The sequence below is a fragment of the Brachypodium distachyon genome, chromosome 1 (assembly GCF_000005505.3).
Source record: "Brachypodium distachyon strain Bd21 chromosome 1, Brachypodium_distachyon_v3.0, whole genome shotgun sequence".
NCBI classification, from domain to species: Eukaryota; Viridiplantae; Streptophyta; class Magnoliopsida; order Poales; family Poaceae; genus Brachypodium; species Brachypodium distachyon.
Window position 1 is genome coordinate 53,824,157 of NC_016131.3, and position 71,165 is coordinate 53,895,321.

The 71,165-nt window shown below is 42.8% G+C and overlaps 5 protein-coding genes across 6 annotated transcripts; 2 read left to right on the forward strand and 3 right to left on the reverse strand.

Moving 5' to 3' along the window:
• The first annotated feature begins 93 nt into the window (after nt 1–93).
• LOC100828419 lies at nt 94–5,423 on the forward strand. 2 transcript variants are annotated; one of them, XM_003557416.4, is made up of 6 exons: nt 94–589; nt 2,343–2,502; nt 3,277–3,453; nt 3,525–3,608; nt 4,470–4,551; nt 4,686–5,423. In XM_003557416.4, exons 1-6 carry the CDS (start codon nt 210–212, stop codon nt 5,123–5,125), a joined length of 1,323 nt encoding a protein of 440 aa, XP_003557464.1. In that variant the 5' UTR covers nt 94–209; the 3' UTR covers nt 5,126–5,423. The 2 variants fall into 2 exon arrangements, with proteins under 2 accessions (XP_003557464.1, XP_010228266.1); XM_010229964.3 differs by having other exon boundaries at nt 97–589; nt 2,340–2,502.
• Nucleotides 5,424–15,880: 10,457 nt separating this feature from the next.
• Nucleotides 15,881–25,521, forward strand: LOC100828456 (U-box domain-containing protein 57). Its single transcript, XM_010231723.3, is given in 12 exon segments — nt 15,881–16,071; nt 16,191–16,313; nt 18,454–18,570; nt 19,245–19,295; nt 19,432–19,520; nt 19,604–19,712; nt 20,557–20,625; nt 20,697–20,804; nt 22,880–22,967; nt 23,280–23,518; nt 23,584–24,327; nt 25,117–25,521. Coding segments are annotated over 12 exon segments (1,962 nt in total). The 5' UTR covers nt 15,881–16,044; the 3' UTR covers nt 25,315–25,521.
• A 4,399-nt stretch (nt 25,522–29,920) lies between these two features.
• On the reverse strand, nt 29,921–32,633 carry LOC100828759 (probable serine/threonine-protein kinase WNK3). The gene is made up of 4 exons (XM_003561292.4): nt 32,116–32,633; nt 31,934–31,971; nt 31,230–31,830; nt 29,921–31,132 (listed from the first exon to the last, which is right to left on the reverse strand). The coding sequence occupies exons 1-4, from the start codon at nt 32,257–32,259 to the stop codon at nt 30,263–30,265; spliced, it is 1,653 nt and encodes a 550-aa protein (XP_003561340.1). The 5' UTR covers nt 32,260–32,633; the 3' UTR covers nt 29,921–30,262.
• A 203-nt stretch (nt 32,634–32,836) lies between these two features.
• On the reverse strand, nt 32,837–45,488 carry LOC100829027 (ATP-dependent DNA helicase 2 subunit KU70). The gene is made up of 19 exons (XM_003557418.4): nt 45,271–45,488; nt 45,083–45,163; nt 44,675–44,791; nt 43,990–44,104; nt 43,399–43,504; nt 42,957–43,074; nt 42,761–42,844; nt 42,641–42,699; nt 40,043–40,176; nt 39,914–39,957; nt 38,564–38,640; nt 38,205–38,352; nt 37,367–37,428; nt 35,982–36,042; nt 35,300–35,392; nt 35,115–35,232; nt 34,083–34,185; nt 33,667–33,850; nt 32,837–33,236 (listed from the first exon to the last, which is right to left on the reverse strand). Exons 1-19 carry the CDS (start codon nt 45,331–45,333, stop codon nt 33,123–33,125), a joined length of 1,881 nt encoding a protein of 626 aa, XP_003557466.1. The 5' UTR covers nt 45,334–45,488; the 3' UTR covers nt 32,837–33,122.
• A 638-nt stretch (nt 45,489–46,126) lies between these two features.
• On the reverse strand, nt 46,127–47,302 carry LOC100829326 (histone H1). The gene is made up of 2 exons (XM_003557419.3): nt 47,057–47,302; nt 46,127–46,935 (listed from the first exon to the last, which is right to left on the reverse strand). Exons 1-2 carry the CDS (start codon nt 47,216–47,218, stop codon nt 46,351–46,353), a joined length of 747 nt encoding a protein of 248 aa, XP_003557467.1. The 5' UTR covers nt 47,219–47,302; the 3' UTR covers nt 46,127–46,350.
• Between the last annotated feature and the right edge of the window lie 23,863 nt (nt 47,303–71,165).

The following is a 71,165-nucleotide window of genomic DNA, read 5'->3' on the forward strand; positions in this document are numbered from 1 at the left end:
AGGCCTGCGTGCCGTGCCCCACAGGTCAGCCGCACCGACACCTTCCTGCCCACCCGCCTCCAAAAACGACTCGTCCCCTCCCCCCTTCGGGCTCGTGTCTTTCCTCGTTCCCGTCTTCCATTTCTGCGAAGAAAAATAAGATCGAAGGAAAAAAGGGAAAAGGAAAAGGGGAGAGAGAGGGAGGGAGAGGAAGGTGCTGCGCCCTAGCAATGGCGGGGTGGTACGAGGAGGCGGCGGGGATGCTGCTGCGGCGGCCGGCGGTGGCGGAGATGGCGGTGGACGTGCTGCTGTGCGCGGTGCCGATCTGGGCGGCCGTCATGATCGGCCTCCTCATCGGCTGGGCGTGGCGCCCGCGCTGGACGGGGCTGCTCTTCCTCGGCTTCCGCAGCCGCCTCAGGATCCCCCTCTACATGCCCCCAGGGCTCGGCGCGCGCCGCCTCTGGCTCGCCTGCACCGCGCTCTCCGCCTTCTCCGTCGCGCCGCAGCTGCTCTCCTCCGCCTTCCGCCGCCACGGGAAGAACCAGCACAAGGACGCCTCGCACGAAGAGACGGACGCCCGCGGGGACGCTGGCGCTTGCGCCGACGGCAGGTCAGACCGTGCTACTCCAATTCTTTCTATGCCATGGCTTCGGAATTTATTTGCGGCGCCGGAAATTGCGCGGCATCATTTTAGTTGTCAATTGTCTTGGTTGCAATTTGTTTGGACCGTCTACACTTACACGTTACTACTTAAATGGTAGTGAGATATTATTGCAAGTCAACCAACGGCCAATATCGATGCTGGGTTCAGAGCTTTGATAGTTATTTTGAAATTTAATTGTTAGCTGAATCGATTAAGGAAGTGCTAAACAGTTTAAGATTAGTTCATGCCATGGTTTTGGAGTTTGGAGGCAGGAGCGGAAATGCGCGGCATCATTTAGTTGTCAATTGTCTTGGTTGCAATTTATTTGGACCGTCTACACTTACAGATTACTTGAATGGAAGTGAGATATTATTGCAAGTCAACCAACAGCCAATACTTATGCTGGGTTATGAGCTTTGTTAGTTTTTTAATTGTGAACTTGAATATTAGCTGAATTGATTAAGGAAGTGGTAAACAGCGTAAGATTAGTCCAACCATGTGTTTTTATTTCGAATTGGCAAGGTGATGATGGAAATCCGTAGTTGGGTGTGTGAAACCGGTCTTTTGAGTTCAGATTGCACAATGCAAGATGTGCAACTTTCCTGCCTATTCGTCTGCAGCATTTAGACCGAGCCAAATGCTCATATCCTAGCCACCACCTGGAGGGTGGAGTCCTGTATGTTGTCCGTGAGAGCGAGGTAGACAATGTCCACACTCTTGCCATTAGAGATGGCAGCATTACGTGCACAGCTTGCTCTGATCCACTATGCCGAGCGCGTGATAAGCGATGACAAGATCATCTATGCAAACCCCTTTCTACTAGAGATGAAGTTCATCAATACAAAAAAATAATATGAGTCATCGCCTCCTAAAAAGAGCGAACAATACTTATCCAACAACCATGACACAAAGCACGCATGTGACGTCGAACAAAAGTGTCGAAACGATCTTTTATCCTTTCAAGCTAGATGGAAAACTGGTTTATATACTTTTTTTTGTGACAAAACTGGTTTATATACTTTACGTGTAACATGCCCTCGCTTTACATGAAACATGCGCTCTTTATTGTTAGATGTTGCTAGTGTTCAGGCGTGTTATTATGGTTTTCGTCTACTTAACTTTGCAGGTTTCTCCTGCTTAATCAATAAGTTGAGGTAATCAGCCTTCTTTTTCGAAACAAAGGGATTTTTCTGGACTGGACCTTGGTTAGAAGCCATTGGATAGAGATGCCCCCCTTGAGATACACATGTATTAGGTAGCTGAGATTTTAATTAGGAATAAAAGTAGAGTAGACTTAAGTTAAGGGACACCTTTTAATTTGGAAAAAATGAGTACGAATAAGTAATTGCAGTTAGTAAGGTTATACATGTAGTTGACCCCTTGTGTTCATTGGTCATTGCAGTAACAAATAGCTAAAACTTACTGAGGTAAAATGTATTGACCGTGATAAATGATTCGGAGCTTGTGAATTGTGACAAGAAAAATTAACATTGATTGGGTTTAATTGTAACAACTAAAACTAAACTAATTTTGACTTAACATGTTTTTTCGGACTGATCATGATGAGTTTCTCTAGTTTATATTTTAGTAGAGGCATGCAAACATAGGCAAATAGTGCTTTTGAGTTATAAATGCACCCAAAGCCCCTTCGCGTTGATTTTAATGTACCTTTTTGCTGTGAGCTCTTCTGTTAAGTACTTTATTTTTGTATAAATAGCAGGTCATTTTTTATGGGCAAGCATGACATTGTCACCGAGAAGGACCTAGAACATCTTGTTCAACTTTTAGATAATAAGGAGAGTGGGGATACAACATGGCAACATTTGATGGAGCGTACCACTTCCAACATGACGTACAAGGCATGGCGGCATGAGCCTGAGGTTTGTTTTGCCAGACAAATTTAGAAAGAGAAACATACTAAGAATATAGTGTATTGCATAAAGATTGAGGGGTAAATAAGAGGTAGTATTAGGAGTAATTCAAAGATGCACCCTAGAGCGTGTGCTCCTGGGTGATTTTTTTCCAAATGTCAAAAATTCCACAAAATAGTGTAGGAGTATACATATGCATGTCCGAGTCCTTTGTGTGGTTGTACAATTTCGTGGACAAATAGACTAGTTTTACGCCCTGTGAATTTTTTTCTCAGGGCGCAAAAATGTTATTTTTTCTATGAAAATTTACGAGCACACAGAAGTCATGAACATTTATATGTATAAACTTTTTCAGAATTTTTGACAGTTTTAAGCATTGTTTTTTATGAATTTACTGTTCACCCCAGGAGCAATTGCATGCTCGGTGGAGCCCATTTTACGTACGTAATATTAGCTCTGTTGAGATTTGTAATATAAGCTTCTGAATTGAAAGAAGAATTTTGAACTCAAATAAAAATCCAAAGGACTCGATTATCAGTGCTTAAAGTAGAGTTGTGTCTCTATGCTCCATGGTGATATTATCATGTCATTGCTTGTTAGAGTATACAATTGTCCATTTTATTATTTTCTGTTAGATTTGTGCATGTTTGTGCCCTCCTTTTGAAATTACCTGATCGGAAAAATTTAACTTCCAGAAAAATAGCTACCATGGCTAAACTTTGAACATCTTGTCATTTAGTTGTTCATATGCAATGCTCAAATTTATTCATATTTTCCTGTTAGGTGGGACCTATAATGCATTGCAGCCAAACCATTTTCGAGGATGCTACTCCTGAACTGGTTAGGGATTTCTTCTGGGACGATGATTTTCGTCTGAAGTGGGATCCCATGCTCGTGTACTTCAAAACTTTGGATGAGTTCCCTCAGAATGGAACCACCATTATTCACTGGATAAAAAAGGTTTGACCAGTTGTGCCTCCTATACTTTGATTGTTGAGTTTCAAAATTCCAACATCTTGTTTGTTGTGCAGTTCCCTTTCTTCTGCAGTGACCGTGAATACATTTTTGGGCGGCGTATATGGGAATCTGGAAAGGCTTACTTTTGTGTCACAAAGGTATTTGTAGAAAAACCCTTTCTACATATATACTTCCATTAATGCCATCTTACAAACAAGTATCATAGGTCAAATGCTCTTCTGGCCCTTTCTGCATTTCGTCATATAGACATATACATATTGGTTTCTACTTCCTACTAGTTATTTGTCAGCTATAAATTTGCACCCATTATGTGAAACTTGTACTGCCTTTGCCTACCACCGTTCTTTTGAAGAGTCTCTCCACCATTTTATTGAATAAATAGAAGTATTCTTTCTGTACTTTCAGCTCTTTGACCTTAGAAAGTTCACGTTAGCAGGTCAGCACTTTTCTCATTGACCTAGACTCAATTGATTCCTTTCCCAAGGATGAACATATTGTCTTGTTTTTTATTTCCTTTGAATAGTTTGCCTCTGTAACACAGTACTCATCTGTGCTGTTAATATTGATACTCCGTAGTTGCATTATTCCATTTAAGCCATTTTATGATCTGCTAGGTGCTAGCCTGACCATTTTATATATGTTCTAGCAATGTTTGTGTCGCATACTTGCAAAGGCTCTTCTTTTCATAAGTGGTTGATCAGAGCAACTGGTGTCAACCAAAATCGCATAGCTTGCTCTTAATATTTGCAGCCTTCTCTCTAGTTAAGGGCAAAGAATACTCGCATGTAGCTTCGCACGTAGCTTGCAGTTTAATCAAACTCTAGATCTAAGCTGACAGAACTGGGCGCCTTGCTTGCCATGCTTGCATAATTGTCATAAGCTTTACGGGTTTTTTAATATCAATGGCATACAGTCTATAGAAACTTTTTACTTTTGTACTATGTCAAAGGATATACATTGATTGTGGCTTCAGAGCGCTAAGCAACTTCCATTTGCAGGGAGTTCCTTATCCATCTTTGCCCAAGAAGGAAAAACCAAGGCGTGTGGAGTTGTACTTCTCTAGTTGGCGTATTAGACCTGGTAACCATTGTTCTTATTACTAGCATTTCACCTTTCATTGCACTTGCTCTGAGCATTCCAGGTTTTCAGTCAATCAGGGATGCAAATATTTGGAACTTTGACATTTTGTTCCTGTTCTGTATGCTAAACTGCAGTTCAATCGCCCAAGCAAGATGGCCAGCAACACACCGCATGTGAAGTAACTCTGGTTCACTACGAGGACATGGGCATACCCAAGGATGTTGCTAAGGTCGGCGTTCGTCACGGCATGTGGGGTGCTGTTAAAAAGCTGCAGTCCGGATTTAGAGCATATCAGCAAATGAGAGATACAGAAAACATCCTGTCACGCAGTGCCATCATGGCTCGGGTGACCACCAAGACATCCATTGCCGGTTCCGACAGCCCCTTGGATCAAGGGCTCTCCAGCACAGAAAAAGCCAGCAACAAGGATGGCGACTCCAGTGCAGTCCAGCAGGGTTTTGACTGGAAATGGGTGGTGATCGGTGGTGCGGTGGCTGCAGTCTGCGTGCTAAACACCGGCATTGTTGGGAAAGCCCTGCTACTCGGAGCTGCAAGAAGGCAGGCAAAGAAGTAAAGAGCACTTTCCAGCTTCCGCCGGGGAAGAGCATCAGGGCCACAGACAGGCATGTGAAAAGCCGCAATGACGCCATCCCACTGGCAGGAAGAAGGGAAGAGGGGAAGCGGATACCGCTCTACAGGAGGCAGATAATTAGTGTGCCTGATATTGGACCTTGTTTCATCGCGAATGTGTGTGCTACCATAACCGATTCTGTGGTATCAGGAATCGCTAGATGATCGATGTATCTGAGGATCTATGAGTTTTATCCAAAGTTTTTTGGTGATGAACTGATTTCAAGTGCATATTTTTGTGATTAATTGTGTTAACTGCAAAAAAATTGATTAATTGTAAGCACGGGCGGGCCAACAAGCATAAGGTAGAAATAAAATGGAACATAAAGAGATACAAAAATATTTATTTGTAATTTTTGTGATTATTTTTTATAGCAACGTATTGTCTTTTATGAAAAAAAATGAAAAATTATCTGTAGAAACGTTTTAGAAGTTGTGCACATTTTTTATATACATTAATATTTTTCAGAGCCCAATTTTGTTTACAATAAATATATATTGAAATAAACTCTATAATGCAATTCAAATTTTAATAAGATAAAACATCACATTTTAAATTTATAACTAAAAAACATAGGAAAAATAACTGAGCCTTTATTCCCTCGCCGGACCAATTGCCCCTCTCCGAATTATTGGTGTACGTTGTTGGCTTCGCTCCCCATCAAAAGATGAGATCTCTCTGTGGACAACTTGATTTTGCAGTCAAATATGTAAACCAAAAACTGAAGAAAATGCCATACAAGAGAAGATTGCTTTCTTATACCTCCTGCAACTCATATTAAGTGACTCAAATTTATCTAAACATGGACACATATATACACTAAAATAGGCACTTAACATGAGACCGAGAGAGTATTTATTACTGAAATTGTCCTAAAAACTTAGCCATGAATTCGTTGGGTCCATGTTCAAGAACTGTTTCCCTGTAAAGACTTGGATTTTCATGAGAAGCAAAGGGAAAATTCAAGAACCCATAGGGGAAATGACGTCTAGTTGTCGGCGATTTAGCCAGCGGAAGCTTACTAAGAGGTTGGAGTGTGTGAACTTTGTTTTTAAGGATTAGAGTCCTATAAAAATACTTTTAAAAATAAATTGAGATCTTTGATACTTTCCTTAATGAAAACAGAGATTCCATGGCATTAAGACGGTGAGAGGATTACATTAACCAGGCAATTTTGAGTAGACTGCCTAACAAATGATCTGGTTTGTAACACGCTCTCGGATTAACTGACGTGGATTGTTTTTTTCAAGGAAAAAAAACGATATTGTTTTATGACAATAGGCTTTACAAAACCAGAATTTCTGTCCTAAAAACTTAGCCATGAATTCATTGGGTCCATTGTTCAAGAACCATTTCCCTGTAAAGACTTGGACTTTTCATGAGAAGCAAAGGAAAAATTCAAGAACCCATTGTGGAAATGACGTCGCAATTCCAGTCTGGTTGTCGGCGATTTAGCCATAAGGGCATTCGTAATAGTAGAGTTAGTATTGACTCTGCACGTCATCTAAACTCAATGGTAAAACAACGGATGCAATGATTTGTGTCTTTAAACTAATTCTAGATGATTTGTTAGCATTAAATGCATTTTTTTACAATGGTAAAAATGTCCGCTCTTAACTAACTCTTAGTCAAAAAAATTCCTTAAGAGGCTGACTCTTTGCGAAAAATCAGTTCTCTTCTCTCTTCTATTTCTCTTTCCTCCACACAAGTAAATTTCAAATAAGAGTTGGTTAAAAGGTTGGAGTGTGTGAATTTTGTTTTTAAGGATTAGAGTCCTCTAATCAAACTTTTAAAAATCCATTGAAATCTTTGAGACTTTTCTTAATGAAAACAGATATTCCATTAAGACGGCAAGAGGATTACATTAACCGGGCAATTCATCAACTACATCGCAGTTTGAGTAGACTGCCTAACAAATGATCTGGTTTGTAACATGCTCTCAGAGAAATACATCACAAGTTACTTAGTACTCTCTCCGTTCCTAAATACTTGTTGACGATTGACGACAAGTATTTAGGAACGGGGGAATAGAAGAGATCGACGGTATTAATTTTGCTTGGTTGGAATGGATCCCAGGGCTGCATGGTCTCCTTCAGGTTGATGATAGTCAGTAATAGCAAATATGACCCAGCCAACAACTCCGGGTTGCTGTTCGGCCATCAGAAAATGCCCTACAAGAATTGCTAGACAGACAATTTTTTTACTCCGACTCGGGTTCATATACGACTGGACTCCTGAGACCGGGCCACAAAGGAAAGAAAAATCCTCTCGGCGGAAAAAAAACAGAGAAGATAAAGGAAGAAGAAAGGAGACGGCCAAGACTGAGATCGATCACCGGCGGTCGATTGATTAACACTAAAGCGTGCCAAAGGAAATCCCTGCCGGCGGTCGAACCGTACGCGCGTTGTAGGATCGCTCTAATCAACGTCTGGGAGGAGGTCGTCCCAGAAGAAATCACCGAGCCCGACCGGAGAACGGAGAAAGGCCCAAGCTGCAGCGGATCCTCCGATCGCATGTTTAGTCCCACACGGCCCGATTAATCAGGGAACACAACATTTAAATAGACGCGCACGAAACAACTTCTCGCCGGGCCACGTCGCACTGGTCTGTAACCCAAGCGGGGGCATTAAGGTGGTGGGATACCCCAGGCGTGGAGGTGCATCGTAGTGGCTATGTTCCATCGGTGCAACAGGTGCAGAGGCCGCCCGTTCGCCGGCGCTCACGCGCCGACTCGGTAGGCCCTGTACGCACTCCTGATGCAGACGGGAGTCACGCGCTGCTGGCATGCCGAGCAGCAACGGCACCCGTTGAGCGATGGGTGGAACCGGCTAGGTCCGTGCGCCCCTTTGCTTGGCAAAACCACCACCTTTTGTCGTTCAGTTATTTTTTCCTTATTTTTTTTGAAACTTTTCGATACGGGCTACATGAGGATTCATGTTCACATATCTACTTATCTTTGTCAAGGTTCTATTTTTTGTCAGGTGTGTTTAGTTTGGTGCCAAAATGCATCCTACCAAAATTTTGTGTCATTAATCAAAATTTGGTATTTGTTTAAATGGTTCAAAACTATTTGGCAAGTCAATGCCTCTTTGCCAACTCTAATTCAATTTTTTTTTGTCAAAGTTGATCAACTCATGAGCTAGCAAAAACATAATAATCAATTATTTGACTAGCCAAATATTCGGTAGGACAAAGTTGGGCTCAATCCAAACATTGTAAAAAGGTTATGGGAAGCGTATCTCCTCCCGTAGGAGGCCGCGTTGCTTTATATTGATTAGAGCCGAAACCCTGGCTTAGGGATTTACAAGGATTGTTACACGGTTAGGATTACAACTTGGGGATTCACGTCAAACGTCTTTATCTCAGACGGACGCGTTTACAACCGAAGAGAGATTCTATCCTATCGGAAGATCTTCTTGTTAATATTCCCCCTCAATCTCAACGTGCCCGGCTAAGTTGAGATTGCGTATAAACTTCTTCAGCAACCCGATCGACAGTGGTTTTGTGAATCCATCGGCCAACTGACCTCCCGAAGGAATAAACCTTATTTCAAGTTCTTTCTGAGCTACTTTCTCTCGAACAAAATGAAAGTCAATCTCGATTTGTTTAGTTCTCGCATGGAACACTGGATTAGCTGACAAATATGTCGCTCCTAGATTGTCACACCAAGGACAGGAGACTCGATTCTGAGTCAACCCCAACTCCTTGAGTATTGATTGTACCCATATTATCTCGGCTGTCACATTTGCAACTGCTTTATATTCAGCTTCAGTACTTGACCTGGAGACGGTTGCTTGTTTTCTCGCACTCCATGATATCAAGTTTCCACCTAAAAATACAGCAAACCCTCCAGTCGATCTCCTATCATCGGCACAACCTGCCCAGTCTGCATCTGAAAAACCACTGAGTAATAGAGACTGTGATCTTTTGAACGTTAGTCCAAGACACACAGTGCCTTTAATGTATCTGAGAATCCGCTTAACAGCAGTCCAATGTTCAGTGGTAGGAGCATGAAGATATTGGCAAACTTTATTAACAGATAATGCAATATCTGGACGAGTGAGGGTCAAGTACTGTAATGCCCCAACAATGCTTCTATACCTTGTGGCATCATCACCATTTAGTGTCTCTCCCGAATGTGCTGATAGCTTTTCTGTAGGAGACAATGGTGTAGGGCTCGGTTTGGTCAGGTGCATACATGTTTTGCGCAAGAGATCAGTCGCATACTTTTCTTGGGTGAGAAGGAGTTCTCCTTGTTTCCCCCTAACTTCGATCCCCAAGAAGTAATGCAGCGCACCAAGATCCTTGAGTGCAAAATCTTGCCTAAGACCTTTGAGAACAGCTGCAACTGCATGCTCAGAGGAGCTAGTGATAATGATGTAATCAACGTAGATCAAGGCAAATATTGTGATGCCAGCTTTGTTGAAAATAAACAGAGATGTATCTGATTTAGAGGAATAAAAACCGAGACTAACAAGCTTGGTGCTTAACTGAGAGTACCACGCACGAGGAGCTTGCTTGAGTCCATAAAGGGCTTATCCAGCTTGCATACAGAGGCTGGGCAAGAGTTATTTTCATAACCTGGGGATTGCTTGAGATAGACCTCCTCTTCCAGAACACCATGGAGAAACTTATTCTATACATACAATTGCTGTAGGCACCAACCCCTAGAAACAGCAATAGCAAGCACAATTCATAGAAGCAGCTTTAACAACAGGACTAAACGTGTCCTCATAATCAATGCCATACCGTTGCTTGAAGCCTTTTTGCTACTAATCGAGCTTTATAGCGGTCAATGGAGCCATCTGGTTTTCGTTTGATGCGATAGACCCATTTGCAATCGATAACATTTTTACCTTGTGGAGAGGGAACAAGATGCCATGTCTTGTTGCGCAGAAGAGCACTGTATTCTTCATCCATGGCATGTTTCCATTTTGGATCTGCCAGGGCTGTCGCAAGGTCACGCAGTTCATCAATGGTGCACGCGAGACCATAGCGGATGATGCCGGGGAACAATTTCTTCAGCTGGACAATGCCATGCTGAGCGCGTGTACGGACGTGAGATGGAGCAGGTGGAGCCACAGCGTGCGATGTGGACGCTGTCGAGGTGGTGGGGGGGGCTAGGTTGCGTCCCGTCACTAGCCCCACCATGTGCGTCACTCGGATTGGCAGATGACTCCGTAGGGGCAGCAGAATCGGTTGGCGTCGGGGTGGGCGTCCGATCCGATGATGATGCAGGCACAGAAGGAGAGGACCGGGCAGGAGAATCATCCTCAGGGGAAGTGCCGGTACCTGAACTTGCTGCAGAATCATCCTGCACACTGTTTTCTGCACCGCATTCTTCAGAGAAGATATTAGCAGAATCAGGGTTAGAATTATGATCATTAGTATGTAAAAAAGTTATGGGAAGCGTATCTCCTCCCGTAGGAGGCCGCGTTGCTTTATATTGATTAGAGCCGAAACCCTGGCTTAGGGATTTACAAGGATTGTTACACGGTTAGGGTTACAACTTGGGGATCGCGTCAACCGTCTTTATCTCATACGGACGCGTTTACAACCGAAGAGAGATTCTATACTATCGGAACATCTTCTTGTTAACAAACATGACCGAAAGACCTTGGGACTCCTCGTTTGGCTGAACCAAAGCTCTCCTTGAAGCTTATTCCAAAGACAAGATGGTCATCTCTGCTGGATCGGTGGAGATAAGAAAAGGGGGCTCCGTGATTAACTCCGATCAATACTCTGTTTTTCACGCTCCGATCAGTACTTGTTTGAGGGTGACAGATTGGGAATCTGAGACCAGTCTGGTTTCTTTCCGTGATGGATTAACTCCGATCAATTGAGAATTCGGGACCGACCTGGTTTCGGAGTCCAGGCGCGCGGCGGCGACGACCAAAACGCCCGCGGAGCGCGGAGGCACGCGCGGGGACGAGGACTTCACATCGGAGTGACCAGGATTACCTCGCCCGATGTTTAGTCCCACACCGCCGGCGTAATCTTGGAGTGCCTAATTTAAATACCCGCACACCGGACCGATTACTCGCCGGGCCACGTCGCACTGGCCTGTAACCCAAGCGGGGGCATTAAGGTGGTGGGATACACCAGGCGTGGGGGTGCATCGTGGTGGCTGTGTTCCATCGGTGCAGCAAGTGCAGAGGGCGCCCCTTCGCCGGTGCTCACGCGCCGACTCGGTAGGCCCCTGTACGCACTCCTGATGCAGACGGGAGTCACGCGCCGCTGGCATGCCGAGCAGCAACGGCACACGTTGAGCGATGGGTGGAACCGGCTAGGTCCGTGCGTCCTCAGGATGGCAAATATCCGGCCCATGTATACCCGTCAATTCGTGGAGCAGGTACGGATATCATATTTGATCCATGGATACCCGGTATTTATTAAAATAAATAAATTACTGACATCTGGATCCATTACTCGATAGATGTATTTTCCGTTACTGTAATAAAGTACTCTCTCTGTCTTGAAATAAGTGACGTGAATTTGTATTATTATTTTGAATAGGAATATTTTATTTTTGGATTATTATTATTTTTGTTGGACACAAAGTAATGTATATGTCTAGTAATCCAATTAGCTTTCGCACATTTATGCATATGATTTTTTTCATGTAAACTCCACCACACCTTAAATTTTATCCTGGGTCACCACAAATTTGAGTCACTTATTGAACGGATGGAGTATACTGCATGGATATGGATAATCCATGGATACCCGGTGGACATGGATGTGGATATTGTTTTGCATCCACGGATATCTTCGTGGATGGATAGTTGGTCTGACGATGGATATGGATATGGATTTAGTTGACCCGTCCAGACCCGCCCCATTGCCATCCTGATATTGCGTCCCTTCGCCCGGTAAGACCACCAATTCTTTTTTTGCCATTCCATTTTTTAAGATTTTTTTTTCAAACCTTTCGATACAAATTTCATGCCATATAAAATACGTCTTAAAATAGTAATTTGTGGTCAAAATCATATCTTAGTAAAAACTAATATGATCTCTTTAAAAGAATGGAGGGAGTAGTTTGGACTGTTGTGAGAAGTATTACTAGATATGCTACCCAGCAATAGCTGCAGTGTGCAATTTTGTATGCTGATATGTTTGATAAATTTTACATGTCAACTTGCCATGGATGTATGTCTTATCAGAGGATCCAATCCGGTGAGCTGTTCAGGACATACCCCAGCTCGTAATTTAGGCCCGGGATGCAGCTTTGGACATCACTAGTTGAGTGGCTTTTTCCTGCCTAATTATTAGATACATAAAGGAAGAGAACATAGAATAGTGTTTACTAACTTGCCATCGGTCAGCTCAGAGAAGTTTGCCATGTGTTTCTGCATCATGCACTTTGCTGTGCTGCATCTCAGTTAGGCATGAATATCATCCTCCATACTGAATCATAATGAAGAGGAATGCATTTTTGCGTCTCTATTTACTTATTTTTGTAAAATCGTCAGATCGGGTATGCTAGGTGAGTGAATTATTTTTTGAGTAAATTTCACAAAATCACGGTTTTTGGGACAGTCGTGTCGCCGAATCACAGTTAACGAAAAACCGTCCACGGGACCACACTTTTTCATCAAGTTGTCTCGATCAACATGAAACTGGATATGTAGGCGATTTTACTTGAGTCCTGACAAGTGGGGCCCACCTATCGGACACCGCTCCGGTTCCGAAAACTTGCGGGAGCGAGAAAGAGGCCAGGGGTTTAATTGCGGGCTAACGGGTCGGGCCATGTTGAAAACAACGTGCGACCAACAAGCAGGCCCCACCTTAATAAATCAAGCAAAATCGCGAGACAACTTGATTCAAAAAGTGTGGTTCTTTTCCGTTAATAATAGTTCAGCGACACGACTAACGCAAAAGCTGTAACTTTGTGGAATTTACTCTTATTTTTTGGTTTCTCTCCGCAAAGTACTCTGCTTTTTTTTTCTCAAGACAAAGATTTAACATGGTGCATTCTGGTGCGCCGCATCTCAAATATTCGATTAGACCCCAAGGTCGCGCCGCGTGCCATGAATGATCGAGGTCAAGGATATGGATGATCTTCAAAATTGCACCTGGTGCTCTTGGTCGGCTGGTTGGGACTTGGGATGTGAACAGCGCGTGCAGCCCTGCCGAGGACATGAACTCCAGCAGCGAGCCGCCGGCTCCGATCCCCTGAAGATCGAGAAGCTTCCAGCGCGGCCGGATGATCCGATATGCAGGAAACAATCTGCAGCGAGCTCGAGTCGGATTCAAGTCAAGCAAGTACGAGCTGGACTCGACCACGACGCGGATCATCCGGATCAAAGTTTAGTCCCACACCGCCTGATTAGCCCTGCAGCACGCCATTCAAATACGCGCGCACGAAACAACTTCTCGCCGAGCCAGGCAGCGCTGGCTTGTCACCCGAGCGGGGGCATTAGGGTGGCGGGATATACCTGGCGTTGGGGTGCATTGTAGGGGCCCATGTTCCATCGGTGCAACAAGTGCAGAGGGCGCCCCTTCGCCGGTGCTCACGCGCCAGACTCGGTAGTCCCCTGGACGCACTCCATCGGCAGACGGGAGTCACGCGCTGCTGGCATGCCGAGCAGCAACGGCACCCGGTACCCGATGGGTGGAACCGGCCCGGTCCGTGCGCCCCTTCGCCAGGGAAGACCGCCAATTCTTTTGCCATTCCATTTCTTTTTCTATATTTTTTTAAATATAGAATTGTGTTATCCACCTGCAGTAGAAATTTCGATTATTTTGGTGGAACTTTGAAATTATGGGATTTATTTGAATTCAAAACTTGTTTAATTCAAACAGGGTATTAAATTAATTCTGGTTGACTATTTCGCAGAGGCTGATATTAAATATATGTGAGCTGATAAGAAAAATTCAGGTCAACAGGACAAAGTTAATACCCTGTTTGAATTAAACAACTTTTGAATTCAAATAAATCACAGAATTTCAAACTTGATCCAAGATAATTAAAAAAATTACTGTCGGTGGATAACAACATTCTAAACTTACCCTCAAAATTTCATACATATGGGAGTTTGGTTGGAGCTTCAAATAAATTCTACAAATATCAATACAAGTAAGTCTAAGAAGAAAACGAGAATCAATCGTGCGGGGGCCCGCCTGCCCTAAAGTGCCCATGCATAGGCCTTCCTCCAATTATGGGTGTAGGTTAGCGGTGGTAGGGTGGCTAGACACTTGTGTGGGTTCCACTGGAGAAGTAAGTTTTATTCTGTCCGCATCAAAATTATGGGTATCCCACCATGGTAAGAATGTGACACAAATTATTTATTCAATCGTCGTCGTAAGAATGACATGACACTTGTGTGGGTTCCACCGGGGAAGAAGCGACTCAAATGACATGGCGCTTCCACAGCAGAAGAAGGGAGTCAAACGAGACAACAGAGAGGTCGCACCTAACGGCAAACGGCTGGAACGGTGCCGTGTGGCTTAAAGGAAAAGATGCCGCACTGTTCGTGGTATGCTCGGCATATAGAATTTCATAGTGGCACAGCCTGAATTTCGCACTTTGGTAGTGTCAAGGACGTAATTATCCCAAAAAATAATAAGCTAGACGTTGGTAACCGACTAGAATTTGGATATATATCATCTTTTTTTGGATATCTTTTTAATTAATTAAGCTAGATGTTGTCAATCTACTAGAATTTGTATATATCCAACTTTTGGATGTCTATTTAATTTATCAAGCTAGATGTTGGGTTGGTCGTAATTTTTAATTTCGCCACGCACACTGACATATGTATGTTCCACTGCTTGCATCGCAGGAAGTGAAAGTGTATGTTATTAGATCAATGGATGGTGTGTTGTCAGAAATGATCAGAATGTAGGGCAAAACTATCTTTGGGGTTGTGAAGCAAATGGGAAAATGATAAAAACGACGGGAGCCTATGACACCATTAGTTGGTTATCTCTGAGGTTGTCAAGCCGAAGGTAGAAGCTTAATTAGATCAGGTGTTCGACCTGATGAACAGTGTCAACGTTTTGCCACCGTGTCTCCACCCTCATCGCCTACTTCCGAGACAAGATTTTATGATGGTGTTTCCGTAGGCCTCAAATAGGTGGTGTTGTACAATTATGAGAAGACGGTTCATGGCCTGTTTTTTTCCGTTAAATCATTCACATCAATTGTATTATTTGTGCTCGGCCCGCACTGTCACAATTAGTGACAGAACTTCGCATATTTTTACATATAGACAAAAAAAACACATCATTATATGATAAATGGTGAGTACACATCGATTCTTTCATATTTTTCATTCCTATTAAACGATAAATTGTTTTGTATCTCCATTGCAAGGCATAAACTTAGTTAACCTAGTATATACAAAGAAAAAAAATTAATCACATGACACCGTTATTTTACGGCATTTTGCCGAAACGGATTGTGCCTTACCCAATAGCATTACAGTTCCGCTGCGAGGCTAGAAGGGTGTGTTTGGTTTTTGTCTATACTTGCCCTACCAATTTTTGCTAAGGATTTGTTGTCCCGTGGTTTATCAAAATTGAAGAGATGTGCGTGAAATTGGCAAGATTTCTTTTGGCAACCAAAATTTAGGCTACCACCAAATAAAGACCAAACAAATATATGTTGCCAAAATTTTAATAGGGCAAAATCAGACATACCTAAAATAACCGTGGGTTTTCGGCCTTTGCCGTAATCGGCTAAACCTCTGGCGAAACCCTCGTCGCACACGCTCTCTGTTCCACGCTGCCTTAAAACTTCCAGGTTGCCGAGCCACTAGAAAATCTGCAGCAGCCGGAATTTGGCCCCTCCCCTTCCTTTTCCAGTCTTCTTCCCCCGGTTACCCCGTCGGCGGTGTCCATCGCACATCGCCGCGATGCCGATTCGGAGAATCAGCATCAAGGTCCGCGATCCTCTGCTCTTCTGGAGTTCTTAGTCCATTTCCTGCCTAATTGGCTAATTCTACACAAGAAGCATTGAGTAGCTCGGATTCTAATTCTAGGGTTTCTTGGTTTCCTCCAGGTGGCAAGGGACGAAGATTTGCGCTCGTATATTGGGAGAGATGGCCAGTATTTTGATCTCGTCGACTTCGACAAAGTTCGGGCTTTCAGTGTGCTGGTTGATTTGCCCATACGCCATCTCAAGGTATAGCCATGACGCGTTCTTTAACTCCAAAAGTCCTCGTTGCGAATTTTGGGCTACTAGTTTTGGTACTTTTAATGTTTTTTCTCTGAGAAAACGCAAAATTCTTGATCTGTGATTCATTGACTTGATGCTTCAAACTTGAAAGGAGGAGTGTTCATCCCTCTAGCAGGTCTTGCCTTGATGGGTGTGGTAGTTGTGCCAGACCAACATTGTACTTCTTGTGTAGACTGTTGCTGAAAGTTTTGACTTATTTACCCTTCTATATATTTTTTGGGTTTATTTATGATGGCAACTGGAGAAATCACGTCTGCAAATCTCAGTCAAGTTGGTGTTTGCACAGCTCCATTTGGCCGTTGCACATGACCTTCTAGATGGGATTCTGTAATTGTTTTTAGGCTATTAGTATACTAACCTAAATTGTCATGTGATACATGCAGAACATATTGATATTGTACATGGCTACATACTCTAATGGTACTACTTAGAATTTTAACTATAGTGCATCTATGATGTTCAATTACATAATGACTTTTGAAGTAGAAAGTATTGCAGGAATATGGGTCAACCTGCTGCTTTCTATTACTGACGGAAGAACTTCCATGATCCATCCATGCTTGGATGCTTTTGCAAAATTATTTCAAATGCTTATATTGTTCCTAAAAATATGATAACACATTAATATATATTTTTATATAAAGGAAGGGACTTGTCTACAGCATCCTTCAACCCAATTTGTGCCTTGTTGCCTGCCTTTTGTTTTAGCACACCCTCAGCAAAGCCTGTTCTTACCTATGAATGAGATGGCAACTTCCCATTACGAATATTTCGTCCCCGACATTCTTGTCTGTGATTTGCTGACCCCTAGTGAATCAAATATAGGAATAGCCACGAGTCGTAGAAGGCGTGCTCAATAGATTGATGCAGTTTCTTCTTTGTACGCTAATTTTTTTTGTGTGCGAATAAATTGAATGATTCAAGCCTATCATTCCCCAAACATCGCTTATAATGTGGGAACTGTAAACTGTAGTACAGGTCTACTGCTATAGTCTAAATACTAATTTCTCTTCTGCTGGTGGTACAAAAGCATTCGATTATTTCCAGGTTGCAAGGAGCCCTCACAGTTGGCATACTCATCAAACTCTACACCTTTGTGAACTACTCCTTGGCAACGTCAATTGTACATTGTATACCATGCTTCATATTCTTGTAGTTTCACATAGTTCTATTTGAATTTCTAACAAAAAACATGGTTCTATTTAGCTTCTTACTCGCAAGCGAAGCATCAATGCTCATAAACTTGCAACATCGGCTGTACTTAAAGGTTTTCTTTTTCAGAAAAAAAAGATCTTATATGCTCACTTGAGTTTGTAAAATATTGAAGCTGCCACCTTAGTTTGGTACAGTAAGTATTATTGAAACTACAAACACATGTCACTGCTGCTCCATGTCATTTTAAATAACCTTGTTTGATGATAAATCAGTTGTGAACTCAACTTGATTTGACGATAATGGCATTGGTGACCAGAAGACCAAGTCGTCCCACACCCAGGCCGTGTGCCAGGCATGGCATTGGTGATCAAAAGACTTAGTCTTCCCACACCAGGGCCATCTGTCAAGCTTGACCTCCCCATGACCGCCCTCGCTTTCATTCAGACCATGCTGCACAATCTAATATGGATTTTTCTTCTATTTTCTACCTGTATCAATTTAAAGTGGCATTAAACAGTAGTGAGTAGGGACATAATTTTTCTGGTTGCATGCAAACTCAGGTGCTAGATCCATCATTTCGCAAACCTAGTGGCATATAAGATATGCCCAAGTTATTATAATGCTTGTATTGATCTCCATTCTTTCAATGCTTCTTACTGTAGCCTTCACTGTGAAATCTATCTATTACATACTTCTGCCGATAGAATGATGTTCAATTTTTGAACTTCAAAAAAGAAAAACAACTCCTGATGATTCTCAGGACAGTTTGTTTTCCAGCAAATGTATATCTACATTCCTTTTGAGCTTAAATGGTATATTTCAATTTTGTTTTGACTGGAGATATATCTATATTTATTGTTTTAGCTTTAGCAAATCGTTTCTCATGGTTCATAATTATGTGATAATACTTATTGGTTAAATTGCTTCACAGGAGAATCTTAAGGAAGTATTTGGCACCGATGTTCAATTTCAACGCCTTTGGTTGTTTTGTGGACGGCAAAATGGGACATGCCGTCCCTTCCGGGCATTGTGTGAAGACAAGCAATCTGTATGTAGGCAATGCGATCGTCCTATGTACTGCTCTTTGCCATTTACTACCTCCGTTCCATAATTCTTGTCGAAATATTACATGTATCTAGACGTTTTTTAGAAATAGATACATCCAAATTTGGGCAAATTTGAGACAAAAATTATGGAACGGAGGGAGTAGATTACTTCCTGATGACTGTTTCTTGATACAATTATGCATTGTGATCTATACAGTTGACGTAAATGATATATCACTCCAAAACAAACATGATTTTTCATTATTGTTTCTATCCTCGTTTTATTGTAGAGGGGTTTCTGTATAATGCTGCAAAGTATTAGCTCCCAGTCATTCTGTACTTCCGATTCCATGACATATCTGCTGACTAGCAGATAAAGCATATCATTGTACTCATTTAGTTGTTTCTTCAAATCTTCTTGTGCTTACCTGCTTCCAGCAGCATCTTCTTGGTGTACCCATTTATCTTCTAGGTAATTGGGTACCCATTTAGGCATTTATATTTGTGTAAAATTGCCTGTCATATGGTTTAGTTGATGGATATGCATGCCTTTTTCTTTATGAACAGTGTTGCCTTTTGGTATTGGCTCCACCTGCAGAGATAACACACAGCAATTTAATAGTCCTTTTTCTGAAAGAAAGAAAAAAGACTGAACTGTAGACAATGACTCTTGTAGGTGGGAACATTGCTGTTGGAATCTTCTGATGACGTGAAGCTGTTTTTGGAGGTTGAACCTAAGCCTAAACTTCAATATCTCTTTGCTATTTCTACATTTTCTGTTGCGGACTTAAGAGGGCCTTTTTGTCCCATCGAATGTCTTTTTCTATGTTTATTAAATTTCTCTCAGCATTGGCTCCTTTTAGGTGCTTAATCCTTCCACCCCACGGAATCTATCCAGGGAAGATCTACTGGTGTTTTTAAAGCTTTATGACCCAGAAAAAACCCAGCTACGGTTAGTTTGTTTCTAACTCTCCTTTTTTTTTCAGCAATCTAGAACTCTCATTTATTCTTTGTTTTTCTGTATGAAACACCTAGATATATTGGAATGCTGTTTGTCAAAGCTTCATCGAGGCCTTCAGAGATTCTCCCAAAATTAAGAAATCTGGCTGGTTTTCGTGCTGATGAGGAAATAATGTTGTATGAGGTAAGGTTTTGCACCAAGCCATTCTCCCCCCTTGCCATTCTATTTACCAGATTAGCGCCATGCTTGACCTCTTGCCATTCCACATCCTCAAACCTCCAGTACCCAACCCCATCCTGCTGCTCCCGCAGTCCCGGTCCTGCCATCCGTCAGTCCCATCGAGGAGGAAGCGGTGGCACTCTGCTTTGTCGCCACCACGGACTGCTTCTCTTGTTCTTTTTTCTCGAAAACACCGAGCGGCGTGTCATTTCCATTAAGAAGAAGGCGCAAGAAGTGCAAGTACAAGAGGGCAAACAAGAAAACAAAACCAAAATAGAAAAAAGGGGAAAAACCCAAAAAGAAAGAGAAAACCCGAAGGCAACTAAACAACGGCTTCTCTTGGATGGGTGTCGGCTCCCACGCCCCGCCTTCTGCATTGGGAGGAAGGAGAGGACGTGCTGTAGGAGCGTGTCCGGGAGGGCGTCGGTGATGTCTCCGTCGCTGTCCAGGGCCGTCTCTTGCCTTCTTGTAGTTGTGTAATTTTGTTGACATACACCGGCTGTCAAAGCTGTGCAGGACAACAACTGAACAAGACATGATCAGGCGATGCAAACTTCGTTTTTATTTCTTTTTTTTTTCAAAGGAAAAGTGGTCATTGACGTACAGGGATCTATTTGTTATAGCAAAGAAAAAGCATTCTTACAAACTAATCCCTGTGGGGGTTATAATAGATCACAAACTTAGGAGATATATTATCAAAGAGCTACCAACTTTGGCATATATGATCAAGGTCGCCATTCCCGTAATCTCAAATGTGTTGTTTTGTACATTATACGTACTTGTTTCTCACTTTAACATGCACATGCAGGAAATCCAATTCAAACCACCTTTGCAATGTGAAGCTATAGACATTTATAATACCTTTTCAGGCGGCCAGGTATGTTTGGGTAGACATGCCTCTGTTTTCCACTCACTCCTAAAGACCTAATTTCTTCACGTTCTCTGCAGATTGAACATGGGGACATCATTTGCTACCAGAAAAGCCCAAGCTACTCATTGAGCCAGCATGCATACCCTTCTGTTCTAACATTCTTCGAGCATGTTCATTGTGTCAAGGTACTTGTCTTGTGAGAGCAGTGAAATAGCTCGAACACACTCACATGATTAACACTAAATTAAAAATAAATACGGAAAAGCTAAAACATTTACATATGTAAAGGTTCGAGTCATTAATATGCTTGTATGTTTCATAAAAAATATATCTTTGCACCCTCAGAGAAAAGAAATTGAGTGCTAAAAAAAAGAAGTTTTTAAGCACTAAAACTTGTGTTTTTACACAGGCTAGAGAAATGATCTTTTTTCATGAAAATTTGCTAGCACATCTGTGACTCAGAATTTAATTTCTCTACTTTTTGTCAAATTTTTCCAACATTTAGAAAATATATTTTGCACTCGATTGCATGTTTTACTTAGTGCACCCTTGAATTACCCATTGTCTTGTGTTCTTGTACTTTTAAGTCTTATTCAGGCCCGTTGCTGTTGGCTTTTAGATCTTGAATTACCCTTTGCACCTTTGGATTTTTAAGCACTAAAACTGTGTTTTTACATACTTGTATGTTCAGTTGGCTTTTAGATCTTGTTATTGTGTCTATCAGCTCCTCTGATGTACGGCTGCTGCCATGGGGGTGGCTGACGGGTGGCACCGGCCCCACGTGTAAGCCACAGCACCGTACGTCAGGGGATCCTCCTCCTATTTCAGCATATCATCATTCCAAATAGTATATTCCGTAACCAGTTTAGTGGTTGGAAAAACATATATACTCCTATGAGTCTATGATCATGTACCCTTACTGAACTGAGCTAAAATTTGTGAAATATTATAAATCAATTAGGCAACAAAAAAAATAGATGTCCTTTTCATGAGCTAATTCTCTCTCCTTTTTCTCAAACAAGCTAATTCTTTCTCCTATCCATTTGTTGATTTAATAAGATATCACTATTTATCACTTTAAATTTTGGACAAGACATACATTACACATACGAGATATACAGTACACATACAAGATATCCTACAATGAAATTTTTTGTACAACTTTGTCTTCACAGTACATAAACATATCATACTGTGAGTACACAGATACTGTGCACTATTTATGGTACACAGTACATGAGTATAATATGCATTCAAATATATTTTTTATGGAAAATATGCATTCAAATTGTGCTGGAGGTTTTGTACATACGGTAGGGCGAAGAATGCGGCAACAAGGCCACCAGTGAGATCAGTGATGCATGATTGTGAGGTGCAGTACAACGCGGGGGGGTGGGGGGTGGGGGGTGGGGGGGAGCATGAGGACACAGTGGAGGAGAACCATGCCACTGACAAAGTGGAATTTTATGGAGGAGAACCATGACACAGAGGATGATGGTGGATATGGCGTCAGCATCACAGGATTGCCATTGTGAATCTTGGAGCCGGACGGATGACAGTGATTGTAGAACTAGATGCTCATATGAGTATGTTATATCGAATGGTTCATGTCCGGTTGGTACTGCAAATTTCTCTAATGTGTCAAGTGCTAAATGTCTTATACTTCCTCAGTCCAACAAAGGATGTCTCAACTTTGACTAAATTTGAATGCATCTATACACCAAGTCATGTTTAGATACATCCAAATTTTGACAAATTTGAGACATCTTTTGTTGGACGGAGGGAGTAAAAAAAACAGTCTATATTACCCCTTGAACTTTGATGTGCGTGACCTAATCCACCAGACTATATAACTGGACATTTCTACTGCTTAACCTCTATCTAGACCAATCACTGAGTTGGTTTTGGCATACCGCCTAGACCTCTATTACAAGAGCAAATTCCTGAGGTGTTTTTGGTACCATGCCTGATAACATGGCTGATGCTGTGGCAATACTTGCAAAGAAAACACATAAAAATTGCCCTACCTACTGGTTTTTTAAGTTTGTTTTCTTGGATTTCTTGAATACCTTTTGATGCTAAATGTTTTTTTCCTGTTTGTTGTTTTTAGTTTTCCGCAAGTTTTTTCTCCTAAGAAATTGACTAAGGTACATACTAGACACTATGAAGTATTTCCCTTTATTTGGGCCATGTTTATTTATAGTCCTTGTACCTTTAGTTCGTACCACTTACAAGATGTTGTTTACATGATTATACACAGGATGCACATAAGAAGATACACGCTCTAGAACAGAAGATTGTTGTGTCAAAATGCCAGTGTGACCTTCAAATAGAAAAGGCAAAAATGGGTATATTCTCTTTACTACTTTTTCATTTTTTCCTCAAACACGCCGCTCATTTCATTGAGAAGAAAGCGCAAGTACAAACCAGGCAACAACAAAGAGCCAAAAGGCTCAAAGAAAGCCAAATAAAAGAAAGAAAGAAAGAAAGAAAAGAAAAGAGCCTTTGGCAACTATACAAGGATAGAACTAGGCCAACGTCGGGGGATGCGCATGAACTAAATTATAAACTGCCTGGTAGCAACAATATATAATCTACACTGCTAAGTTATTTAGTAGCACAGCACTATATAACTGATAACCTACACTGATATAATGCAGAATGTAACCAGTTGAAACATGAACAAGACAACGTAGTGTGACAAGTGGAAGAATTACAGGATCAAAATGCTCAGATTATTCTGGAGTTCTCCTTCGTGAATCTACAACAAGCAACAGAGGATTTCAAGGATGTGTGCAAGGTTGGAGACACTGAATACGGACGTGTATACAAAGGCACTATACACAATACCACAGTAGCAATCAAGATGTGCAGATCCAAGAGCCTATTTCAACAAGAGGTAGCCTGCACCTAGTGTGATAGTGGTACTTAGCTGATTTTGTCACTAACGCAAGTTTACCACAGGTTTATGTTGTTCGTCAAGGGAGACATCCAAACATTGTCACCTTAATTGGAATATGCGCTGAGGCTTCAGCTCTCGTGTATGAGTGGTTACCGATGGGAAACCTTGAAGACCACATTGTTTGTTCTACTGACTCTCCACCTCTCTCATGGCGCATCCGTACTCAGATCATTGGTGAGGTTTGTTGTGCACTGCTTTTCCTTCATTCACATAAGCCCAGTGCTTTAGTCCATGGCGATCTCCGGCCTTGCAACATCCTCATCGATGCCAACTACAGAAGCAAGCTCTGCAACTTTGGAACGTCTACCCTATTTCTCCAACCTGGCACCTGTCCACCAAACCTAGCAACAAGGCTTCCATACATGGATCCGGAGTTCCTCACCACTGGGGAGCTCACACCCCTTTCTGATGTCTACTCACTGGGTGTTATTATTCTGCGTCTCTTGACTGGAATGCCCCCCATAGCTATTGCAAAGAAAGTTTCGGAAGCATTGGAGAGTGATAGCCTGCACTTGCTCATTGATAAATTTGCTGGGGACTGGCCTTACATACAAGCCAAGCAGTTGGCACTCCTTGGTCTTAGCTGTGTGGAAATGAGGAGGGACAAACGGCCTGATCTCTTAACCAAAGTTTGGACAGTTATTGAGCCACTGACAGAGAAGCTCCCTATAGCCTCATGGCGGTATATCCAATCAGCTTCTAGAGGAAGTTACCCTCCTGCTCACTTCATTTGTCCAATACTCAAGGTAAATAACTCTGCAAGCATTTTCTAAGAGTAAAATACACCATTAGTTCATGAACTCGGCAAAAAAGAACATTTTAGTCCACGAACTCGAAAAACACACACTTAAACCCCTAAACTGGGACTGCTGTGTCACTTTAGTCCAAAAAAACGGTTCGGTGAGGCTTAATCCCACCACGTCGGCTTCGGCGACCCCCTTCACCGGCGTTCTCTCATCAAAATTGAGCATTGTGGTCTTGATAGCAACCTTAGGGGAGGCGGCGGCTGCAACGGCGTGGTTCTCAGGGCCCCAGGATCCCTGTCTGAGGACGGCCATCTTGCCCCTCGCGAGCGGCTCGGGCATGGTGATTTTGCAAAAAAAAAATCCTGAGAAAATCGAGTAGCAGCCTGCAGTCCTGGCGAAGCTGACGTGGTGGCCACGTGGCGTATTTAAGTCTCGACGAACCGTTTTTGAACTAAAGTGACACGGTAACTCTAGTTAAGGGGTTTAAGTGTGCGTTTTCCGAATTCGTGGACTAAAGTGTTCATTTTTGCCGAGTTCATGGACTAATGGTGTATTTTACTCATTTTCTAATACCTTGGAATCTGGAGGCTCGTCATTCAATAGAAAAATAGTTCATGTTAGGCGACTATTTGAAGGTTAACGGTGGCTAGATAGAATCTTAGAAGCTATGGAAATATGAGTTAATTTCCTTCTATTTTTTTGAATTTTTCCAGTGTGCTGAATTCATATAATGCATTTATAGAAGTTTCCTCTCTAGATTCTTATTGACTGGTGCCTCCTATATTTCAGGAGATCATGAATGATCCTCTAATGGCATCCGATGGATTCACCTATGAAGCTGAAGCTATAAGGCGCTGGCTTGATGACGGGAATTTGAGGTCTCCAATGACAAACTTGGCCCTTCCGAATTGCAATCTCATCCCTAATCGTGCCCTCCGTTCCTCCATTCAGGAGCACCTTCAGCAACAAAGGCAGTCAGATTCCTGACCCTCGATTCTCCAAAGTTCTTGCTATAGAGTTTGCTCCGTATCTTGTATGTGAACATTTTAGCTCTAGTTAATCTTGTTAGGGGGCTTGGCATTATATATAGTAGTATGACAGAAGAAAGTTATCGAAGGGGTTATTGTCACACAGATGGTATTATCACATGATTTTTGTAACAAATATTGGTATATTTAAAGGTGTTTTCATAAATTGTGTGGGTTCATCTGAACCCACATCAACCAAGGTGGATCCGCCACTTCCGTTGTTCCATGTCGTGCACTATGTTCAGAGGCCTGGACGCACTCCTGAGATGCACAGGAGTCACGCGCTGCTGCCTGCTGGCATGCCGAGCGGCAACAGCACCCGGTGGAACCGGCTCGGTCCATGCGCTCCTTTGCCTGGCAAGACCACCAATTGTCTTGCCGTTCCATCCTTTGTGTTTTTTCCCAAACCTTTCGATCCTACATGAAAGTGTCGAAGTACACCACAAGATTTCACCTTTTTAGGATGTGTTTATGCTTATTGGGAAATTGATACGGGATCTGATATTTCAACCGTAATATATAATCTACTCACTCCGTTTCATAATTCTTGTCGAAATATTACATGTATCTAGATGTTTTTTAAGAATAGATACATCCATATTTGGACAAATTTGAGACAAGAATTATGAAACGAAGGAAGTAGAGTAGTACGATGCTGCTAGTATTAGCGTAGCCGTGGGAGTAAGAATTGTGGCATCTCCGGTGCTCCGAGATGGCACGAGTTAGTTTTCTTGCCATGTCACAACTTATTGGGTGTGCCTAATCTATGGTCATCTGCCACCATTTTCCTTCAGTCACATTCTGACAGGAGACAAGCCTAAATATGTCTGGCTCTTTTCATTTGTCTTGATACGTCTAGAAATGTATGTAAAGAAATCTAAATATTGAGTTCAAAGATCTAGTTTTAAGATTTTCAAATTGTAAGAAGTTTCAACTTTTTTTAAGAACTTTCAGTTATTTGAAGATGATTTCAATAATTTTGGAGATCTTTCAATTTAATTGCACAAATTTTCAAATATCTTAAGATGAACATCCAAAAACTCTAAAAGTCTCTCAATTTATTGAAGAACTTTAAATATTTGAAGATGAACTTTCAGTAATTTTGGAAAACTTTCAGTTATTGGGGGATGGACTTTCAACAATGTGGGACAACTTTAAGAAATTTGATTTCAAACTAAGTTTTGGAGATCTTTCAACTGATTACGGAGAGAGTTTACATCAGATGGCCATATTGACCGAGTGGATCAAGAAATAGACACACTCGTTTTGTTTGTTTTTTCACATTTAAAAAAAACTATTTTCCTAACGTGCATTTGCTGTATCATACCAGCAGTTTGGCGACCAGAATTACCATTGATCTGAAAAAGACTAGACCGACAAAAAAGGCGCCTGGTTAGGCACCACCATTGCATCCTCAGATCTCCAGGATGCCAATTTTGGGAAGCAGAAAAGAGTTTTTTCCTGTTTCCCTGTACAGAATCATGAGAGAGATGCTATGACCTCAGTTCAATGGGAACATGCGAAATTCTTCATTCAGTTTCATGACTAATTATTTTGGTACAATTGCTCTATAACAGAATGCATTCTTTGGTCCGTAATATAACTCTAATAATCTGAAACTGCGTCGACCATTGTGTTTTTATCTCGATTATGTGAGAATTTATAAGCCTCTTTGTTAGGGTTGTCGCAAGAATTATGTGCCATCAAAACAAAGGTGTCTTGTATATTATCGTCAGTTATTTGTATTATGCATATTTGAAATGCATGCCAGATTATCAGGGATGCTTTTCAACTCCTGCCAGTCAATCCTGACGTGCTTGGTGCTACTCTTCATGCTTATCAGGGAACTTTAAGGGCCTTACTGCACAAAGTTGCTCTCCATTGCCAAATCATTAAGACTAGTGGACTTTATTAACTGTAACCAGGTCATTTTCAGCCATTTCTGTAGTCAGACGTTATCACATTTATATGTGTAATAAACTCAAATTTGTTGATCTCAGATTAAATGGGGGTTGTAGAACATAATGTACAACCATATTTATAGAATCCCTTATAGTAATTGTAATACAATATGTTGGGCAGGTGGGGTGAGAAATTGAGCATTGCTAACACTCTTGAGGTGCTAAAGTGCTCCTGATCTTGTTTTGAGAGAGATAAAAGTGATCCTAATCTCGAAGAAACACGTCGAAATACCATGAAATGTCTTCAAAGGAATTAGTTAGTTAGTGTATGATAAAATCAAGCATCCTGGAAATATTCAAGCGGCAAAGAAAAGTCAAGTATATTTTTCCCTTTTCCCACAAAACTGCATGCAGATGTGTCTTTATGCACGCTCAGACACTGTATTTGATCATACTGTGTCACCAATTATTCACCACTGCATTCTCAGATGCACGCCCCATGGACAATGATAGCAAGCCTACAAATCTCAAAGAATGGCCAAAACGGAATATTTTGGTACAAAAAATGGAATGGGCCAGCATGATCATATTTGTGAATCTAGTAAAATGGGCTATTTCGAAGAAGACGTGAATGAATTTGGAAGGTCTATTTATTGCTCTGCGAACAAATGATAAAGGACACAAGGACCTTCTCTTTGCCCCTTGATCCAACACTGTATATAGCATTTCTTTTTGGGGGGTGTCAAAGGATAAATAAAATTAGTATATCCCTCTGTCCATAATGGAGCTACCAACTTATTAGCTTGGACTGGTGTGAGAAAGGCATTAATAGATATGCCACCCAGCAATAGCTGGCAATGTGCAATTTTTGCATGCTGATAAATTTTACACATCAACTTGCCATGGATGCAGTATGGATGTACGTCCTTATCAGAGGTTCCAATCTAGTGAGCTGTTCAGGACATGCCTCAGCTCCTAATTTAGACCTGTGATGCAGCTTTGGACATCACTTCTATTGCAGTGGCTTTTTCCTGCCTAATTATTGGATGCATAAAGGTAGAGAACATAGAAAAGTGGTCACCAACTTGCCATATTTCGGATGTCAGCTCAGAAAAGTTTGCCATGTGTTTCTGCATGATGCACCTTGCTCTGCTGCATCTCAGTTAGGCATGAATATATCGTCCTCCATTCTGAATCATAAAATATGGATGAAGAGGAATGCCACTTTTGAAGAAGAAAGTCTCCCTTTACTTATTTTTGCAAAATCTTCAGAGCAGGTAGGCTAGGTAAGCAAAGGAATGGACTCCAGTCGTCTGCTTAGCAAAAGTATTACCCATCTTTTTCTTGGCAATATGTATAAGAAGATTACATGCAGCTCAACCAGCTGATCACAATTCAATTTCTTGCCTACCAAGGCTTGGTTTGCGGTTGATGAACTCTGTTGCTTTGAACTTATTTCATAATTTACTGCAGAAAAATATACACAAAACAGGAAAATGTTTTTTTCTTCAAAAAAAGGAGCTTCTACTGATGCTCAACATAATATCAAGTCCATACATCCGTAAAAGATCAAAACATCCGGTTGCTGCATAGATTCACACAACCACAAATTACAGTCGAAACAACAAAATGTGTATCACAGTGTTGGAGCATCGATCCTGCAATTATATTGCCATCCATGTAGTGTAAACACTTCCTGGGCAACCCGCTCCACCTGAGTAAACACGCCGTGGCACTATGATTTTCACACAACCATAGCGATCAATAGATTATAGAAGGTTGCAGCCCCAACTAGAATTAAGATTCAAGTCTATTATCTAAACCTTGCTACCAGCGGCCAAGCATATTGGGAACACCACGTGGCACTTATAAGGCCTCCTTTGATTCAAAGGGTTTTCATAAGAATTTTGTAGGGTTGAAATCCTAGAATTTTTTCCTACGTTGGTCGTTTGATTTGTAGGATTGAATCCATAGGAACTTTTTCAGAGGATTCATTTGTACTACATTTCATAGAAAATCTGCCATCCACTCCAGCCTCTTGATAGAAATTCTTTGGTGTAATCAGACAAACTTTAGGGCAAACAAAATCCTAGAAGGTTTAAGTGGACATGACATAGCAATCCTCCGTTTTTCCTATTCTCGCATTTTTCCAATCATGTGGATCAACCTAAATTCATTGCAACCTACACGATCGACCATTTTGTACAAGCGAGCAAGCTGACAATCATAAAACATGTGTCTCATTGTCTCATGGTTTTGTTACTTAGAAGTTGCTTGTATAAAAAACGGTTTTTGCTATTTAGAAGTTGCTTGTTTTGTAGTTTGAAATCACTCAACGTGTTGGCTCTCGTATCTTAATCCAACAACAACGTCGTGTGAGAGAAGAGTGGGGATGGTACCTATGTTTTAGTTTAAATACTCTAATGCATCAATTGAGATTTAAACATTTTTCGTCATAGTCGGAAGTCAGATGCCAGAGAAATGCCCACTTTCAAAAAAATCTAGAATAAAAATATTAAAAACCAAGAAGTACCCGATACAAAATTTCGAAGAAAGACGACATAAACATAAAAAACAGAAAATAAATGCGAGGTTAGCGAGCGTTCACGTGGACGTACGTGTGTGCGGTGAAAAGAAAAAGGTCTGCGAAACATGAACCACATCTGGACGTACCGGCTGCGAATTCTCTTTTTCGAAACATGAATAGACAAACAACACTGTTCTTGCAGTACACGCTCTGTTCTTCCAGGGTGTCACAAATGTCCCATGGTTTGTTTAGCCGCTGTTAATTACGTACTCCGTATTTTGGTTCTCTCCGGAAAGTAAATACGGAGTGAGTTTATTTTAGAATAAGTAATCCGCATCCTTTTCTCTCTCGAGATCAGAGATTGCACATGGTGCATTCTCGTGCGCCGCATCCCAAAAATTCGATCGGACCCCAAGGTCGCTGCTGTGCGTGCCATGAATGGTCAAGGATATGGATGATCTTCAAAAATGCAGCTGCTGCTATTGGTCGGCTGGTTGGGACGTGATCTCCTCGAACCGGCCGTGGAGCCCCGCGCACCGGCAACCCCGGTGCCCCGCCGACGACATGAACTCCAGCAGCGAGCCGCCGCCGCCGCCGTACGACGACGGCCGGCAATTGTCGCAGCACGGCGCGTCCGGGGCGCCGTCCATGCCTGGTGAAGCAGGACCCGCCGCCGCCCATTCCGGCACCAGGGCGCCGACCTCGGCGTCGATGATCCCGGCGATGCGCGCCACCTCGTGGCCGGTGACGATGTCCAGCTCCCCCGCCATCTCCGCCGCCACGCTCTGCGCCGTGTCGGCGCCCACGTCGAACGGGAAGTAGATGCTCCGGACCAGGCCTGATCTGTCGGCAATGCGCAGCCGCAGGAAGATGCCCCCGTCCTCCATCCTCCTCCCCTTGATCTTCATCTCCACGCCGCCGCCAACATCATCGCCGTTGCAGTCGACTTCGTGCTCATCGAACAGCAGCTCAACCCCATGGTACCTGGCGCTCTCACCACCATCATCCTCGCCTTCGTCGTCGCAATACGATCTATCCGCCGACAGCGTGTCTTCCTCCTCCTCGCCGTTGATGCTTTTCGATAGTCCGTTGCTCGGCGTAGATCCGCCATTGCTGTCGGCATGGTGCTGGTGCTGGTACTCCTCCTGAAAAGAAGGCTGGCGATGGAGAGGATGATAATAATCGTGCACCACATCCCCTGGATCAGAGAAGCTTCCGCCGATCTGCAGGAAACGGTCATAGAGCAGCTCCCTGGCGGCGGGCCTCCGCGACGCCGGCGCCAGGCACCTGTCGATGAATCGCCTCGCCGCCGGGTCCCTCACCTTGTACAGAGCTTCAGGCCTTATCCCCTGCAAATCCATCCCCTTAATTTCAGCTTAGCCGCCATGATTATGGGTTGAGCAAGTAAGGAAGAAGGAAGTGGATGAGAGATTGGTCCGTGCGTACGGCCATGGCTTTGTTGTAGATTTGGAGGGGGGAGGAGGAGCACTCGGCGTAGGGGAATTCCAGGGTGAGCATCTCGAGCACGCACATCCCGAAGGAGTAGACGTCGGCGCGGCCGTCGACGTAGTCCTCGCCGCCGTAGACCTCGGGCGCCATGAACTCGGGCGTGCGGAAGGCGGCGAGGCCGAGACCGAGGTCGCCGATCTTGGCCTCGCCCTTGTGGCCGTTGACGAAGATGTTGGCGCAGCTGAGGTCCCCGTGGACGACGGGCGGGGAGTGGCCCTGCAGGTAGGCTAAACCCTCCAGGATCTGCCGGGACCAGCGCCGCACCGCCGCCATGCTCACCACCCGGTGCTTCTCCCTGTACTGGCGGAGGGTTCCGGACGAGAAGAGCTCCGTGAGGAAGTTGAGGGTGCGGCGGCGCGGGTCGACCCAGGCGGCGTGGAGCCGCATCAGGGCCCGGTGCCGGAGCGCCGCCAGGAGGCGGACCTCGCCGTAGAGGCGGTCCAGGTCGCCGCCGCCGCCGGCGCTTCGCAGGAAGTCGTGGAGGCGCACCTGGTTCCACGCCACCTCGATGCCCTGCCACTCGTCGAACCCCCTGTACCTGCACCCTCACACCAGCAGTCACCGCCATTAATCAGCACACGCAGACCATTCGAGAAGAAAGTGGTCAAGCTTAATTAGGCGGAGATGGTCTTGATAATTACACGGTCTTTGCGGAGCCCTTGCCGAGAACCTCGTCGTACTGCAGCGCGAGGAGGAGAAGCGAGAAGGGGAAGAACATTCGTCAGAGGCAGCTTTTTTTTTTCCGATAAAGCAGAGAGGCAGCTGGACTGGAGGAAGAAGACGATGGAACGATGATGAAGCTGGGAATCAAAATGCAACGTACCCTGCCGTATCTTCCAGTGGGATCGACCTCCGCATACCCTACTGGCGGGTCACCGGCCTGCGGCAGCTGCGGGGCGCCATGGCTCCTCTGCCGTGGTCTCGTCCTTGACGCCGCCCCATGGCAGCTCCTCGCTTGCTCAGGCATTGCTTCCCAGTGGAGAGGAGCTGAGGCCTGAGGAGATCGAGGAGGAGGAAGCGGAGGCTGCCGGCCGGCCGGCAGGGGCGGGGGCGTGGCACGCGGAGTGGGATCTCGAGGGCGGCAGAGGCAGAGCACCTCTCGCTCTCTCGTTCTGTCGTTAATTAAGCGTGACGATTTTTTTAATATAGTACGCTAATGGAGTTTGTGGAGGAGGTAGTAGAGCAGAGGCGCCGGTGCTTCCTAAGCTTGGGAATTTGTAGCTGGATGCATGGAATCCTGCCTGGAACTATAAAAATATGCAGCAAATCTATGTGCAGAAACGGGCAAACGTGATAAGACGAGGGAGTATGAATACGCCGTACCCGCACCCTTGTCGGACGGGGTTCGGCAATGGATTGCCAATGCTGTAGTTGGCGACTATCAAAGGATTAATCTACTCTCACTCCGTCCCAAATCCACTCCACTGATTTGGGACGTCTCTTTGCGGCGGCGTTAGGCGGAGTAGAGAATGCGTTCAGAAGGAAAAGAATTGCTCCTATCAAGCAAGTGGCATGATAGCGACAGAAATCAAAGTGACGCAGTGTTAAGAGAAACCACAAGAGCACACGACTTGCAAATAAGCTTAACATGGATGGATGTCAATCGACTCGGCACCTGATGTTGTGATCGATCGTGCTATATACTCCCTCCGTTTCATAAAGATTGGCATGAATTTGAACTAAAGCTAGTTTAAATCCGTACCAATCTTTATGGAACGGAGGGAGTACAAAACTACCGCAGGCCAAGCATATGGGTACAAAAGGGAGACGCACACACTTGACTTTGATTACCACAGACGTCTTGCAGATTTTCTGTCAGCTGTTGTAGCTTCACTTGCCTAGATGAGTCAGGATCCTGCTGATGATCGCCTCTTTCTTACCGGAAACTGGGAGGCCATGCGCCGTCAGGTAGGATTTTAAATCCATCACCGTCATTTCCTTGAGCTGCAAGATCGCAGGTTCAGAATTTTATACAACACAAACATCAGTGTGGTTTAACTTGGGGTTTGGATGAATGGCATGCTTCAGAGAGACCGATGGAAATCCAATTTAAACGTGCATGTTGTTCATAAATCTTTTGGATGAAACGATGCAGCATATTAGTTTTAGATGTGTAAGCTTTGCGTTTTATGTTATCTCAATCTCATTGAACATGCCAATGATTCTTGGTGGATCTATGGTGCATAAAATGCAAAGGTACAGCATATGTTGCTGCTATAGCTAGTGTTGGAACTACAGCAACAGGTAGAGGAACTGGCGACTATCAACAGATTAATTTATCCGATAATAGTTTTGCGTATAAAGCAGTTCTTGGCAAAATTTAGTGCTTAACAAACTCGAAGAACAATCTTGGTAATGTAACCTGATTACTCACCTTTCCAGTATCTGCAAGGTCTGCCCAATCATAAGCTGCACTTTTCTGTGAAGCTGCATCAGTAATCGCTTTCCTCTTCTTTGAGGCCCCAGCTTTTGATGCTGCTGCCTCAGCTTCCTCTTGGTCATAATTTTCACCGAATACTGAAGCCTTAAATTCTTCTATAGCTTTGACTATTCCTGGCCTGAAATAAGAGTAAGTAAAGATCCAACAAAAACAAAAGAGATGACTGTTGCATGTTGCTTCTATACAATCAATAAGTACATAAGTAGATCCGAAGCTTATTTGGGCATGGCATGCTTTCTTATACAGACAACAAAAATACCTTAAGCTTATTCGAGCATGCGATAGATTGCAAGGAACTAATAGGGGAATTAGGGTCTAGCACACACACATAGACAAATAAAAACATGTACCTAGCCATGCCTTCTTCATCAGGCAGAGTCTCATCCTTTATATCCGGCATTTCATCCTCACCTAAAGCTAAGGCTTCCAAGATCCCATAGTGTTTTTGCAAAGCTGTTTCATGGTGGAGAACAGAAGCCACAATGAGAATAATGAGGATATCACTGAATTTAGAGTGCTTTGCAGTAATTTCATAATGCTCGTCGGCATGCTGACCCAACAGGATCTAGGGCTACATGCATCAGCAAACAGCCAAGCACTCTTGGGATATATAGTCATGCAAGATAGGGGGAAATCTCTGAGAGGAATACATAGCTTAACAGTAAATTTAATTTATCAATAAGCAAAAATATCCGGTGAAAATCACCTTTATGGTCACAAGTCCATGAAACCATCGTAAAAAGTTCGAAAAAAATCGCATATGTTAAAGAAGTGATGTTTTACATGTGTGTAAAATTTCAAGTCCAAACTCAATTGAGTTTAGCAGCAGGGAACAAACAAAATCAGCATGAATAGTGATTCTTCACTGTTAGACACTAGCATAGTGCCCATGCATTGCTATGAAATCGCAAAGAAAAGGAAAAGAAAAAAGTTACATATAACAACGTAATAGTTAGATTATGGGCCGACGTCGATTTGAACTATGAACCAAGCTCATGGAGATTGGAGCAGGGGCAACAGGAAGAGATTGGCGGAAGGAAGGGGTATCGGTTGCAGCTCCAATTCGTGGGAATGCACGGTCTGACTTGTTAGGTCCGCGTTGTTGGGTAAGAAGAGAACCGCTGAGAAAGAGTGAACGGACGACCACCAACTCCAAACTTTATAAGTAGGGAAGATTCATTTGTATATTTCTCTTTTTTATTTCTTCAAAACGCAATTGAGTTTCGACTTGAAATTTTGCAGGGTGCTAGAACATCATACCTCCAACATGCTGTATTTCTGTATGAATTTTTTAAAACATCTAAATATGGTTTCTACAGAGTTTGCACCGAAAGTGTGGTTTTCACCTGATATTTTGCCATTATATAAATGTAGTGATTTACCTGGGTTAGCAAAATCATGTACTGAGAAATTCTTCAGTTCAGTACGCCTCAACAAATTTGAAGCTTTCTTAATTTGCTCATCTGTACCACGAGGTGCATCCCCAGAAGTCAGATGAACCTGCACACCAATGTAAAATTGTTGGCTTACTGAAAAGACGAAACATAAATGCAGTGCCGGTTGTTACCTCTTCAGGATATCTAACATCGTCCGAATATGGAAGATAGATCATGTGCATTCCAGGGGGCTCATTTTGACCACCAGAAGAAATAACCTCTTCCTGTGTTTTTCTCAGCGATCATTTCGGAAAGCAAATTAGTTATAGCTACATAATAAGAAACCCAAGAAGCTCAGACAAAAATTATCATGTTATACAATAATACAGCAATACAAAAACAGTGAATGTGATGCATGTGTCTTTATGTTATGAATTATGTAAGAACTTTTTGCATCATCAACTTTCACATCTTACCCTACAAGTGGGAAGTCAGAGAAATCAGAAGATGGAAAAGTTGAGTAACTTTTTTTTTAACTAAGAGGTGCTTGTGGAGCCAAGTCATTTTGGGTCTATTACAGATTAAATCAGTACCTCACTGAGATATATCTAAGTAATCAGTTGAAAGAAGCATGGATATTACAGTCAAATCCTGAAATAATCAAACCCAAATGTTTCCAGATGTAGCACTGTGGTGCCTAGATATGCTGATATGTAACACTCATGTTGTACGGAAACATAATTACCAGGATCCTTTTGTACGGAAACAAGCTGAGTTTTTATATTGAATAGATTTATTCCTGAAGAGGTTGTTGATATCACACGCATTACCTAGCAATCATTGTAAAACATAGACATGGAAAGCATAGCTTACTTGTGCAACAAGGGCTACCAGCTGCGGGCGGGTTGGTGTCCCGTAAAATGCAAGAGCAAACCTGAAATCATACATATCATAATTGTAAGTTTGTAACAAGGATCATATAACCGTAGAAGACAAACATGAAATGTTACATTTATAATACTATAAGCGTGTGTAATCTTGATACAGAACTTCTTAGTCTATCCTCAGCCACTTATGCCATGAAGGATAAGATGAAACGCATGATAGGATAAGGCGTTATATCTGTTGTCCTGGCCATAGATACTACTCCAGATATGTAAGTGAAGCTCTTATTGACTTTGGCACCTCCCACACGAAAAAAGAAACGTGTAAAGTTGAGCATAGGTGCCAACTACCAAAACACCAAAATAGCAACCAAAGGAAGTGTTTTGAATTTTTGACATCCACATTTGATAATATGAAGTCCAAACATGTAAAGCTCAATGCACAAATTAGTACTATCAATATACAAGCCCAACAAAAGTTAAGACGAAACAGGAAAGCAGCCCAATGGCTCCGAGGAGAACATGCTCCTGGGATTAAAAGTAAACTAAAAAATTGAAATCTAAAAGAATCACATGTGAATTTTAGAACCATGTTTCATTGAAATTTTTGCACTGGAAAAAAAATCAGTGCTAAAGAATGAATTTTAAAAACACTAAAACTTATGTTTTTACACAGTCCGCAAAAAATGATCTTTGTTTCATGAAAATTTACAGCGACAGACGCGACTCAAACATTTACATGTCTAATTTTCTTTAAAAATTTGCATTTGCATTTAAAAAAAATACCTGGGGCATGTGCTCCCGGGTTAAAAGATAACAGGTAAATGACATTCACTGGCCACTTAAATTTCAGAAGAGTACCCAAAAAATCATTTAGATCTATGACCTAAAAGAAATAACTCTCCCTGTTGCCTACCGTATTTTGCCATCCTTTCCACATCATACGCTAAAAAGTTTTCCTTCACCCACTTTCCTGGCAGCATAGCAGACTATAGAGACGTCTATTTGAATTCGATAATTGTCCTCTATGAATAATGCCTCAACATCACATAAAAGTGTTTCCCCACAGTTTGAGTGGGCATGAATTTTAATAGTACTTCTACCTGAAGTGATACTTCAACAAAAAAAATGTTACAATCAAAAGTCTGTTTGAATTCATTACATATCCACTGTGAATAATACATCAATATCACATGCAAGTGCTTGTACAACAAGAAAATGTCATGCGAGAACCAATAATCCAATACCAAATTTTGCACTGATTCTTATTTTTAGGATAGCTTTATGCACATAGATTCCAGGTCACAGACAAGCTTTCTTTCTCAAGTAGTCATAGAAGTTGCGGCAGGATTGGTATAGGTTATAGTGACTAACCTTCCAAGGCGCAGCATCGAGCTATGTAAAGCAACAAAAACGCGAGTGCTTCCAAATACTTGCTACATCAAAGCAAATGAGATCAATTTAGTATGCACCCAGAATTTAAATGCCCTTTACATGTTTCGTGAGGTTTATTTGGTTTAAATTAGTAACCCCGATAATATAGACAAAGCCAATAATTTGAAGGATATATTAATATTTTTACTATGAGAACAGCTTATTGAAGCTGAACAGGAAGCACTATGCATTAGAAGGTCTAGGTCAAACCAAAAAAAAAATGCTTTCTGCACATAATGAAAACGTTTTCATCAAGGAAATCTATTGAAAGGTTATGACTAAGATTATCTCGCTCCAGCTAGAGAAGCCAATATATAAAAAATGAATCCAACGGAGGAGGAGCCCTGTGGAATTTAATCAAGGTAGAAACAACAGTGAGATACCAGAATTTGCTCCTGATAGGACTCACACCCTGCTTGGCAGGGACATACCCAGGGGCGGATCCACGTTATGGCCCATGGGGGCATCTGCCCCCACTTGTGTTTTCCAGCCCAGTAGCATATGGCCCATGTCACAAGGAAAATGCCCCCACTAAGCCCATTTATACATTTTCGCCCCCTCTGAATTATTTTCCTGGGTCCGCCCACCACGAGCTCCTAACATTCCTACAGCCCAGTTCTCTAGAGAAGCAGGTATAATGAGGATATTCTTATCAAGGAAAAACGACTTAGATTGTCTGCCTCAAGGAAGAGAAGTAAATGGTCTCGAGAGGAAAAAAAATGTTCATGAAATAACAAAGTATCCATCATAGTGAGTATAAAAAAGGTAGTGTTATTACCTCATCACTGGGATAAATAAACGTTGATGGTCTTAAGTTATGATAATCTTTCAAGCAATCCAATGGCTTGAAGCCTAAAAGGCGAAGATGATGACTTGCAACCCTCTTCACATCAGACAATTCGCGGACAGAAAATTTAACAACTTTGCTGCAGAAAGAGAATACATAGGGTATTTTAAGATAACAAATACAAGCATCGAACTGACATAAGAAAAAGCAAATGTTGGAGTCTGTGATGGGTGGCCCGTCACTGCAGTGATTCGTGAAACAATCAGGAAGCTGATGGTTGAAGTTAACTCAAATCCAGAAATAAGAAAATACATAGGTACATGACACCCCCAGGGTCATATGCGTCTTACTCGTTGTATAGCTGGAAGCGCTTTTGAGGATTCTGAAGGAGGGCCCCGGTGTCATTGCATATGAAAGACCTTTCAGCCTGTGAACATTATTTTATGTGTTAAAAAAATGTAAGCACAGAGCAACAGCAAGAGAAGAGCTGCATTGTAAATCTTTCCCAGTAAAAGAAAGTTACCAAAAGTGAGAACACTCACATGCCATAAGATATGCAACATTTAGTTATGCACATTAAGGGACAGGTACAAAAAACAGGCATTTACACATGTGAAAGTGCTGTATGTTTCTGACTTTATGTTATGTTCAAGAGGCACAGCAATGCTTAATCGGTAGTACTATAGAATGATGAGTTCTTGATAGTTTCCTTTTTGTGTGGTAGACACGTCAAAACTCACCATCAATTCCCCTGAAGGTTGACATATGCATGACCATAAAAATAGTAGCACTACGATCAAATTAGATGATATCATGCAGCCCTCTGATCAGATCAATTTCTAACTATGGCTCGTTAATTCACTGCCTCCTCTTAGCCATTATATAAAATCAATTTCTTAAGATCCCAGCAGTGCGGCCACGAAACATTTTGGTCTGACTAACTATTACTGGGTTCTTTGCAGCCGTGTGTCTGCAAATCATGGACTGATCAGATCACCTAGTTCTGCCTTCCCCTTGCCTGCGCTTGTGTGCATTCTCCCTTTCGACTAGTATATATTTTCTTTTTCTTTATAATAATGTTTTACTGTCGGGGCTTCTCCTACAGTTTCCATTCAAAAATAAGTTACTAGTTGGGTATTGATCTAATATATTGGTTAAACACGAATCAGACATCTGAAATAAGAAAGTTATAATAGCTGGGTATTTCTTATATATCTAAAATTCTAAATAGGAGGCCCCCACTACCTATTTCTCTGAACATGCAAGCATGCCACATCACTAGGCCCACCATGCACATTGTCATGCAAACCATGCCACCTCATCAAATCATGCATATCTTTTTTTTCAAGCCATGCATGTATTCATCTGCATTTTTTTTCCTTTGAAGTTATAACAGGAAAATAAAATGCTTAGATGTTATATAAAATATTATCCAAGAGATGGTACTCATCAATACTATGGTGAGCTCATCAGTGTAAGGAATGGGTTCAGATGAACCCAATAAAAAATGTCAAACTCAATAGAATTTAGACCTAATAGTACATCTGAACCCCATGGTTATAATAGAGTGAACCCAATACTTGATTTTCCTGGCTCCGCCCCTATTTGTCATGATAGCATAATAACCTTTGATCGTGCATGGGTAAAATCCAAAATAGAAACAGACTGGTTTAAATATTTTCCATATAGCATAACTTCACCTTTAACGGAAGGTTACTGATTGAGTCAAGCCATGTAATTGCCCCTACAAATAAAAGTAAATAATTTATGCTCAAGTCACAACAACATTTTGTAAAGGAGCATAGGACAGACAGATAGTCAGAGCATGCCTGGAACAGTTGGCCGGATTAGCGCATATGTGTTCACTTCTATGCAAACATCATTGGTTATTGCAAATGCAAGAGTTTTGACTTTGCGCTTCTTCATCATCCGTTTCCTCAGTTGATTAGTCATATCCTCCAGCCTTCAAAGAAGATGTTACTAGAGTGATGTTAAGAGTAGGTTAAACTGTCTAGTTAAAGGAAAGCACAAGTACATGTCCTTTCCGAAATGATTAAAAGCGTAAGACCCATAGCATAACAATTGTTATGCATAGCAAGAGATGCTGAGATGTAGCTGGAGGCTCCAGATTGCGGAAGCTCTAGTGTTAGCCAATAAATCTTGTTGATGTACCAAGCAGAATATGCATTTAAGTCTTACAGCTGGAGATTAGTTCACACAAGACATGCCACCGAGGTTACTTAGGGTGTGTTTGGGAGAGCTCCACTCCACAGATTCACCAGTGAAGCTGGTGAAGTTGTGCCTAACACCCTCAATTCCATATTTTGGTAGAATGGAGCTGAGATGGTGCCTAGTTCATTTTGGTGAAGCTGGTAAAGGGTTGATCCACTTTATTCCTGTGCCTCCCTGTTAGCCTTCTGCCCTTTGAGTTGGTTTCAGATTACCCACCAATGCCACTGACTATACCCCCTTCGACCCAACCAACCGGCTTCCTCTCGTCAGAAATCCCCTCGCTCACCCGCTTCTGTTCTCCCATGGCGCAGCCCTAGCTGCTGCTCACGCCGCCGCCTCCTCTCCCCGGCGAGGTCCTCCCCTACAGAGACTATCCCGGAGTTCTCTTCACCCCGCGCATGCCTCGTCCAGATCCAGTATGAAGGCATGGACAGGAAGGCGCCACCATCTTCTCAACTCACCGCATAAGGCCTCCACCAGGTCCTAGCGCTTGGCGGTACCCTCCTGAACCATGACACTCTCGTCCTTGTCCTCAAGAACCTCGCCATCACCCTCATTGCAGACCACCATGTGCAGAGCAAGAGCATTGGTGGATCCCGCTAACCGGCATCTGCCACGACTGTGGCCTCATTGCCGAGCACGACGACCTGGACCTCAGAGCCATCTGCCGACCAAGAAGGTAGCCAGTCTCCTCCTGTTGTAATTTTCTTCTTCGTCCTCATAAACATTGCAGCTAATTGTTGTATGGCTTGTAGCAAAATCATGATTAGTGTATTACTATTACTAGTTACCACATTCTGTGAATGTTGAATTTTCCGGAGCAGAAATTGATGGCTTTTGTATACTTGTAGCAAAATATCTGTGAATGTTGCATCTTTAGCATAAATCAGATGGATATGCGTTCTTTCAATAATAATTGCTGCAACAAGGATGTCCGACAACGTCATTGTTTTCTAGGTTGTATATCCTATGTAGCTCTGTGAGTCTGGAAATGAAGGATCGAGAGATCAAGAAAGCTCTGAATATAACCGTAATTTTTTTCTTAAATAGAATATCATTGATCTAAGAAAGCTCTGAATGCAACCATTGATCATGCTATCTCTGGTTTGCAGGATTAGGAATGTAAGCACTAGAGGATTGCTGATACTGTACAAGAAAATTTGTAAAATTAGAGTTTTTAAGTGCTCGCAAGACTCTGATGAGTTATAGATCATGATTGCAGCTGGTACATCCAGACAGACCCAAAGTTTGTTAATGCTTGCAAGGAGCAGTATTGAGGGTCCTTTGATAGGAATTTAGCTTAAGTTCCTACAGGCTGGTGTGTGTATTTGTTCATGACTTGTTGTCCTATTGCTCTGTATGTGCTAGTAGTACTACACTACCAGCGTTGATCTACTTCTATATTTCGGATAGTGCAAAAAATTCTTTGTCGATGGAAGTATTCATGCTATATCTTGTATCCTTTTATCAGATTGTTTTTTTTTAGTAGTTAAAACTGTTTCTTGTATTTCTAGCAGAAAAGAAAGAACTATACAGACAGTTATACCTGCCTTTAAAAAAATTAGTTACATGTATGATGGACCGATCGTACGCTGCTGGAGTTAACGTGTAGCAACAAGCAAGTACGTGCGGAGTAAACAGCAGACTAGAGGGCACTTTGGTCCTTTCACAGCAAGTTCTTGTAAACCTGAATCTGAAGTTAGCAAATTACCCAAACACTTTCTTATAGCTCCAGAGTGAGAAAGTGGAGTGGAGTTTACAGGTAGAGTGGAGCTGAGGTGGAGTGGAGCTCGTGTACAAAAAACTTTATGGAAGTATCCTTATGCTAAAACAAAGATAACAAGAGCCATTCAACTTTGAATGTTTTCGTCCTCCAGTACTAAAATATGTGGAGGACCCAGTGTAGAATTGCCACAAAATAGTCACTATACGAATTTCATGGAAGATAATAACTAGTCTGCATAATCACAAAACACAAAAAATTGTGTAATGATCAGCAGATCTGATTCTGTCAGACTGACTCGGATTATCTCCATTAACCACAGTTTGCAAGCTCAGACTCAAGTATCAATATCTGTTTTCTACCTTTTTTTGTACAAAGAATGAGACGCTATGGAGTATTCACATTCGAATCAACAAAAAGAAAGAAATAATCAACAAGTAATATTGATGCTTTAAGAAGTAAGGAACAATACTTGTCACCAGCAGATGGCACATACTGCACTATATCATCTCCCTCCAGACCAATCAAATCCTGGGAGATGGAAGTTGCTTAGCAGTTGGCAGTGATAAGGGGGGAAGCTGCGAAGACTTACTGCATAAAACAGGGACATGTTGAAGTCCTCGTCGGGCCTACTCAATGGAAGAAGTTCGATGGACAGGCCAAGATCTTGTGCATCCTGAAGGCAGACAAGTAATCATACAGCAAAAAAAAAGGAACATACAGCATTGCTTTGCTTGCATATGTGGGCTGTTCGGTGTGAATATAGAATAGATGTGTCATACACATACTTTTGCACGTTGAATTGTTGTCCTAATCATATCAGTCTTTGCTGCTCCAGTAATACCACCAAAAGGATCATCCTCATTGGTGAATATGAGAATTCTCTTAACAACGGTCTTCACAGATCTGGAGAATTTCAAATCAAGAAGGTGGAATCACTGAACTTGAACCAAAAAGGTGTTAATCATTGCATTAAATGATAGTTAAAGCACTTAAGTGTGCTACGCTCATTACATGTAAGTATATGCATCAACATTCAGCAAAATGTAGCTAGTGCAAACTATATCATTATGCATAATATACACAATTTCAGCTTCACTGTGATATTGTATCCCTCCAGAAAGGTACAGGTAATACTTGTCAGGTGCACAGGCTAAACCACTAAGAAACAGGTTAATATGCTGCTGGAATTTGTTAATCAATATAAACTACGATGTAGAGTGGTGTTACCCCTTGCGTAGAAGTGCCTGTGCAACCCAAAGAGCATTATACAAGGTATTCTCTCGAGATCCAGAGGTTATTCCATATCGACTTCCAATATTATTCATAAAAGAATCTAGCATAAGTAAAAAAAGATTTAGAACCATATATAAAAACGAGAATTGCTTAGATTTCCCTACACAAGTATCACACTTTAATCTTATCCATCTGGCCTTTTTGTTCACACCAAAAAAATGGAAATAAACATCATGATTAGGATGTCGATGTATGTACTAATGACATTTCGCAATCAACATCAACAATCTAGGAACATGATAATTGGCGTTGAAGTTTCGAATGACTAAGAGAACACAAGAGATTAAATGAATTTGAGATAAAGAATCAAATGAGATAATACAAATCTCAACTTTCAGTATTGTAGCGTGATTTATATGCATGTGTATTGTGTAATCTGATATAAGTTTAGCATGCAACTGTACAGTTTCGAAGTTTGAGTAGGATCTGGATCTCTATACATCCCATATATAGAAGCAGCCTAGCATTCATATCCCTCCATCTCTGACCAGATGTGCAAAAAAACAATTCATGGAGTATGATTACCTTCAATACACGAAAATTCTTTAATCAGCCTTGCATCGGGCCTATCAAGTGGTTCTCTTTCTGTGACATTGTAAACATAAACACCAGCCAGATCCTGTAGGTTTTTCTTTTCTTTCTGCAAGAGTTATGTGAAAGCTATATCAAAAGAGGGTATCATGTAATATTAGTGTATCAGTTTCACTTCATAAGGAAAAGCATGAAGAATCTAATCCAACAACGCCGCCTGTTAGTTGAAAAATAGTAAACTACATGGTGCAAAACAAAACAGTTCGTCTCAGTTTTTCACACAGCTAGCTGCTATAACAGACACAACAACAAACTAGAGCAATATGTTACTCTTTCAACACCAGGCAGTGCTGATCTTTCCCTTTTGAGGATAAACAAAGTCAACTTGGGAGACATAACTTAAGTCCTCAAGTTCACTGTTAATTCCCCAGCTTAGTAATTGTACATATATGAAGTAAAACTAGGAAGAGAAGTCGTTGCAGAGAGAAGCATATTGAAGTTTAAAGTCTAGAATAATAGGTCGAAACTCAAATACCTCACCGTTGCCTGGTCTGAACAAATACTTGTGGAAAAATCATAGGATTCAGACAGCAAAAAAATTAGCTAACTAATCAAATCACTGGTAACAGAGTCGTCAAAGCATCAAGTCATAGATTAAAAGTTTTGAGGAGCAACTTACAGTGTTAAAGAAACATATTGAAACTTCATCGTGGGATCTCCCGATAATCTGAGTCTTCAGAGACTGCGTGATGCAGTTCACTATGGTATGGAAATGTGTTTCCTGCTTCTCATCTGACTGCAAGAAACGGCAAGGACACCATGCTTTGTTACCTAGTAAAGAAAATTGACCACAATCCTCCACAAAGTTTACAAACTGAACATCAGGGACTCAAGTAAGCCCATACTATTGGCATCACCTCCCCCAAAACATCAGGATCAAATGCTCTGTTACCTATGACTGTAAGGAAGGCATACTGCCACTCGAAGCTAAAGTGACAACCCGTGAGAGAAACTTGTGATCATACAGAAAGAAGAAAGAATACACATGCTCGTGTTGTCGAGCTAGGCGCGTATAATAAGGCTTCACCTGGGCGGTGGTGGCAGGCGTGAACATCTTGGGCGACGCGTCGATGAGGTAGACGACCATCTCCTTGTTTGCCTCTCTCTCCTGCACAACAGATGTTAGCGTCACCACATCGCCGACACACGCAGGAATCGAACCCAAAATGGGAAGGGGGAAACGGGGGGCAGAGAGCAAGAGCAGGGAAATCGGACATGGAGGTTGTCGTCATCCTCGTCGCTGTCGTCGCGGAAGATGCCCTCGGGGTCCAGGTCCATGGCGCGTCGGGGAAGTCAACGAACGGCGGTCGGGGAAGTTTCCAGTAGCTTCCAGAATCGTCCTAGGGTTTTAGGGCGCCTGGGAAAACCTTCCGGTGGTTTCTTGGGGAGAAGAGAGGGGCCGGAGAGGAGAGCATAGCTAAGTGGGCCTGGGCCTTTTGGGCCCACGCGTGTTTCCAAATATGGCGCCACAACGTTTTCACCAAATTTGAACGGACGGCCGGCCGTCTACTATCTCTGTGGGCGGCGTCCTCGTTGCAGAAGGAAAAGCGTCGGCGGCATGATTCCGCTGCAGTTCGATGTTTCGTGAGCGAGTTCATCTTTATCTTGTCCATGGATCGGCAAAAATTGAGCTCTAATGTTGGACCTGCCGTCACGAAAACTCCGAGATATTTGAAGACCCCCGTGTTCCGTGGCTGGCCGACAATTTGCCAGGTTCATCTTCCATCTGGATGTATGGATAGAACCCATCCATCATTGTGAGGTCCAATTTCCATTGCAAATTTTTCCCGCTTGCCCTTCGTCCAAACTCCAAATTCCAACCGGGCAAGCCATTCCAAATCCCAGAACCCAACGGCGGGCGGTGGCAGATTGCAGTGCACACCAGGCTGTTCCAGAAATTTCGTCCAGGACCTACTCACGGGCTAGCCTCCCTCGACACAATCTGATAATCTACTGTTCATCACATTAAACAAGCAAACAATTTCGTATTAACAGCTTGACAAGTACACCTTGGAACGAGATTAGCGACAAGCATTGGAGGATCATGGATTGAAGGAGATCAACAAAAAGATTATGAATCTAGAAGGAACCATCTAGTATTATAACTTTAAGACAAATCGTCCTCAACATACAGGAGGTATAGGATAGGATATAGGATTGAGATCGATCCAGCTAGCTAGAGAACGGGATCGAATTTACAGGAAGACGCTGCTAAAAACTGAGGAGGATTCATGGGATTCTACTAATGGTGGTTTCTGGCCACCATGATTTCGCTACCAAGATGAGCAAACGCTTCTACTTCTTGGCCTTCCTTGCCGCCGCCTTGCGCACAGGAGCAGCCGCCGCCTTCTTGGGAGTGGCGGCCTTCTTCACAGGGGTAGCCGCTTTCTTCTTGGCCGCCGGCGCCTTCTTCCCGGGCGCGTCCTTGGCGGAGGTCCTGGCCGCCTTGGCCTGGCGGCCCCTTTTCGGGGTAGCGGCGGCGGCGGGGGCCTTGGTCTTGGGAGCAGCGGTCTTGGCCTTGGGCTTCGGGGACGCCTTGGGCTTGGCGACCTTGGTGGCCGCCTTGGTCTTCGCCGCCGGCTTGGTGACCTTGGGCTTTTTGGCGGCGGGCTTGGCGGCTGCCTTGGGCTTGGCAGCTGGCTTGGGCTTGGCGGCGGGGGCCTTGGCAGGGGCGGCAGCGGCGGCCTTGGCAGGCAGCTTGAAGGAGTTCTTCACCTTGGTCAGCTTCCCAGTGGCGGCGAGCTTCTTGAGCTGCACGGCGAGTAGCTTCCTGAAGTTGCCCGGCAGCTGCTCGCCGTGCTTGGACTCGATGTGCTTCCCGATGGCCACCGAGCTCGACCCAGTCCTCTCCTTGAGCGCCACGATCGCCGCAGTGATCATCTGCGGAGTCACAGCAAACACGAAACATCTCAGATCCAGCCCAAAACGCAAAAGCATAAATCGAATCAACCACAAGAGAACGAACAATCACGATCGATCGATTGAAATTCTTCTTCTTTACCTCGGCGTAGGAAGGATGAGCGGAGGGCTTCTTAGCCGCGGCGGGCTTCTTGGCCTTGGCAGCCTTGGCCGGCTTGGCGGCCTTCTTCTCCGCGACCTCGGCGGGCGCCGGTGACTCGACCTCGGTAGCGGGGACCTCAGGGGCAGCCACCTCCGTCGCCATTTCTCTCTCAGGGATACGAGCTCCGGCGGTTTTGCTTTAGCTTTTAGCTTGTGCGGCGGTGAAGGGTGTTTGATGGCCGGAGTGGAGGACGACGCCCGGTTTAAATAGCGGGGGGGCGAGGTGGGCTGCGGCGCGCTCTGATTGGCTCCGCCGACCCTCACGCGGATCGCCACCCGGATACGCCTTGCTTTTGACGTCAGCCGTAGGATGGGGCGACATCCAACGGGCGAGGCCGCTCCTCGCGTCGTGGCTCGGATCCTGCGTCCCAGGGGTCGGCGCCCGCGGCCTCGATCCTGTTCCTGCCTGTGCTTCTGCTCCGACTTTGCAAGCTCGTAACTCTCGCCTCCGTGCATCGTTTTCGTCCATATTTTCTCCGTTGTGTAGGCACGTAAAGTAGCTTTCGAATGTGGGTGGTCTCGTGGCGTTTGGTTTAGAATGCCGGGAGAAAATGTCCATGGACTGATGACGGGTCAGGTTGGGGGAACCGGTGTGTGGGTGTGCTTCTCTCCCGACTTCGGCACGCGATATCTCTCGGCACGATCTACCGTTTTGCATGAATTTTGATGCATTTTGTAGATCAAGAAATTACCTTTGCAACGGGAGTGGTCTCGCTCGATTTGGTGTAGGATCCCGAGAGAAATCGCCGGCGGAGTGACGGCAGGTCGGAACGGTTGTTTTGTGAAGGATGTTTCCTTTTCTGTTGCTCCGCGTCGCTTCTGGCGCAGCAGCTAAACTCCGGCCACCGTCGGGCCTTGCTTGCGATGCGGCACCGACTCCGGCGAGCTCCCAGGCCTAATTTGGTCGTGACAATGTTGTTAGCACACAAATGGATAAGAACCATACAACACGTTGCCGTACGGCTGTGTGTGTGATGGATTGGCTGGTGTGCAAGCCTGAGGTTACCTTTTCGTGCCTAACAGTATATGATAGGTAACATGATGAGTGGACATCATAACGTGAAATAAACACATTTCTACACCACATAACAACAGATTAAAAGATTGGTCTAGCACTCGTGATCACGTATAGGAGTAGCTACAGATATCCCTCAAAGCATTCAAACAACGCAGGTTTAATTAGAGGCCAGAAAACTAGATCTCGCAACAGGTGATAAATCACGGTTTGCGTAAGAACGAAATTGCTCTATCACACGGCTATTTGCTTCATCCAAAAATAGTCGAGATCTTACCATTTTGGTTAAATTCACATATAATCCCTCCCGTCCACCTAGCTAGACGATGCCATCTGCGACCAAGGGTTGATTTCAACAGCAAAGCCACTGTGTTCAACCCCTCCTCTAGCACGTTGTAATCCCTCCTGCCGCTAGCCGCCCATCTTCCTCCTCGTAGTTTACGGGTTGCCAAGATAGAGATTGGGGCCTGCAACACATAGGTAGACATGAGCAACGTGATATCGGTCGGCGCAACATGAGCACTTGTGGCCGAAAGGGGACAAAGATGACGCCTGCAGCGACGGCTGACGAGAAGGGGGCATAAGGTGCACGGCGACGGTCGGCGAGTACGAGAGAGGTGTAGGTCCCCCGGCATCGACGGCGGACAAGCAGGAGGCGTAAGGTGGGGGGCGACGGTCGGACAAGTAGGAGAGAAGTGTGAGGCGGGCGGCGGCGTGATGCGCGGTTTGAGTGTTGTGGCTATTAGGGCACGGCGTGTAGGTCAAGGGGAAAGGGGATTATATATAAGTTTCAAGGAGATATCCACACCGTCTATTGTTGATCCGATGGTCTTAAGTTTTGGTTGATTTTCTTTACACAAAAAATCGGGTAATGGATGAGAAATCCATGTATGGAACGTTATAATTTGCTTTTGGCTATTTTGCATATGCACATTGTTGACAACTTGGCGTTGCAGCCGTGTGATGAGCACGTGTCGCGTAAAATGCAATCATTCTACTTAACAAAAGATGTCTCAACTTTGACCAAATTTGAATGCATCTATACACCAAGTCATGCTAGATACATCCAAATTTTGACAAACTTGAGACATCTTTTATTAGACGGAGGAATATCATACGATTATTTGATTCATCTAAAATAGTCAACCTCTCACCACTGTGTTTAAGTTATGTTCCCGTGTTGCAAAGAAATATCCACACCCTCTAGTGTTGATCCAAGGGTCTAAAGATTTGGTTGATTTTCTTTCAGAAACTAGTCAATCAATGTATCAGAATTCCATGTATGTATGGAACGTTCCTATGTGCTCTCGATTATTTGCATATTCACATTTCGTTCACGATGTCGACGGAGTTTTAAGATGAGAAAAGTCCATTTTAGACTCTGAACTTGTTAAGATCTTCTGAATCAAACCCTAACTTTCTAATCACAGGTTTTCAGACCCTGATCTAGCTAATCCAGGTCAATTAAACCCTTGACCCGAGAAAACCCGTTTGGTACGGTCGGGATTGATCTGCGGTCTGCCCATGGTTTATCTCCTCGTGGCGCTCATTGCAGTCTTTTTCTTCATCGATCTACATCTGCCAGTGCGGCCGCGGGGGCGCCCGTTGGAAATATGCCCTAGAGGCAATAATAAATTTGTTATTATCATATTTCCTTGTTCTTGATAAATATTTATTATCCATGCTATAATAGTATTGACAGGAAACTAAATAGATGTGTGGATAAATAAACAAATACCGTGTCCCTAATACATCTCTACTAGATTAGCTCGTTGATTAAAAGATGGTTAAGGTTTCCTAACCATAGACATGTGTTGTCATTTATTAACGAGGTCATATCATTAGAAGAATGATGTGATGGACAGATCCAACCTAAGCATAGCTTTTGATCGTGCCTCTTAAGTTTAAATTGTTAATTCTTTCATTATGTCAAGTATCATTTCCTTAGACCATGAGATCATCATGCCACTCTCTAGTACCGAAAGAATACTTTGTGGACATCAACCGTCATCTCGTAACTGGGTGATCATAAAGGTGTTCTTCAGGTATCTCGGACGGTACTTGTTGGGTTGTATGGATCAAGACTGGGATTTGTCATTCCATGTGACGGAGAGATATCTCTGGGCCCTCTCGGTAATATAACATCCTAATGAGCTTGCAAGCATGTGACTAATGTGTTTAATCACGGGGATATTATATTGCGGCACGAGTAAAGAGAACTTGCCAGTAACGAGATTGAACTAGGTATGGTGATACCGACGATCAAATCTCGGGTAAGTAATATATCGTGAGACAAAGGGAATTGGATACCGGATTAAATTGAATCCTCGACACCGTGGTTCAACCGATGAGATCTTCGTGCAATATGTGGGAACCATTATGGACATCCAGGTCCTGCTATTGGTTATTGATCGGAGAGGTGTCTCGGTCATGTCCACATGTTTTCGAACCCGTAGGGTCACACATTTAACGCTTTATGTCGCTAGGGTTCGATGAGATAAATAGATGGTGATATCGTATATTGATTCGGAGTCTCGGATGGGATCCAGGACATCACGAGGAGCTTCGGAATGGTCCAGAGATAAAGATTTATATATGGAAAAGCTGTTTCAGGGTTTCGGAAAAGTTCGGGATATTTTCCAGTATTGACCGGAAATATTCTAGAAGGTTCCGCAAGTTTTCAGAAGATTCTGAAATATTCCGGAATCCTCTACATGAATTAATTGGAGCAATCTAATTAATTATCCCGTAATGGGCCTGGAGAGGAAACGTGGGGGACTCCACCACGTGGTGTGCGTGGGGAGGCCGGGCAGAAGGAGGAATCCTTCCGGGACTCCCCTAGCCGGCCCTAGCCTTTTCTTGGAGGAGGGGCAAACCCTGACCACCATCCCTATATAAATAGAGGGGAGGAGCAGGGGGAGAGAACACACGAAGCCCTCAGCTGGATCTCTCTCCCCTGAGCCCCTCTCCTCCTCCTCTCTAGCGCACAGCGAAGTCCTGCCCGCTGAGTTCTCCACGATAGCGACCACCACGCCGTCGTGCTGCTGGAATTTCATCGACCTCTTCTCCTCGCTTGCTGGATCAAGAAGGAGGAGACGATGTGAAGCTGAATGTGTGGATACCAAGGAGGTGCCGTCGTTTTTGCACTGAGATTGATCTCATCGAAAAGTTTCACTACGCCAACAACGATCCGTGATCGTAACGCTTTGTGGTATACAAGGGTACGATGCTCATCATCCCTCTCGTTACTTGCATCTACTAGATATGATTTTGGATTTCTTGCACGTCTTGTAGAATTTATTTATTTTCATGCAACGAACCCCTGGCCCCGCCATCCCTGCCATGACGCTCCTCGCGCTGCCCCGCCATCCATGCAGGCGATGCCATGGCCGTGCTCGAGTCCGCCGTCTGCCTCAGCGAGTTCGTTTTTCATTTCGTCATTCAATTCACCTGCAGCTTCTCGCCAATTGCATCGTCCTTCGATTCTTGTAGCTAATGCACATCCATCAGCCTGGATCTGAGAGATTACTCCACTAGAGTGAGAAAGCCAGCACTACTAAAAAAATAGAAAGCCAGAACGTGGTTGAAGAGAGCCCGGCTTGCATCCGTTCTGAGCCAAGGAAAAAAAGAATTGGGCATTTGTTGCCCGAAAGGAACTCACATGCGACCTCCTCTGCTTCCCTTTCCCTTGTCTCCATTTCATCGAACAGCTCCAGTACGTCTGTGTGTACACCGTATTCCCAGTAGGCGAGCGAGACTCTGGCCAACATCGACGCCATGGCCACCAAGCTCGACGTTGGCGGCGCGGCTGAAGCTGGGCAGCAACACGAGTGGCGCGCGGCGCACGGACGGAACGGGCCGCACGGCCATCGCGGTGGCGTAGACGAGAGCGTGCAGGTGCGCGGCAGTGAGAAGATGTGTGCGTCCGCCTGCGAGGTCAGCGTGAGCTCCGGCGACAGTGAAGTTGCTTTCTTTTCTTGCCGCCAGCAGTGTCACGGCAGCCCACGACGAGGACTACGGGATGCGCATTGGGGCTGCCCATCGGGGAAGATGTGGGGTCTCCAAGGAAGAAGAAGCGGTGGGCCCAAACTTAAAAATCCCACCGGACCAATCAATCCCACTGAACCAAACAGGTTTTTTCGAGTAAATGGTTTAATTGGTCAGGATCAGTTAGTTCAGGGTTGAAAATTCAGGATTAAAAGATCGGGGTTTGATTGCGACGATTTCTATGAGTTCAAGGTTTAAAAAGAACTTTTCTCTTTTAAGATCCATGTGTATCTCACGGATCACTCGTTGGCATCATGGCGTTATGGACCGGAAGTGTCAACATACGGTGCCTACAAAGGGAAAGGAATCCTCCTAATGCAGCCATGGTAAGTCATGTGTCCTTGACTAGTCCTTGTACACAAGGTCGTGTTTTTTTTTTGACCTCACAAGGTCGTGTTGTTGATATCAAAAGCTTATTGGTATGGGTTAAAAAAAATACAAGTTTTATAATGGTCGGTGATTTTAGGAACCCTCCAACCAAGTTGATCCAACAGTAGAGAAATAAGAAGTATTGGAAAGTATTAAAACAAAAATATCGAGAATTACTGGAAAGTATCAAAATTATCGATTTATTTTTTAACTAAAATGATCGATTGGTTATTAACAACACTGGTTAGTGCATTTTTCCAGTACCTTGGTACTCCTTGATGGCTGGTTGGAGTACCAAACAAATCTGACCGTCCATAGCGAAGGGCAATTTAGACAATTTGTCTCATGTTTTTATTTTTACTTCAGTCTTTTCAATCGAGCGAACGGCCGAACAGGTGCCCAATCGATCGCTACACGCGGTCCATCTGCAATCAAACCTAGCGTCGCTCGCTTTCATTGGACGACGTCCTAACTTTGGTCGCCGGCCGCCGGGAAGATACTAATGGGATTAGTAGCACACGGAGGTGCATGTCATGGTGCTCATTCACCAAACCCCTCCGTAGTGGTGGTTCTAGCGGCTGCACCTGCTCATTTGATATTTATTCAGGTCACTTGGTGGTGGATCCAGGACATGGTGGCTGCACCGAATTAGGGTTCATTAATACAGCCACGCCTAGCGTCGCCCATAATTAAGAGTACGGATCAACGGACAAAATCAATTCTGGTGGAAGTACTGGAAAGTGCTAAAAAATACAAGGTTATTTCTATTGTTGCTCATCGCAGCATGTGGGTTCCGAATGGTTTTTGCTTGATGCATAGAAACAGGCTAAGATGCATTTGGTCCTACCACACACCCTGTCGATAAGATTAGTTTATCATAGTTGCATTATTCTTCATGTTTCTGAGCATGGAATTGTCAGCTCAAGCAAAGCACACAAGTTGACAAATAGAAACAACCAAAGATCAAAGTGAGAAAAAAAAAACTGAACTAAAAGAAATCAAACGCAAATATTTAGCTGCATCACATATTCAAGAATTAGAAGTTATTGTGTTCTTAATATAGGCCATAGGAGAAAAGACTGCACCCTGAAATGGACTAAGAGCAGGTACAATAGGGTGATGTGGACATGTTGTAAGTCTTTAAATACTACTCTCTCATATCCTAAATTGTTGTCAAAATATTACATGTATATAGACGTTTTTTAAGAATAGATAAATCCATATTTGGACAAATTTGATCCAAGAATTTAGGATCACAGGGAGTATATTTTTGTTGAGTTGGAGGGAAGAGAGGAGGATAGAGGAGAGAAGCGGATTGTTAAGCTAACAGCCGACTGCAGCACGTGCTTCTAGGCTCCCTATGAGAATGAGATGTGGACAAACAGTACATTTTTATACCTAACTTATTATACACGTTGGTATTGCATTGACTATACATGACATGGCATGGGCTAATAGCCCGCAGCCGGCTGTATTATTAGTGTTGCTCTGAATAAGATGAGGATGCCTCATCCGGCACTGAAGAAGAGGAAGTCTGCGTTGGTGAAATCATTTGTGCTAATTTTTTTTTTATGAAAGTGCACACTACAAGCTACCAAAAACCAAGGAATCACAACAGGAATATGAACGCGGGATTTTTTTTCTATGACCATACATCCCTAGTCGTTGATTACGGAAACTCAACCATCGATACCACAAAACCAGCCGCCGACAACATAGAGATGGTGTTGCATTGGAGCCATTTTTTGGATTGTAACTTGTAAAGGGTCGAGTGACCATACCACACTTAATTGGGATAAAACATTTGTTTATTTTTTATAACAAACTACACTTAAATAATGAAGCGAGCCTAGCTCATTTGGATTGGGGAGTGGATGCATACAACTCCACCACCTGGTTTCAAGTTCTCAAGATGTAAATTTATGTTTTGATTTATATCGCACTGGTCTCTCTGTTGCAGTTTTCTTCTGAAAAACAAACTACACTTTACTCGGATAGTATTTAAATTATATTTCCTTTTTCTAATCGAAAATGTAGTAAGGACTGATACATATTCCTTATACAATATTTAAGCGGTGGGAAAGAGAAATACCTACTAGTTCGCACCCTGGACGATGTCGGGTAAAACCAATTAAATGTGATTTGCAGAAACAAACGATATATAGTTGAAAGAGAATTTTTCTAAATAATATATCGTAGGTTAGGGAAGACAAGTACTACAGTAGAATATTTTGATGGCATGTCTCTTTGCGGAATCAGTTTCATAAACCTTAGTTGGAACATGAGCCATTTTGAAGCTTAATCATTCATTGTTCGAAGGCATTATGATTTTGTGGTCATATTCAAATATTGTACCACGTGTTGTGCCAATCAACCTGTTCGGCTCTTCTATCTGATGTGAGAATGGTAGTTCTCACATGAGACAGATACACTAGTTGATTTACTAACACAAGTGCAAAAGTGCTATAGATTTTGTTGACCGACGATATTTTTTTTGCTACATCGGTGATAATAATGCGTAACATGTTGCTTCACCAAAATTATCAATTTCACCAAACCTGTTTTGTGTCACAATAAAATTAATTTGCCTCGGTTTTACCCAAGTCAAATTTGACCCCCAAGTAATTTTTAGTAGCTTCAGTTTTGAAAAACTTATTTCAACTGATGCCGCACTCACAGGCACAGTTAAAAGAATTCGATAAGCAGTTTACCCAAACATAAAAATCGTGGCTGTGCGTAGGAGTGTAGGTTCAGCAAATCGATCTGATTTTTTTTTAAGAATAACATGTAACTTTATTCAAACACGAGAATCATAAATCGATCTGATGTTGGGCCAGGACAGAAGCGTCACCTGCTAGGCCTAGGCCTTTCAGGCGGGTTTGTTTTTTCATTTTTCTTTTATTTTTCCACTAACACTTGGGCCTCTATCACTACTATAACTTATATGCATACCATCTCGGCCCCTAAATTGGTCGGGCCCCGAGCCGTCGGCCTTCTTTATCGGGACCAGGGCCGGCCCTGCACCCCACTACAGTCAGACCAAATTCACCAAAATAGTCTTTAACTCTTTTTTTAAGCAAAATAGTCTTTAACTAAACTAACAACATCTTAACCAAAAAAGAAGAGCCCATGGTACTTCTAATGTATTAATAATACATCGGTAATTTCAATCTCACAAAAAAAATTGTCCTTGCCCCTGGTCATATTGCAACAATCACATTATCGCTGAGAAGGGGAGAGATGTGAGGACCCGGCATTGCTACAACGATGGACATCGAGGAGGCCTTCTCTTCCTCCATGATGGTGGTGATGGAGCTGGTGCATTCTCATCCTCTTCCTTGGTGCAATGACGGGTGGCCGTCTCCACCTCTATGATGTTGGCAGCGGATGTGTTGGCGGCATTCTTCTCTTTTTTCAGTGTGTCGATGAAAACCTTCTTCGCATCGGTGGTGATTACAACGGCGACTGCGGTGGCCTTTCCTTCTCACCAGCATGCGACCTCTTCCTCCTCCTCCTCTGAAGTGCTGGCAGTCCCGCAAGTGCATGGGATAGTTATACATAGAATTAAGGTGCAAGACGTCGCTCTTGATGCACCTGCACCTATATGCCTATATCTATTTAAGCAAATAAAGTATTAGTAGCCAAGTAAAATGCAATATGGTGATGAATTTGAGAGCAAGGGGTTTTTAGCAAGAACCCCAGACACCAGGGTCGTGAATATTGTGTGGCAAAGATCCCACGAGCAAGAATTCAGGTAGCAAGCAAATCAGTAAAAGTGTTCATAGACAATTGGTAACGTAATGGAAAGTAAATTTAAATATGTTTTATGATTCGGTACAAGGGAGAGGTCTATGCTTTAGCATGCTTCAATGCCACTACTAGCATTCCATTCATGATTAAATCCTCAAATCAAGATTATTTAATGTATAAACCTAACTATACCAATAAGTAGATGGGTCATCTGTATCCTTGACATTGAGATCTTGTGTTCGGGGAAAGATTTCTGCAACTAATGCATTCCGTCCGTATTTCATTGTTATACAACAAATAACCTATGTGTTTCTCTAATTAAAGTGTGCACCCATGCAAGCACAAAACTTGTGTAAATGTTTAGCAAACAAGATTAAAAACAATATGCCACACTAGATTACCAAAGCCACCGGAACATAGAAATTACTCACACATTAAGGTGCAATAAATTATAAGGAAATAATATGTTGAATTCATCGTTTAACATGTAAATAATGAGGATCAGACAAAGGAGATGAAAGGAAACAATGGTGTGTTAGAGATGATGGCGGTGGAGGTGTCCAAGGTGATAACGTAGGCATTCTGGAGACGCAAGAGGTGAGGGGAAGGGTCCCCTCCTTCCTCATTTTCATCCTAGATCTAATGTGCATGTTGTTTTCTTTCGCTATGGTCGAGCCTATGGATGTGGAAGGATGAGAGCCTTCCCTTCAGAAGGGATTTGAAATTTTGCGGACTCCCTTTAGCGTAGCTATCACCATTTTATTTAAAACCAAAGATACCAACTCAGAATCATGTGAAATTTTATGGATGTCCCTGTAATGCCAATGCAAAGCTTTCGTAAAAAGAGCGGTGTCATATGATGCTTGTGGGCTCCATGCAGGGCAGAGCAACAAGACTTGCTATGAGCCCTTGTTGCCTCGGGCATTGTGGGATCCCCTCGCGGTGTCCTTCTACACGTGTCCTCCACAATTTGATAGAGGATATTTTGACGCTTTTTTTCCTTCTTTATGTGATGTTTCCTATGTGCTAAAAATAAACAAAAAACATCAGGATCTTTTAAAAACTATCATTATGTTATTTAATTATTTTGAGGGAATTAGTGGGTTAGTTGATGTGATTGGTTTCCAAGAGATGAAAGGAAAGTGTTATTTTGGCATTAATTTATTAGATCAATCAACAACGGATATTTGATATTGATTAATTTTGATTCTTTAGTAAAAAAGTATCTCTTATGATTTGTTAAGATGACTGGTTTCCAAGAGATAAAATTGGAGTGTTATTTTGGCATTAATTTAGTATATCAATCAACAAAGATATTTGATCATGATTAATTTTCATTCTTTAATAAAAAAATACTCCCTCCGTTAGGTGAGGAAAGGTATCACACGAACATAGAGACACCATGATTTGTTTTCCGAAGTTCAGATTGTTGGCACAATCCTACGTCTCCGTTAAGGGGGTTGAATCACACAAGAGCAGATTCGCAGACAGACAAGTCCACCAATCCTCCTGAGTTAAGACCTAAGTCTGGCCCAGTTATTCGTGATAGATCTTTCTTCGCAGAGGCGAACTTCAGGCCTTCACAGACTGGTTGAGACAAATCACAGCTTGATTGCTCTTCAATGACGCCTAGCCGTCTAGGTGCTGCCAAACACCAAGAGTAACAAGTTCTTCAATGTTTGGCTAGGAGGGAGATATCATTTTCTTCAGCTCAGCTTAGCTCTAAGATTTTTCTTCACAATTTTTTTTCGAGATCTCCACTGAATGGTAGAGGGGTTCGGGGGCTTCTATAGCCGGGCCAGAAAAACTAGCCGTTGCCGACCATTGGACCCCACTAAAGAATTGAGATGCCACCGGTCTCGAGACACCAACGGTCTCCGTCTTCCACTGAAGACATTTTTCTTCAAGTGACAACGATCATCGTAACAAATAGTTTGACTGGCCAGACCAAAAAGCAACGCCACATTTTACAAACATTTTTTTAATTCAAACTCCTTTTGAAAACAAAGCAAGTCTTCAGTCTAAAGAAACTGATCCAGGAATATTCGAGCTCTTCTTCAGACATGAAGACAGTGAATCTCGAAGCATCATAGACTCAACTTTTTCAGAACGAAAGACACACAATTTTTATCCTAAGTTGAGCACGAGGAAAATGAATTCTTCACAACTAGCTTACCGCCTGGAACCCCTCTTAATAGTACGTCTTGTTTTATACTCAAAGTGAAGACAATTCTTCACAGAAATTCTAGGAAACATCTTTAGCCTACCCGCAAGCCTTGATGCTTCAAGCCTTCTTCTTATCTTCAATTTTGAGAAATCACCAACGTCGGTTGGAACTCTTCATCCATGTGACTAAGCATCTGAAACACTCTATTTGCACATTAGTCCTTTAACCAATTTGTCATGAATCATCAAAACCCATACGGACGCACATGATTCGCTTTTAGTCGCGCGCATCGGTAAGCCCCGTAGCTCAGTGGTTTTTGTTTACTTTTCGGTGATTTCACAATTTATGCAGGATTTTTCAGACTCGCCATCAAGTTTGTAAAAACTTGCGAATACACTATCTTTGTCTTTGAAATCTTCATCACCATGCTACTGGGAATTCCGCCTATTTTCTCCTCCAAAAGTCTTGTTCAACCAAACAATATTTCTCAAATGCCATTGATCATTTTCTTCCTATGTTATTAGGGGTGCTGTGTTGGCTCCAATGTTGTTTTCGTATTGTATCTTCTTCGCAAGTGCAAAAAATACCAAGGACTATAAGTTTATTTTGCAAGATAACTTCTCATCGTTATTTTTTTCCTCGTCGGCCTGTTATTTTTCATATGGTTCATCATGCACACACTTATTAAATCGATATTTGTGCCGGTATTCTCATATTCCTCGTCATATTTGGCTATGTCACCGCTTCGGATTGTGTCCTTACATGCGACTGCGATGACGATTAGAAGGTTATTGGTTCGAAAACTACTTTGTTCCTCTATTCTAGCCGATCTGACGGGAATGAGAATTCTGCAAATGTGAAGGGGTTTTATACTTGTTCTGCTTCTCGTGAGCTTGGATAAACTAATTTGGTGGTCTGTTATGTGAGCAATTGAAATTTGTAACTAAATTAATATTCTGAAAAATAGCGGCGGCTAATAGTGTGCTGATTGGCAACCCTTTCTTTTGTACAATCTTTGAGGAAATGTGCAGATTCTGGCAAAGGAATATCTTGAAAATGTTTTTCTGAATCTCCTAACAAGTCATATAACTAAGAAATTTCGGAACACGAGTTAAACTAAGGGAATGTCTATTTCTCAGTCCACGATCATAGCCATCCAATTAAGATTTTCTCATCATTTGCACTTTTATGAATCCTGCAAGAATCTCAGCGATTGGATCGGGCGGTTATTAACATCGACTAAGAAACAGCTATTTCTCAGTCGCCTTAGAAATAGCAAACCGTTAAACTAATTAACCTTCTTACACGCATTAATATCAGCAACAACGTTCGCATAGCTGCTCCTTCTTGCTTGAATATCTACGTCATAGAATATATAGCAATGAATATGATTTGCAAACAGTTTCTATGTGCAGGGAATAGACAAGCAATATCTCACATTTCTACAAGAGTAAATATATAGTTATATTTTTATTTGTAAGATATCTTCATATTTACCTACCGAACTAAAAAGAGCAATTAGATATTCAACATAATAAACAAGATTCTTCTCCATACTTCTAGAGTGATATCTCATCAGCAAGAACTACATAAGCCGAAACATGATCTGTCAAATCGGAACTTCTTATAACTTAGGTAAAGAAAAATACACCACCTGATAATGATTCTTTATTGTCATTAAGCAAGAAATGCGGGTAAAAGGAAGACAACTAAGACAATAGTGAGCAATCGTGCATGGACCGTATATAGCCAAAATAATTAAGAGGTTGTCCTACGAGAAACGCTTCATGAGTCGTGGTTAAAAGGACGGGGAAATAGACAAGTACAAGCAAAAAAAAATCTATTTACATCAGATGAATTATGCGATTACCTTGTTTTTCACATGGGTCGTGCCTAGGCGTGCCTTTCGCCTTAGCGGCAGCACGGCACTCCGTTTATATGTGAGTCTGAGGGACGGTCCGGGCTAAGCCCGGTTAGTAGCGAAGCGAGCCGTTGGCCAGCTAATACACCTCTCCCTCTCTCTGCCCCATCTCACTGCCGAGCGCTCAGGCCCCCTCACTTGGAAGAAAATCATATGATATCAGGTCTAATTTTCCATCATGCTGAAACTTGATAAATCTATGACATGTGATGTTGCAAATGTTGAAAATCCCATTTACTCTTTTGTTTGATAGTTCTCGGTTCCTCTTTCGTGCAAAAAAAAATCGCAGTTCCTCTGGTTGGGTGCCAAAACAGATTGCTCTGAATCGATTCCATGACATAAAACAACATCGCATGTCTTGTGGTTCTTCAGTTTGTCACCGACCCCTGTCTTCTCTCTTCATCTGCCGGCGACGGCGGGAGCTGAGGTGGCGACCTCCACTGCAGCAACCTTCTACGACCTCATCGTCCACTGCTGCAGGTACCTCCTCCTCCTCCCTCCCTCCCGTTCGTCGCTACATGGTGGCACTGCCGGGCGCCAGGGTCAGCTGGTGCTCGTCGACCTGCATGCCATGTCTGCTCCCTTTCCTCCCGCAGTCCTTGTGTGGGGTTAAAGATCAGATCAAATCCCCCCTAGTTTTAGTCTAACTCGATGGACAACTAGACCAGGTCAGGTCTCACAGGCTCGCTCCGTGGCTCGTCTTCCTCCTCGTGCCAGCGCCACCACCGCTGATCTCTCCCCCCCCCCCCCTCTCTCTCTCTCCCAACCGTTTCTCCTCTCATCACCCCACGAACGGATCCACCCTTTAGCTCCCCATTTCATCTTCCCCAATTCATAACTGAGGCGAAAATCAAGGTGGGGCGGCCGCCCTACCTTGCCCTACCGGGTCCTCCGCCCGTGCAATCACTTTTATGTGCAGATAGTTTTTTTCCTTCGATTTTTATTAGGTCTTCATCCATGAAACGGTATTATTTTTCATATGTTTCTCTTTTATTATGTCAATTGATCAGATTGGTTAACAAATATTTAGGATCATGGTATAATGTTTTCTTCCTGTAGTGAGAAAGCAAGTCGAGGATTGTTAAGTACATCAATTATTGTTGTTTGTCTGCGGTGACTCCGTTTCTGCCATGCATATTCAAATTAGTCAGGTCCTTTCGTGACACCGCTTTTTTATTTTTGGAATCACTGATGGTTTGATCTATCTGCCGCTGCATTGTTCATGTCTGAGTCAATGGGATTTAATTTATTGACACAAGGGTCTGACCCTTGTGTTTTCCTCCAAGTGGTAGTAATTGTAGCTGCTTATGTTACCTAAAAGACCTTTTTGACACTTATGTTGTATATGTACCATCTGTGCTTATGTATAATAATAGCCCTTGATACTAAAAAATTCTCTTGCAAAGTTTATTGGCCTGATTATTTTGCTGTTAGCACGCTGGAGTTATGTCTTCGTTGCCAAATTCTGTCATGACTATTTCGTTAAAAAAACTCCCATTGCGATTGGACATGGCTGTTAAAATAACCAGAGACATTACCACGGCAAGGGCGCAAGGTTGACTTTGTGTCAAATTACACAACTACAAGTTCAAATATGGAAGTTGAGATAAATTAGGAGATAAGAGTTTCAATTAGATAGAATTAGTACTTGTCTGGAAGTCCTATTGCAAGGATACAAGAAAGAGTTACCAATCTATGTTCCTCCACCTCAGGACGTGATAACAATGCACCATTATCTTCTCTTGAACCCTTATTCTAGCTCTAGACAATCTGATTCTTAATCTCTACTGAAGCTACAGATGCCAGTGCAGGCTGACCAACACAAACTTCAGCAGTCACTCTCAAAAAGCATCCCAAAGAGAGATTATGGTATCCTTGAAATACCATAACAAGAAACTCAGTGGCACCTTGTTAAGAGCCTACTAGCACGCTAATTAGCCAATAAAATGTGCGTGCTGTATGCAAGATAAAGCTCAGGTCGTTTCTGGTCCCTGCATGTCCCGTAAAAACTTCTTAATTGTGTGTTATATCAAAAGGATGTCTGTAGCTCAATTAATTCAGGACAAGTACAAAAACAAATCCAGGACTTAATTTATTTTTTAAGAAAATGGAAACTTTATTACCCCCGACCTCTGCATCTAGGATGCATACAGCCAAATGTCTTACATTATTCATGACAATTGAAACACATGACACCATCCAAAAGTGTGACAGCCCACACATGAAATTGGTCTACATACTAAGTAATTTAGAGCTAGCACGCCACCCAAACTGGGATATAAACTCCCTGGTGATCCACTCTAGTCGCTTGGCGCCAAATTCCATCGGTTTCTTGTGTTGCACCTTGTGTAACAACGCGCATAATCGCAACTAATTTGTACATAAGAGCAACACCTGCATACAAGAACGCACCTTTTTTCTATCAAAAACAATGTCATTACAACATAACCAAATAGACCAAAAAACGGCTGCGGCCCCAACTAAAATTAGGGGACGCAAGTTCTTGTCCACCCCCCGCAACCAAGGACCAAAAATCTGAGCCATATTGTTCGGAGGTACAATATTAAAAGCCAAACGGACCGCTTTCCAAGCAACCTTTGCCATCGCGCAATCAAAAAAGAGGTGTTGGATAGTCTCATGTTCATGGCAGAAAACACAACGGGTGTTCCCTTGCCATCTACGCTTAATCAAGTTGTCCTTTGTTAGTATAAACCCTCGACAAAGGAACCAAAGAAACACCATAATTTTTAGCGGAAGCTTTAGACGCCACAGTAATTTCGATCTAAAGCGGACCTGAGTGTCCAAAAGTCTTGAATACATCGATTTAACGGAAAAGATCCCTGAGGGAAGAAGGCTCCATCGGAAGGAGTCTTGCTCGGTCGATAAATGAACCGAAGCAACCGAATCATAATTTGATTCCAGGCCTCAAGGTGGTGGCCTAGCAATGTTCGGCGGAACTCAACATGTGGTTGAGAGACTCCAAGAACAAAAGCTACAGTGACATGTTTATTCCGAACAATGTGAAACAGTCGAGGGTACTTATCACAAAGCAGCAAGTCCCCACACCACCTGTCTTTCCAAAAGCGAATTGATTCACCATTCTCCACCTGAAACTCCCCAAACTAAAGGAAAAGATCTTCCACCTGAAACTCCCACTTTGCTAACCTATATTTTTTCTTATGATGGTCAAATTGCAAAAAAAAGCGAGACCTATACAAATCCAATCGCTTCCTCACCCCCTTTGGGATTTCCAAAAAGGACATCATAAATATTGGGAGACTGCTTAGCACAGAATTAATTAGCACCAAACATCCCCCGCAAGAGAGATTTTTTGATCTCCAGCTGCTCAACCGCTTTTCAAAACAATCTTCAACATTTTTCCAGTCTTGATTACGAAGCTTCTGAAAATGCATGGGTATCCCTAGGTATTTAAATGGGAACGAGCCCACCTCGCAACAAAACAGCCTAGTATACTCCACTTCAAAATCCTTCGCAGCCCCAAAACAATATAACTCGCTCTTATGATCATGATCTTAAGACCCGAGAGTTGTTCCAAAACACAAAGGATAAGTTTCAGATTAGAAGCCTTGGCCAAATCATGATCCATAAACAGAATCGTGTCATCGGCATATTGGAGTATCGACAAACCATCGTCCACTAAATGAGGAATAACTCCACTAATCAGACCCTCACCCTTAGCTCTATTGATGAGGGTGGCCAGCATATCAGCAATAATATTGAAAAGAATCGGGGATAAAGGGTCCCCTTGCCGCAATCCTTCGCCGGTTTGGAAGAAAGGGCCAACATCATCATTCACCTTCACAACCCCTTCACAACCACACTCCCTTTTTTAACAAAATTATCAACCCACGCACACCACTTGAGAGAGAAACCTTTCAGCCGTAAAGCCTGTTGTAAAAAAGGCCAACGCACCTTATCATAAGCCTTTTCAAAATCAATTTTAAAGATAACCCCATCAAGTTTCTTTGAGTGCATCTCATGTATAGTTTCGTGTAAAATCACGACTCCTTCCATGATAAACCGACCGGGTAGAAACGCGGTCTGTGTGAGCTGAATAACATTAAGCGCCACAGAGGTTATGCGATTTGTTCCAACTTTGGTAAAAAAATTGAAGCTCACATTTAGAAGACAAATGGGACGGTATTGTTGAATCTTGGTGGCCTCTGACCCTTTAGGTAGTAACGTGATAATACCAAAATTGAGCCTATATAGAGGTAAGGCAGCTTTGTGAAAATCTGCAAAAAGCGCCATAAGATCCCCTTTAATTACCTTCCAGAAAGTTTGATAGAATTCCTCCGGAAAACCATCTGGACCCGGGGATTTGTTGTGCTCCATCTGGAAGACAGCCTGGCGGACCTCCTCTCCTGAGAATCCAGGACTTAATGGGGATGATATTCCTTTCCATGGTTTCATATCCGTTAAAGCTTATCTTAAGATCCTTTTCGACAGTACTATGTACACAAAGAACAAATGCACAATGCTGCAAAAGACAAAGAGACATGCACTTTGGCAGCAAAATCCCACCACTAGCTTCTGTACTGGGGGGAGACTCATCGATGCTGTGCATCTTAAGCTTGACAACTTGTGCCTTTCAGCTGGAGCAATAGCAGGATCACCACCTCCACGCAAGGCTACATCAGGTGACTGGAAGTGAACTGGTGCAGAGCAATAGGCGTAGGTTTCGTCAACTGAATATTCACACACAGAGTCGATCCTGCAAAAAGGAAAGTAATTAAGAAGCAGATATAATACCCAATTCTACGTTCCAGTGCACTAAAAAACTAACACATGTTTTATGTCCTCTCAAAAACAAAAACTACGGTTGATGATCAATAAATTTAGCAAACACAAATAAGTTTTTCCTATATCTTTGATAGCCGAACTGAGAGACTTGTTACACACTCCACTGTTCATAGATACCCAAGATTCCATCTGGACAACTCCAACAGGAAACCATCTGTTTTCAGTACATGAGCCCTTGAGAAAATAGGAGGTTCGACTAGTCAAGACAGCAGAAAAAGTGAAAGCCACAAGCCTCTCTCGTAGCTCTCTTTCCCTGCTCACTAGAAGATTGTTCCATAAATCAGTTGAGGCACCAATACTATTGCCTCCAATAGGAGAATGCTGTGCATGATCGCTAAGCATTACTTTTCTACAGATAATATTCAGCCAGTGTAGCTTCCGCGAGCTGGCCTTGGAGATCATGTCATTTATAGGTTGATATGTGATATCGACAGAAACACAATGTTGGTCATCTGAAACCCATTGATGCAGTATAGTCTCCAGAAACGTTGGTGTGCAGATTTCTTGATCACTTGTAGTGCAGCTATGACATCCCACAAGACAAGTCCCGTTTGGCTTTTTTCATATCTATATCTATAAACTCTATAAAATTAAAACCCGCTAACTGCAGTTAATTTAGCAAGCTCAACATGCAGCCTATCCGCGTCCACGTCAACATTCCATAATCCCATCTTCTAATCCACCCACGTTAGCCTGCCCAGCCTGACTGCTCGAACTGGCCGCCGCTTCTAATTAGCCTGTCCGCTCAAATCATGCGCGATGTGCTAGGCCCTGCCGCCGTTGCGCGCTGCAACCACCGAGCTCAATCCCCGCCGCCCACGCGCAACGGCTCAGCCCCGGCCGCCGCGTCCCCGCCGCCCACTGTTCCGCCCTGACCGCCGCATCCCTGGCCCGCCGCGGCAGGCTGCAACCACCGAGCTGAGTCCCGCCGCCCACGAGCTCAGCCCAGGCCTCCACCGACCGCCGTCCCCGTCTCAGCCCCGACCGCCGCGTCCCCGCCGCCCACTGGCTCCACCCCGAACGCCGCATCCCCTAGCATTTAACTTTCATTTAACTTTTATGCTGTTCGTATCAATATTACATGCTTGAATCGTGTAGACAAAATGATATAATGATGTGTTCTTCCAGATATACGTCAGCCATGGGATCTCCTACAGAATTTGGAGACATTACTATAGGACGACAAAATTGCAAAGTTTTCGGCCGGCTCATACGGCTATGGCATACAAAAAATAAATATGCCAAGACTGCTGATTCTTTGCTCAGCATTGATGGAATACTTCTTGCAAAAGATTTACTCCCTCCGTCCAATAAAAGATGTCTCAACTTTGACTAAATTTGAATGCATCTATACACTAAGTCATGTCTAGATACATCCAAATTTTGAGAAACTTGAGACATCTTTTGTTGGACGGAGAGAGCAAGCAACATCAATCCAATTTTTAGTTTTGCATATTCTGAGCTTGATTTCCTGAGTTTCTGCTGCCCTCTGTTTTGCCTTCTTCAAATAAATTAACACACAGAGCTCCAAGATAAGACAAATAAATTTATCACCTTGAGACGGATCGGTAACTGTAACAACTGCATTCGATACCTACTGCTTTGATCAGTTATTTCTCTGAATATCAAAAGGAAAAGGAAATACTCTCATTGTGTTCTCAAGATCAAAAGGAAAAAGAAATATAACACCCCTGACTCCTGTACCATCTCAAGATCCAAGCATCAGGTTTATTCGGTATAGGCCTTAGCAGTTTCCATATTCTGTTTTCTCTTTTCTGGACAGGAATTGGGTTCCTGGAGGTAACAATGCCACTCTCATTGTGTTCTCTTTTCTGTTGCAAACTCACAACAGATAGTCCCAGGTGATTTGAATTTTTATATGGTAAAAAATGCAGCAGTGCTTATTATTTTGGTGGACCATATGCTGTGCCATCGTTGTGGCCTTAATCAACAACACAGCTAACGTGCTCCTGAATTCGTAGATATGTGCAAGGGCTGCATTTTATGAATTTGGTGTGTATAGTGCATCAATATGAAACCATAGGTTGAATTAGAACAGTGACACTGTTGAGAATTGAAAAATGATAATGAGATGAGGTAACAACAAGGGAAACAACAAGCTACTATGGTCCCGGGTGGAGAAGAAATTACAGAGGCCTTAGTATTAGGAAACAGCCAAACATGGTTAGAACAATCCGAGTATATCGAAATTATTGGTTAAAATACTTCAAATATTAATCAATGTGGAAACTGCAGTATATACTATATACCAATATAGTATGATGCATTTTCTTTACACTAGCCTTATGGTTCAAGGTGCCATTTCTGTAGCTTTGTTTCAGTGTAGGTCAAAATGCAAATTCAGATGCACACATGTCTACAGAGAAAAAAGAAAAGAAAAAAAGCTAAGTATTTGTACTCTAAACTAAATATGCTTAGCAGGTACTCTGAACTTGGAATTTGCTACTTCAATGGTTAGATGAGGTCAACATAGAAGGATTGCAGTAGCATTGTGTCTTGCATTCTGAACCCCAATTAGGAGGTCTTAATTAAACATGTCCAAACCTTAGTTCCTGAAGTGCTAATACCAGTAATGATGGCCTAATGCTTTGCTACCACTATAATGTTGTACCTACCTTCTCCATTCATTTCAGAAAATTTGTGTGCCATCTGCCATAGGCTATAGCTTATAAATCCAAGTACATATCGATCAAACAAATGCATGTAGATGTAAAGTATTAAGCTTACTTTCGTAGCACGGGGCTTAGACACCGGGGATGCGTGAGCACCCCCTTTTAGGTTCGGCAGTGGGCGTCGGGGATTGCTCCGGCGATCGCCGACGAGACCAATGTCAAGCGTCAGTGAACACCCGATCTTTTTACCCAGGTTCGGGCCACCCTGAGGTGTAAAACCCTACGTGCTGCTTCTGTGTTTGCTATGAACCGGTGAACGAGGGTTTACAAGCTGCCGGGGGAGTTCCCGGGTGCTCTCTCTCTTTAGGTAAGTGCTACTTGCTATTTCTGGCTAGAACTAATAGTGAACCCGAACGAACCAACCCCCCGACCGTTGGCGGGGGTCCTCCTTTTATACTCAAGGGGATACCACAGGTGCCACGGTGCATGGGTGACAAGTGGCGAGCAAAGAACTAGAGCAGCTTGCCCTCAGTGTGCTGGCTTGCAGGATGAGTAGCCCTGCAGTTAGGGCGCTACGTGCCTAGAATTCACACCGGGCCAGTCACTGTAGACTGACTGGACGGGGAATCCCCTTTCTGTCGGAGCATTTAATGTTTGCTTGTGCTTCACTCCTCGCTCTGACGAGCCTGGCGCACAAGGAGCCCGCCGAGCGGCCACGTGGCGTCGTTGTCCTGCCCGCTTGGTCCCGCTCCTGTAACGGGTGCCTGCGTCCGGGAACGCCCTTCCCGGCCAGTGACCTCCCCGGGAAGCGCCCAGGCCCGTAGCCCGGCTAACCCTGCCGGGCTGGTGACTTGCCGAGCAGCTTGTGTGGTGCTGCCCGGGGTGCGATCCTTCCGGGGAGCAAGCGAGGTGGCCCACGCGTCATGCAGCGGTGGTACCCCGGGTGCCACTGGTGCGACACTTACTCACTAAATTTTGTAATTCCTATCTTTTTTCCATTTAAAGTGTTAGCCTTCTCTTTAGAAAACTTACAGTTTCGGGCTTATATCAATTTATGGTCTGTTGGCTGGATACTATGCAAAATGAAATGATTTCAGGAAATTAAATTATTTTGAGGAAAAAATGAACTTAGAATAAAGTCATCGTACTATTGCAGGGTGCTATGGTACAAATAACCATACCCAAAAAAGTTGAAAAACAATTTCGTCCACTGCTCTCTCTGGGTTCTGTCTACATGTTGACAGATGTTAATGCTGTTCATGCTACATACAAGAAGTTCATTTACCACCACCAAAGCTACATGCTTCAGTTTAAAACAAGCTCAAAGGTCCGTCTAATGCAATTGCGAGGAGCGAGTAATCCTCGATTTGCCTTTGATTTCTCACAGTTTGATCAGCTTCCATCAAAAGACAATCAACCCAAACCCCGTCTAGGTATTGCTTAACAAACTTCCTGATAATACATCTTTTTCCAGCCAACAATCGAATTTCTACATGCTTTTTTCAAACAGATTTGATTGGAGTCATTAGCTACATTGGCCCATATGACTATGCTAGCCCAACGTCTCAGTACAAGCTCAGGAAGATACATATCTGTAACCAAGAGTAAGTCTTTCCCCATGTAATTTTCACTTCTATTTATCTAGATACATAACTCATTGGCACTATTTTCTCTTTGTAGTGAACAAACACAGGAAATAAACCTTTGGGCGAGGATGGTGAAACATTTGACGAAAGCGCGGTCCTCAGCAAATCAGATGGGAAGATCGTTGTTTGTGTTTTTGCTGGCCTAACCGTTGGAAAGTATTTAGGTAAATTCTTAGGAAAATATGATTTCTATTACATTATAACTTTATTAGTTATAACCCGAGGCATCTCATGGAATTATTACTATGCAGATAAATTTGTGGCCACTTCAAGTTCAGCTACCAAAATATACATTGACATGGAAGTACCAGAAGTTGAACAATATAAGTAAAGGTTCATCGATACTTTTATTACAAATGGTTCACATTCTTTTCCATTAACTAACATGCAATCATGCATATGTCTGCTTTCAAGCTATCAATGGGAAGTTCCAGTTTTGAGCCACCAATAGCCTCAAATTGCCCATGTGACTCCCTTACAAGCAGCAGGCAAACTCTACAAGCTGGAAGAAATATCTACCCTGCCAATTTCATCTTTCGAGGTGCCTTCTCCTTTTAATAGTTCTATATATATCTTCTAATATATATCCCTCATTGTAGAATGTTTCATCTTTGCCTTATAAACTTTTCTAAATATGACCCGCATCACACCAAGGGAGGTGCTTCATTCAGTTGCATTGCAATGGTACAAGCTTTGCTGCCATCCAATAAATGATATTACAAAGTCTGCAAAAGTTGTGGTGAAGGGTACAACACCAATTCGGACACACCCAGATGCTCATGTCCTCTTTCAGACCCCAAGGCAATGTCTCACCTCACATACTAACCTATTTATTACACCATTATTTTGTTTATGAAATTCCTATGCACATATTGCTCATTGTATTATTCTTATATAGGTACAAGCTTTCTCTCAAGATTACAGATGACACAACAAGCATGGACACAATTGCTTTCAGTTTTGTAGCTGAGGATTTACTTGAGCAAACTGCTATGCAAGCCTCCCAGAACATGAAGATAGATGCATCTGATCATGCAGTAGCTCTTGAAAAAGCTATTGGGAAAAAAAGGCTTTTCTCAATAGGAACGAATCCTAAATATTTTTCTAGATTCTCAATCAATCATGTCCTGAAAAAGAGTTACAAGATTCACAATGATACCAGCCAATAAGACCATCAAATATTACTCTATATATAATTCCGTCTTATCACAAAAACCGTTCCTCTAATGATAGTATTTTAATTCTCCTAGGACTCTGTACAGAAGAACATCACAACCACTTCTAAAGGGTACGTTATCTACAATGTATCCATCTAAACTTACACAACCTCCTATTTCTGCACTTATTTTTTTTCCTACAATTGCAAATACAGTATTAGTACACCAGCACCAGTTCTTCCAAGGGAAAATACATTCAAACAGAATTCTGTACAGGAGAACATCACAGCCACTTCTGAAGGGTATGTTATCTACAATTTATCCATCTAAACTTACACAAACTCCTATTTCTACACTTACTTTTTTTTTCCTGCAATTGCAAATACAATATTAATACACAAGCACTGGTTCTTCCAGGGGAAAATACATCCAAACAAACTGCAGACTCTGCTGTTGATGACCTACTTAGGTACATTACACATTGTGCTTCTAAAATTATACATGCTTCTCTTTATACACTT

Coding starts and splice junctions, on each gene's coding strand:
- LOC100828419 (XM_010229964.3), top strand. CDS start 210: ATGGCGGGGTGGTACGAGGAGGCGGCGGGGATGCTGCTGCGGCGGCCG. Junction 2,503..3,276: donor CATGGCGGCATGAGCCTGAG/GTTTGTTTTGCC, acceptor TTTTCCTGTTAG/GTGGGACCTATAATGCATTG. Junction 4,552..4,685: donor TAGTTGGCGTATTAGACCTG/GTAACCATTGTT, acceptor GCTAAACTGCAG/TTCAATCGCCCAAGCAAGAT.
- LOC100829027 (XM_003557418.4), bottom strand. CDS start 45,333: ATGGACCTGGACCCCGAGGGCATCTTCCGCGACGACAGCGACGAGGAT. Junction 40,177..42,640: donor GTGCCATCTGCTGGTGACAA/GTATTGTTCCTT, acceptor TCTTCTTTGAAG/GCTGGAGGATATGACTAATC. Junction 33,851..34,082: donor GATGAAGAAGGCATGGCTAG/GTACATGTTTTT, acceptor CTCTTATTTCAG/GCCAGGAATAGTCAAAGCTA.
- LOC100829326 (XM_003557419.3), bottom strand. CDS start 47,218: ATGGCGACGGAGGTGGCTGCCCCTGAGGTCCCCGCTACCGAGGTCGAG. Junction 46,936..47,056: donor CTCATCCTTCCTACGCCGAG/GTAAAGAAGAAG, acceptor GTGACTCCGCAG/ATGATCACTGCGGCGATCGT.
- LOC100828759 (XM_003561292.4), bottom strand. CDS start 32,259: ATGCCTGAGCAAGCGAGGAGCTGCCATGGGGCGGCGTCAAGGACGAGA. Junction 31,972..32,115: donor CCACTGGAAGATACGGCAGG/GTACGTTGCATT, acceptor CTCGCGCTGCAG/TACGACGAGGTTCTCGGCAA. Junction 31,831..31,933: donor AAGGGCTCCGCAAAGACCGT/GTAATTATCAAG, acceptor GTGAGGGTGCAG/GTACAGGGGGTTCGACGAGT.